This window comes from Diospyros lotus, chromosome 2 (assembly GCF_014633365.1).
Source record: "Diospyros lotus cultivar Yz01 chromosome 2, ASM1463336v1, whole genome shotgun sequence".
In the NCBI taxonomy this organism is placed as follows: Eukaryota; Viridiplantae; Streptophyta; class Magnoliopsida; order Ericales; family Ebenaceae; genus Diospyros; species Diospyros lotus.
The window spans coordinates 41,965,555-42,037,643 of record NC_068339.1 but is presented as its reverse complement, the minus strand read 5'-3'; the positions used below and the strand labels follow the sequence as shown (position 1 = coordinate 42,037,643).

Sequence of the window (72,089 nt, the reverse complement as noted above, 5' to 3'; positions counted from 1 at the left end):
CGTTGAGAATAAAGTGGCCAGCCACCGAAGGGCCACCTTCAGCTTAGATCGCAATAACGAGCTACTGGCGGCTAATCTGGACCTACTCGAGGAATCAAGAGATGTAGCTCGCGTAAGGATCGCCATTTATCAACAAAGGGTGGCACGATACTATAACAGGAAGGTCCGAATCCGACGTTACAACGTCGGAGATCCGGTACTACGCCTGGTACTCCCAGGAGCACGGGCGGCAAGCAATGGCACCGTAAGTCCTAACTGGGAAGGTCCATTTATCATCAAAGAAAATTTGAATAACGGAGCATATCATCTGGCAAACATGGACGGTCTCCCTCTCCCACGAGCTTGGAACGCAGAACACCTTCGTCCTTACTTCAGATAAATATAATCGTTATTGCCTATGCTCCGTCTTTTTCATTACGAATGACTTTCATGATTCTGGTTAGAATTTATGAACTTTCATTGCACTTTATTCTTATTGGTATTCGATTGAATGCCCCCATAACGAGGGGTCGAGAAGCCATCGTTTGCGAGCTGAGGCCTAAGTAACCTAGCCACGGCGCTACGGTCAACGGCTTAACCGAGCATTCACCTTGGTCCCTCCCTCAGGTTGTGGTTTGCGAGCTGAGAACCAATCATCTTGACTTTATGTCATGGTTTGGAACTTACTGGGCAACCACTTCCACAAGTAACCCCGAGCTTGGGTTCGCTAGCCGAGGTCCTTTTATCTTGGCTTAATGCCATGGTCTGCAACCTATCTGGGTGTTCCCTCTTAGTTCAAATAAAACTTGTAGAAGCCACTGGGTGTTAGCTGAGGCTGTAATGTGACCTACTTGGACACATATCCTGGCCGTACAAGTCAATGAGATAACAAGCCATGGTGTGTTAGCTGGGGTCACTCTATGACCCGCCTGAACATATAACTTGGTGGTACAGGTTGCGCTTTCACTAGCTGGGGTCCTCTTATCTTGGCTTAAAGCCATGGTCTGGGACCTACCTGAGTGTTCGCTCCCAATTTATTGAAAACTTATTAAAAGCCTCAACATGCCAGCCGAGGCCATGGCATAATCTCATATCCTAGCAAATTTTGCGTATTGGACCCTATCAGCTGAGGTCCGTCTTAACTTGGCTAAATAAGACTATTCGCGACCTAGCAGGCACACGCCTTATAACGAGCTTCTCAGCCACTACATGTTAGACGAGATCACAAGGCCATCCGACTTTACATATATCTCGGCAAGGCTCTCGTTATTTCGTCAAAATATGCTGAACGAGGTTTCCTGGAAATTGCCTAAGTATGAGTGTTCAGGCTGATTATTACAACTATCATCAACGAGCTAGTTAAAGAGCGTTAGTCTACGAGCTGATAAAACTCCGGATCTACCTAGACCTACGTTCGAACAGTTCGTTATCAAGTTACATACTCAAAAGTTTCTTATCAGTGAATCTTTCAAAAATACGGGAGTCTTGTTGAAATGATTTTCAAGTTATACCATGAAGAAGTTACTTTCAAGTCACCTCATCGAAATTGGTTCAAGAATCGTTATGCCAAAACCTCGTCAGAATTAACTTGAGTTCGCGAAGAAAAATCTGAGGCAACGTGCACAAAATGCCAATTTTTTTTATTAGATGAAGCTCACGTTACAAAAATATATATATATATATATATACATGTGGGAATCCTAGCTAAGAGGGGCGGTCGGTTCTACAGGATCAACCTCGACAGGGCGAGCTTCAGTAGATAGGGTCGGCTGGAGATCGACCTCGACAGCCCCGGCTGGACAAACCTCGGCAACCTCCACAAGAGGCTCTTTGGCAGTCTCACCAAACTGAGCAACGGCGACCCCGAATAGCTCGGCCTCGACCTGAGGAGCTTGCGTTGCGACCAAAAACGAGTCAAGGGGACTGGCATCGTCAGCATCTTCCGCGGCCTCGGCAGTATACCGAGCCACCTCCTCGACAGCCTGCGCACCAAAAAGGAGAAATCCATCTCAGGATGGTTCACCCAAAGGGTGTACAGAAATGACGAGCAGGTGCCGAATCTGGTCTCCCTACGCGCAGCGTCCATCCGCTCTCCAACCTCCGCCCTTATGGTGTCAATGGTCCTCTTGGCAAGCTCCTCGCATCAGATAGCACGATCATCCGCCCGTGTCCGCTCGTCCTTTGCCGTCCTAAGCTCCGCCTCGGTTGATTTGAGTCGCTCCTCAGTCCTCCGCAACTCCGCCTTCGCTCTATTTAGCTCGCCGGTGAGCCCGGAGTTGGCTTGCTCCCACATGTTCTTCGACCTGCGAAGCTCCTCGTCGAGATCTTTATTCTTCTGCACCTCCATCCTCGGACGCATCAAGCAACCCTCCACCTCCTTTTGAGTGGCAAGGAGCTCGACCTGGAGATCTGTCTTCTCGTCCGAAAGCTTCGTTATTTCGGCCTTTTGGGCTTTCTTCTCGTCCTCAAGCTTCGCTATTTCGGCCTGACGGGACATGCTCACCGACTGTAGCTGCTCCTCAAAATCTTTGTACTGAGCTCGGAGCTTCACGGCAGCAAGAGAAGTCTGCGAAAGAAGAAATGTTAGCTCATTAAAGAGTAGGCTAAGGAACCAAGGTACGAAGAATTCCCACTTACCACCAGGCTGTGACGGGCCACAAAATCACAAAGGGGGATTCCCTATAACTTCGGGTCGTCGAGGGGCTTCGAGTTCGGACCCAGGAAGTTGCGCACGGAATCCAGGAGGGGACCAACAAAGACCCCTCTTGGCAGGGCCTCCAGGGCCAGCTCCTTCTCACGGACCCTGACCCGTTTGGCCCTGATATCCTCCCCCTGTTGCAGCTAGTCCGACCTCCGTTTTGAGCTGGCGGCAGGAGCGTCTTGAACCTCCACTGCGACCTCCTTCCCACGGGCTCCACTCGAACCATGGTCTCGGGAGGCAGGGGGCCGATGCCCTAGCTGCAGATGAGCTTGCTTTGGCTGTTGGGGCTGACGGGGCAGAGTTCTTTGCCGCTGCTCCTGCTGCCCCCCCCGCGGCTGTTGGGTTTGCTGCTGCTGAGGGCGTGATTGCGGCTGCGGCTGCTCTGACCTGCCATCCCGCGAGCTATAGCTCGGGGTCATGGAGGACGTAGTGCTCGACCTCGCCCTAGGACGCTTCGGTTGGAGGAGCTCGAGATCAACCGTGTTATCGTCTTGGTCGACTTCCCCTCTTGAACTGTTCGGTTCGGCGACCTGCAAGCCGGAAGGGAGAATCTCCGTACCCAAGTCCCTGAAATGATCTCCCTCGATAGTCTCGGTGCCAAGAGGATGGGCGAGCTCGTATTCGCGAAGTAGCTCGTCCGAAAGTTCAAGAATTTCCGAACTCGACTCCGTAGCCACAAGTTTGCCAAGGATATCAGTCTCCTCGGCCGATAAAATCGGTTTCTTCTCCCCAAAATCTGCATCAAAGCGTGAGCAAGTTAAAACAAGCACTCTCAAAACAAAGGAAAGATTTATGAGAGCTCATATTCTCTTACCAGGGGTCAGTGCGAAGCTACAATTCCTAAGTAGAGAAAGGGAAGGGCAAGACACGAAGAACCAACTGGACTTGTAATCACCCACGTTGGACTTCCCCTTTGCCTTACCCTGAGGAAGGGCGGCCTTGTACGGGGAAGGACGAGCTGCCAGGTAATACAGCCCGTCCTTGGCATTTTTGAAAGAAAATAAAAATCTTATCAGTTTTGGCGAAGGGAGAGGAAGCTTATTTATAAGGAATAAGACAGCCAAAGAAGTGAGTTGGGCATACGAATTCGGTGTTAGTTGAAAGGGGGCGAGCTTGACGTCGTTCAAAAGGGCAATAAGGTACGGGGCTACTGGGAACCTAAAACCGGACTCGAGGTGTTGGGGGCTAATAGCTACGAAATTGGCTAGCGGGTAGGCTGCATGGGAGCTCGAAGTAGGGATGTATATTCGGCAGGTCATGGGGAGACGAAACTCCTGAGCACAAGTCATCACCTCGTGAGGCTTGGCCTTGGATGAGAATCTCTTGAAGACCGCAAGATCAGCACTCCCACCAGCGATCTGATCTTGAACCTTCAGCTCGGTTTTCGGAGAGGTCGGGACGGCGACCTCCCTGCACCCCGAGCTCGCACCCTCAAGATTTTGGCCCTCCATAATGAGACAATTTTCAGAGTTCGAAGTGTCGTTTTCTCCTACGATATAATTGCAGTGCTTTTGACCTGAATTTCCACGGTGTTGGTCGGACATCTACAAAGGAAAAAAGATAACAGTCAGGTCGCAAGTCTCGAACCAGACCTCAAGAATCTAGAAAAAACCCTAAAAAAAAAAAAAAAAAAAAAAACATCCCCTAGGTCTTCCAGGCCGAGCGCTTCGCAAAGGGGTACCGCCTAGGGCGGAGAGGCTGCAGTCGCAAGCCCGGTGTTCCATGAAAAGCTAATCCTAAGGTCATTGGGCCCAAAGGCCCAGCAAACGCCAAACTAAATCGTGCTGTTTCTCCAAAAATGAGAACGACATCGATCGACGAAACTAGAGAAACCACCGACGGTTAACCAACGGTGGACGGCCTCACAAGAAGAAAAAGAAAGTCACGACAAACTTACCTAAAAGCTGCGCCTGACGTCTGAATGGAGACTCGTACCAAGCATCGGACGAGAACGGCAGACGTCTGAAAGCACGGCGATAATGAGGCCTCGAGAGAGGAAAGAGAAAGCAGGGAGGCAAAGGTTTGAGGGAGTTTCAAAATAGCGTGAAAGAAGAAGCGGGTACACTCCCCACTATTTATACTGACGGCCTTTCTATCCCAATCGTCGGATCAAATGACGACTTATCACATGCTCCGCATCCAGCGGCCGCACAACAGCTTGTGGGTCCCACGGGCGTAATCATGCGCAGAAATGGGGGGGTGCGCATTAAATGTGCTGCCGACAAAGCGTGCTGTGTGGAACGACGAGACTTAAAGTAATTGGGCAGAAGTCGGAGGGATGGAAGAACAGTTGGCACGCGTCAGTTCCCAGCGCGAAGATCGCACCGCGAACTGGGGGACTTATGTTATATGTATTTCCCGCATCACCCCGCATAGGCCAGACTCGGTCTGATAGACCGGCCCAATCACCCAAGGCCAAGAAGGCCCGGACGACCTCGTCAAGGAAAGTCTAGCCTCCACCAAAAATCCGAAACTCGTAAAGCGAGCATATGGCGAGCTCCCGATAATCCCCCAACGAGCTCCAAGCAATCGACTAACGAGCTCTTGAAATATCTTCCAGATCGCTGGACCATCCAGGTCGCCGGCCTAAAACCTCCAGCTCGCATGAGTGGCAAAGCTGTTGAGAAGTCAGAGGTAGGGTCCGATCACTTTATCTGTAACAGCCCATGCCCCTCGTAATGAGGATCCCACTCCCGGTCTTGTGAAGGCGATAAGAACTGTTTGTCCCCCATTATACAATCACTGTATTTTTATATGTTATCTGAATTGTAAAAGCCCCTCAGTATAAATGAGAGTCAAAGAGACCATGAGGGACAGGAGGAATAATTAGATACCGCTACTCTGAGAGAATAATCAGACTGCGGTCGTGGACTAGGTATCGTTCTGGTCGAACCACGTAAAGATTCTGGTGTACGTGCTTGGAATTTGGGGGGGGGTTTCCTTTCTTCTCGATATTTTTGGATTGACTCACCGCGGCCCAAAATGAATCATGGTCGGCCGAAATTGAACGTCGACATTATCCAATAACAATCTTTCATATCCATAGATGCATGTGTTCAACACATGATATTGAGCCAACTTTCTCATATTAATTAAGTTTTGATGATTAACAAAAATATTTTTATAATATAAATGTATTTATTTCTCATATAAAAAAATTATTTTGAATTAAAAGTGAGTACAAAGAGTAAATTTATTTTGAATTAAACGTGGATTGTCTTTAGACATGTTTCATTCTTTTGATCATTTATGTCTCAAAAGTTTATGTTTAAATTTTCATTTATTGATAAATGATTTTATTACTTATGCAAAAAGTATATTTATTTTGAATTAAAGTAGAATTACTTTTAGACATGTTTTATCTTTCTCATACAAAAAATAAATTTATTTTAAATTAAAGAGAATTGGTTTTAGACATGTTTTTTTTCACTCATACAAAAAGTAAATTTATTTTGATTTAAAGGAGATTGTTTTTAGACATATTTTCTTGTTTTAATCATTTATATCTCAAAAGTTTATATTTGAATTTTCAAATCTTGATTTTTCATACAAAAAGTAAATTTATTTTGAATTAAAAATGAGACATATTTTCTTATTGTTGGAGAAAGTTTAAACATTTTTTAAATTTCAAACTTCATATTAACCATTTTTTTAGTGGCTAAAATGCTTATAAATACCCCACCTAAACTCATTTTTTGAATATCCATTGCACATATTACACATCCAAAGCTCCCAAAAGCTCTCAAACTAATTTCCAAACATTCAAAGGTTCTCAAAGATTCATTGTTCATCCACCGAAGAGCCACAAGGTAAGAGGAGAAAAGTTCTTCAAGTCTTCTACGATAAATCCGAACTTCTCCATTTGAGGTTACAAATTTATTTATTTATTTAAATATTATTGCCTTATATAATTTATTTTTAATTGCTTATTTGTGTCTAAATGTGGACAAATTATTTGTAAACATTTAAATTATTATTGAGGATTGTATAGGTTTCCTAGATCCATTAAAATCTAGGCGAATCTAGTTTCCAAGGTAAGTTAAGGAGAAAACCTTGATGTAGTGGTTGCCTAGAACCCATTGTAATCTAAGTGTGTATCTAGTTTCCAATGTGAGCTAATGTGAAAACCTTGGTGATTTTGATTTAGTGGAATCTCAAAGGTGGTTAAACTTTGGGAGAGTGAATTAAGTGTGTGTGGAAACACCAAACCACTATAAATTGTGTTGTACTTCATATTATTTATTTTTCTTATATCTTGTGGCTTACATTTATTATTAATCTTAAACATAATTTATTATATTTATCAAATATATTTTTCAATAAAATCTTTAATCAATAATATTTATTAAAATTGAGAAAAAATTTAACCACTCAATTCACCCCTCTCTTGAGTGGCCATACCCTTAGGGATCAACACGTGATAACAACCAATATCATTGTTCCACAATGACAAGGAACACGCTAAGAGCAATGGATCACTAATCTGGAAGTTACTTAGTATACATGTGACTTTCTAGATTCACAGTCTTGTAGCAATTAAGACACGTCAACTCCTTGACATTGGCTGATCTAATCGGCCTACTAAGATGATTTATCCAAATCCCCAGAACACCCAAAAATATCCTAAGTACCTCTAGCCAGGACTCAGGATTATCCTAATGGCTATTAAGTCCAATTTCATATGAATTTATTAAGGCTTCTCGATTATCATGCACTATAATGATTTCATTGACTAACATTCTAACTGAGAAAGAGTGATGGACTAATTAAACTCACTGGACTCGGTAATTGGGTTTAATCTATACATGTGTGATTGAGGGAGTATGTCGGAGTCAATTCGATACAAGAACTCTTTCAAATCTCATGTTCACCCTGACTAGGGAATTTCCAATCACTACCAACACAGACTGCACAAGATTTACCCTCTAACTGATGGAGGTCAATGGGTCTTATTGACGGACATCTGTCTTTATACACCATTGTATAGAGATCGCACTATGAGTATTCACCTCTTGCACCAGTTGGTTTTGCTCAACGAAAAATTCCTAACACCATTGCACAAGACACAATGTCGTCTCTGGTCAAAGAACTAGATACACAATCAACAGTCAACGACCAATCATTAATTCCTAAGCCATGTGATATGTCATAAGCATCACATTCAATGGATATTTTTCTGACACCCATTCACATGTCTACTATATGCATTTCATGCAATGTAACGTGTCTCATCACCCCATCTCATTAGTATCTCCATACTAAACAATGGTAGTAGTCCATGTCCTAGTCCACTAATCAATTAATCATAGTCCCATTCTGATAAGTTTAAGAACTGGGAATACATTTAAGAAATCATAAACTAAATATCCAAGTCACACAGTCTCAACACCTTGAGAGTAGGAAGTCTACTTGAAAGTCTAGGGACTCATTCATAAAAATGAGATGGAGATATATGAATGAAAATATGACATTTATTATCAAGAATAATCAACAATGTTGCTTACTTACATCTCAAAATGTAAATATAGCATATAGAGCACTTTTACTAACAGATAGTTGCCAATTATTTTTTTTGTTGTGGGTGATCGAACTTCTTGGTCGACCAATTAAGGTGCTTCTTCTCGGCCATGGGTTGATTCTCAGCACAACCATGGTCGATGACCTCTTGTCACTACCATGACGGAAAGTTTCTTGCTCGACATAGCTAGCGTCACCAGAGGTTATGGGCTTCGACACCATGGTTGTCATTGAGGAAGTAAGCTGGGGCTATGAAGATGAATCAAAAGAAGATAATGATGATGATGGGTGAAGAAGATGAAGTCGCCGATGGACAATAACGAAGAAGAAGAAGGAAAAAAAAAAAGGCAATGGCTAGCAAGATAGGAAGACAAAAACCCTAAATGATAAAAAATGAAAAAGAATAGTTAGTCAGACCACTATTCTCAACCACGTGTGATTTCAGGCATAGTACTAACTAGATAATGAGATGCATAATTGATTCAAAATTCAAACTTAAAATATTTAATAAGTTTCAATTTAAAACTTGCATGAGACAATAGGTCCCTCGCCCACGTTAGTTAATTGAAGGCCGTATCATTATGTCTTTTAGGGCTTTTTCTCACTGCACAAATAGACAAAGGGCCAGCTGTTAAAGTCCGAAATGGACCACAACAAAACAAAGAGTCCACAGAGCATTTGCCCGGCTGACGTGTCCCCAAGCCAAACCACTCGATCCTGGACCAAAATTCAAAAGATTCGCGGAACCTGAAAGTGAACAAAAACAGAACCTTTTTAAGCTAGTAATATGCTGGTGCTGGTCAGTCCCTCTCCATTTTCTTTAAATGAAGAATATACGAGTGGAGAGTGGTGGCGATCGACGTAATGTAGGAGATGCATAATAATAATAAGAAGAAGAAATATATAGAGAGAGAAATTTGTACTTAAAATAATAGGTGTTATTTTGAGGTACGATTTCAATTGATAATGAGTGTTACCAAACCTTTGTGAGTCTTACCAAACCTTGCACTTTATGGTTGATAAGCTCGTCTTCCTTTCCTCGCTCATCCTCACTGTATTATTATAGTAAGTATAGGTGGTGGGTCAGTTTTGGTTATAATTACAAGTTTGAATTTACTGAAATCCTAACGTAAAATTTCAACACTAAGTTTGAAAATTATTATGATTATGTCAAGAGAGAGACTAAGGGCCACAATTTACCTTACCCTCACTTTTGTTTAGTCAAAAATATAAAATCCCTTTTGAACATAATTGTTGGTTTCTTTTTTTTTATCTGTGTGGAGAAAACCTTTTTAAAAAAACTATTCTAATTTTTTATATATAAACATGATATAAAATTTAATTATTTAACACGACTAATTTCAAAATATTTAAATTGTATTCTCTTTGTTATTTTCAAGTCATTTTTAATTTTTAATTTTTTAAAATAATAAAAATACGTTCTCTTTATTATTTTAAAAAATAAAAAAATTATAAAATAATTTAAAATAATAAAAAATTATTTTAAGTATTTTTATCCAAAATAAACTTTAAACTAAAAATATATTTATTTATTTATATTTTATTATTATAATAAAAAAAATATTACAAAATTTATTAACTTTAAAATGTATATATTTTTAATAATATATTAATATTAAATATTTCTAATTTATTAAATAAAATATTATTAAAAAAATATTTTCAAAATTTATAAGAGAACTCATTTTTTAATTTTCTGTTTTAAGAAATAATTTTTTAAAATGACAAAGAGAACACGTTTTTAATTTTTTAAAATAGACTAGCAAAATATAAAACTAAAAATGAATTCAAAACTCAAAATTAAAAATTAAAAAGTAAAAAAAAAAAACAACTTTAAATTTTTTTTATTTTTAATTAATTACCTTTGTTACATTGGCTCGACAACGCGGGCTAAAAATAGTATGTGAGTCCCACCATCTCTCATGAGCCATGTCCCTCACTCTTAAATTGTTTATGTCAGATAAATATTATATTATTTTATACAAACAATATAATAAAAATGTTTAATTACTTACTTACATAAACAGAAAAATAAAAAATAATATAAGTTGTCAAAAATGAAACTGTCATCAAATAATGGATTAGATATGTAGCTTTTAATAATAATAATAATAATAATAATAATAAAGCTCTCACTTTTGTCTGGATCTTGAGTAATTAATCTACATTGGATTATATTTACATAAACGCCCTTACCTTTAACAAGATGTATAGTTAGAAATTTATATTATAGATAAATAGTATTTTTATTAATTTCAATAAAAGAGGTGTAATGGTATTTTATATTTATAAATAGTATTTTATAGGATATATTTGATAGGTTACTTTCTAATTTCTAATGATATTATTATTAATAAATTAAAAATATTATTATTAAAAAAAATTATACTTGAAAATTAAAATTTAAAATAGAATTCCTAAAATCACTCCAAACTGCAACTCAAGTCCGAACGAACTGCAACTGAGAGATCAAAACGGCATCATTTTGATCACTGCTCTGCTTCTCTTCTCTTCCCGCTTTCTTCTCCTCTCCTTTTCCCTTTTCTGTTTCCTCTTTCCTTCTCCGCTTCTCTTCTTCTCCTTTTTGCTTCTGTTCTTTTTCTACAGTCCTTCTCATCTCTTTTGAAGGGGGGCAACCAAGAAGGCGAAGGGTTGCACAACTGTTCCGTCGCCATCAGATATACAGAATACTCGCTATCGCCTCGCCGTCGGTCCTTCCCGTCGCTGTTTCCTCGCCTTCAGATCTATAGACTCGCGATCACCTCGCCGTCAATCCGTCCTGTCGCGTCGCCGGTGAGCACCGGTCACCTAACGGTCGCATCGCCCCCACTGGAAGAAAGGAGGAGGGACTGCACACAGAGGAGCAGAAAAGGGAAACGGAAAGGAGAAGAAAAAGGGAAGAGCTGCAGATCAAAACGACGTTGTTATAAGAACGACGCCGTTTTGTTACTTGTGGACTGTAGCTCGAGCTACAGTTTAAATAGGATATATTTGGACAGTTTAGTTTCAATATATATATATATATATAGTTTAGTTTAATATAGTTATTATATTATATTTATACAATTAATTCAACTAACTGTAAAAGTTTTTAAAAAATTCAAATTTGAGTCATCCAAATTAAATTGTAATATAAAGTTTTATAATTTAAATTTCTTAATTAAAAATACTAAAACTTCAAATTGATTTATCCCATCATTTCAAAATCAGTTATCTCGACAATTCAATTTTAATAATTAAAATTTCAAAATTAAGAATTTAAAATTAAACTAAACGATCTTTAAACTTTTTAAAATTAATAATAATAATCCTATTTGCAATTAATGATATTAAGTAAATTGATTATATATTTCTAAAATTTGAATTTTCGGTCCAAACACCACTTTTAACTTTTATTTTTCATCAAATTAATCTCTAAATTTAATCGAAAAGAGCATGACCCCCTAAACCCTAATTTAAGTTAATATTATTTTTAATATTTATTTAATTAAGTTAAATTAAATCAAATTTAATAAAAATAAAAATAAAATGAACCAATCATGATCTCTGTGTGAGGGAATGGCTACTGGTGAACCTATAAAGAAAGAAAAGAAGGTAGGAGACCAACCAATAGCTACTGATTCCATTGAACCATGGCCTATATTTTTGAATTTTATTTTTATATTATATATTAAATTTGATTTAATTTAAATTAATTAAATAGATATATAGGATAAATTTAATTTAATTAAAATTATTTTTTAAATAATGGGCATCTTGGCCATTTATAAAAAAATTTAGGGATTGATTTTGTAAGAAAAAAAAAGGTTTAAAGGTGTCCGATGCAAAGATCTCAAGTATGTGGGGTATATTCATAATTTACTTAAAGTTGTTGGTAACTAGGTATGGGCATGGATAATTTAATTTGTAAAAAAATCTACAATTATGTCTGATAGATAAAGTTAAAATTGAGTAAAATGGATACTAAGATGACTACAGTTAAAAAAATAGAAAAATTACATATTATTGTTATGATTATAATTATTATAAAAAAATTATAACTGTAACTATATTCGTAATCATAATCATAATTATAATTAAAAACTATAATCATAATCGTAACGATGGTTTTATATAATATTAGTTTTTATATATAATATAAAATTAATCTATAAATTAATAATTTATATAATTATTCCTTATAAAATATTCTTAATCTAAAAATGTGTAATTATTTTAAGATTTTCATTTGAGTTGCTAGATTTCTTTATCTAAATTCTAATTTGTGCAATCAATAGATTAAATTTAATTTAAATGTTCATTTTCAATTTAATCTATTTTTTTGTGTGTTGGTTGCCTATTCTTTAATTTATTAATTATTTATTCAAAATTTTATTTAATTATGTAATTTATTAAAATAATTACAAATAAAATTTACCGATACAATTAATCCACGATTACAATTATGACTTTCAATTTGCATGCATCCCTACTAGTGACGGAAATAATTTCTTGATTAATTTTAGAAAATTTAGAGATTAATTAAGTAAATATTAAAGTTCAAAAGGTGTTTTAGAGTAATTGACAAAAAAAATTAAGAGTATATCATCAATTTATATATATATTTTTTCATTTTTCCTTTCACTTTGATTTCATTTCTCGACCATTATTGTCAGCAAACTAATGCTATTATAAAATTATTGGAGATCAGTAGACCACTTTAGAGTTGTAATCAAATCAGATTGAGTTGAACTTTGTTAAGTTCAAATTCAACTTGGCAAATCAATTCTAGAGCTCGACCTTGACTTGTTAAAAGATTAAGGTGGTATTCTCTTCGTATTTTAATTTTTAATTTTGAGTTTTGAATTCATTTTTAGTTTCGTATTTTGAATGTTTATTTTGAGATTTTTGAAAACGTGTTCTTTTTGTTATTTTGAAAAATTATTTCTTAAAACAAAAAACTAGAAAACACGTCTGTTTTGAAATTTTGAAAAACATCATTTTATAATATTTTATTTAATAAATTTAATTTAAAATAAATTATAAACAATTATTAATAAATTATTATTAAAAAAATTAATACAAAAATATTATATTACATATCATATTACATATTCGTATTCAAATAAAACAAACAAAACAAAAATCAAATAAAAAAAGAATTAAAAACACATAAGAAAGAATGGATGGGGTCTCGCACGGAAGGGAGGTGATGATGGTGGATGCGATGCAAAGGGATTGACGATGGGCAGTAGACGTTGGCTTGCACAGCCGGTGGCGAGCACGGTCAACAGCGGTGGTCGTAGTGGTGGTGGTTGATGTGGTCAACGAGAGTGGCGAAGGCGGTGCTGTGTTTTTGGGTTTGCAATTTTTGGGTGTTTTGGAGAGAGAGAGAGAGAGAATGGATGGGGTTTGCCAGATCTGGGGGGAGAAAGGGGGTCGATGGCGGCTTTCGACGATGGTGGGCGAGGTTGAAAGCGACTCTGGTAGTGATGGAGATGGCAAGTAAGGTTGACGGTGGCTCTGGTAGCGATGGAGATGGAGGGCTCGGTGCTTGGCCGAGGCTTGAGAGAGAGAAATGAGAGAGAGAATATATGCGAGAATGGAGGTTGGGGGTGGGGAGGCTGTCCGTTTTTTGCGTTTTGTGTGTGTTTTCACAGAAAACACCCAAAACAACATTTGTTGTTTTGGGTTTTCTTTACAATTTTTTTTTTTTGTTTTTGAAAATGCGTTTTTGAAAATAGAAAAGAGAACGCGTTTTTAGTGTTTTGAAAAACTGAAAACTCAAAAGAGGTTAAAAACAGCAAAAAGAATAGGCCTTAACTAGTTGAGCTCGAGCACCTGCGGTAAGCTCGAGATCAGGCTTGGGGCTGGCTCTAGTTCAAGCTTGAATTTGTGAAAATTATTTTTTTTAAATCTTGATAATATGATAAGTAAATAATTAACAAATATAATGTAAATCAATGTATTAATTTATTATAATAGTTTAAAGTTTAATAATTTTATGTTAAATAATATATTTATAAATAAGTTTGTTCAAATTTCTAATTTAGCATATTTACGAGATTTTAATCGAATCTATTAATATTCATAAGTTTTTAATTGAATATATTTGCAAGATTTAACAAGTAGAGTTTCACTTAAATAAAGTTAAGCTAATTTATAAATTGAGTTTGAAAATTAGGTTCAAACTTAATTTGTTTACCATCACAAATGAAATCAAACGAGGTTTTGTTAAATCGAACATCGAGACATTTAGGAATGATTCGACTCATTCACTACCAAGTCCACACCTCCGGTCGTTATTCTTTGCCGACTCCACTATTGCATCGCGAGGCTCTAGATCCATATGGGAGGCGACAACAGCGTTCATCATCATCAGAAGAAGAAGACGGGGCTTCCTTCGCCATGGGAGACGACTTGGCTATGTCAAAAGAAGGTGAGGCTCCCAGACTGATCGATCTGGTCTTAATTTGAAGATACAAGGCTCTTTAGTATTCGCCATGGGAGACGAAGTTCTTTAGATCAATCTGGAAGTCGGCTAATTTTAGTATAATGATGCTGTCCATCGTATGGATTGAGGACTGCTATTTAATCCGATCATAGATAGATGGGCCTTTTACTGAAACATCAAGTGGGCCAGAGTCAGACTCAGAGATTAAGCCCATCAATAGTTCATTTTTTGCTTTGGGTTTGGGAGTGGTTGTTCTCATTTTGATTGGTGGGCTTTTCGACAATCCAATACTCAAAACATTACTAACTTTGTATTGAGTTTGTAGAATTTCTTCAAAAAATAGGTCAGGGTTAGGGTTATAGCAATTTTTTTAAATATAATATTATAACCATATTATCTATTTAATTGAATGACCAATTTTTTTTTTTAAAAAAAAATTAAGTCATGCCCAACTAGCCTTGTAACTAAAGGGCTCATGAAAAGTATGAGTCAACAATAAACAAAAACTACTACCCAATTACAATTGTCAAATGTTGGATCTCCAACTTAGGTCACATCCACACTTAACTTTCGGATGGTAAAACATTTTGTTGCTTAGATAAATAACTTGGAGGGGGGACCAAAGAGATACTTTGATCAACCAAAGTGACTCATTGAAAGATGTTTAAAACATTTTGGAAATATTTAGTTGATCCAACTTTAACTTTGTCAGACTAAATTTGACTCATTCTCAAACAGAAAAGCTTATTATTCAACTTTAATGTACTACATTAAAATTGTGGTTCACCAAACTTTAATTGAATTTTTTTTGACATTATATGAGATTTTGGTCTATCGAATTTTAATTATGGTCGATCAAATCAATTATCTTTTGAAAAGACAATACATTGGACATCTTTAGTTGATCAAATTAGAACATTAGTAGATCAAATTTTAGTTAATTTTGATAAAATTTAAGATTAACTTTAATAACTTTTGAGGAACAATTTTGGCAAAAAGATATGATTGTTTTAAACATTTGAATTTATAAAAACACCGCAAGAAATACTAAAAATATTTGTCTCGTTTTTGAGATAGGATTAAATGTATTTGAAATCATTTTCGAAAAAATTATTTTTGCTATCATAAAAAATCAGTAATTATACCCTTGAGATGAGATTAGCTCAACCAAAAAGACCTATAAGTAAACCCACTATTTGGTGTTATTGTTTTTGAAACCCCATCAAATTTTGATAATTCCCAAAATATTTTTTTTAAATAATATAATTTTATTTAAAAAATTATATCAATAATATTTGAATTTATAAAATTCAATTATAACTAATTATTAACACCCTATTTATCATTACACCAAATCTTATTTTATTTAAAACTTTGTCTATAACTATCAGATTAGTCAAATAAATCTTCATTTATTATTGTTTTTTTATTTTTCAATACAAACTTACTCAGCATAACACGGGCCACGTACCTAATTTAACTAATATAAAGATGAGTTTTAATTTAATTTAATAGTAAAGACTTATTGTTTCGAGTGAAAAATTTATTTATAAAATAATATTATATATTATTTACAAAAAGGGGATTTTGTAGAGTAAAAAAATATTTTTGATTTTCTAAATAACGTTGTTTAATTTATACTAAGTAACGCTGATATGACAATTAAAATATAATGATATGATGTCTACTCTATCAAGTTGTTGTATTGAAAGGATTAAATAGATGGGTACCCTATCAAATTGTTATGTTAAAAGAATTAAATAAGTGGTTCTACATAATTATTATATTTGAGTTGTCATATCAGCATTGCTTAGTTATAATAAACAATGTTATTTAGGAGATCAAAACTCTCAATATATCAGGAGCAGCCGCCTAAGACCCAACCATAAAAGCCTCCCAAAAAATTAAGTTTGAGTTTTAAATATATACTTTAAATATATATTAAAATACATAATTTACATTAATTCTATTCGAGTTTAGTTGGTAGAGCAGTGAGTTATAAATCAAAAGTTTTTTACGTTACTGGTTCAAGTCATTCCGCTAACACGTTTGAATTTTTTTATATTTTAAATTTTTTTAAGTAATAAATATCATTCCTATATCGAAATTTTATAAAAAAAATTAATTCTTAGTTATTAAACTTTTGAAAATTTGTAATTTAATTTTTTAAACTTGAAACTCATTCATGTAAATCATTAATATCATATTCGATTTAAAAATTTAAAAATCTAAAATTCTAATAAAATTTTAATTTATGAATTTACTTAAAATCTTTAAAATTTCAAAATCGACTCTATTTTATATATATATATATATTAGGGAGTATCACACTTGCGTGATCCCCCGCTATTTGTGTTTTCAATTTCGATAAAGAAGATAAATCACAAATAAATTTTTAATCTTTACCTACCTAAATCGAGTATTATCGCCCTTGCGCAATTTCTCACTTCTTGTGTTTTCAATTTTAACAAAGAAAATAAATCATAAATAAATCTGTAATCTTTACCTACCTAAATCAAGTATTATATATATATATATATACACTAGTACTGATGGGTTACTAGCGTCCCACAAATAGAAGGGTTTGGAACCGCAGACAAATATCAGGGCTCATGCGTCCCACAAATAGAGGGGCGTGGAACAACAGACAAATATCAGGGCTTCTATATATATATATAGAATCATGCTAGATAATTATTTTGTATATCTTGAGTTACATAAAGGAGTATTATGATCAAAATACCCTGCACCTCATGCGTTTTTATGCGTCTCATGATGAGCTTTTTTGTCATTAGTATATCTTTATGTAGCTCAAGAAATACACAAAAATATATTAATAATATTATATATATATATAAATATTTAAAGGAAATAATAGTCAGTCAATGCCAGAAAGCGACTTTAAAGCCGTCTGGCCGATTCATGTGCGCATTCACAGCTATTATTAGAAGGTCTTCTTTTTATTATGATTCATTCATGACTTTTTGCCGCAAATTCCGTTTTATTAAGCTCCGGCATTATTTCTTCTTATTAATTTTCCACCGGTTGCTGCTGATTACCCCCTTTAGTCAAAATTTTCCGGGAAAGACCCCCCCATCTGTCATTATCATTTTCCCGGAAAAGACAGCCTTGATTGATTTTTGTGCATGTTTTACACGTAATTCATGCTCATTACGTCCATTCATTAATCCCATTTGGCTATAAAATTAAAAATAATGATAAAATTAAAAAAATATTATCAATTATTATGTAACATCTCTTCAATAAAAAATTATAGATATTATATATTATTATTTTTTATCTAATATCTTTTTTAATAAGCAGTAATACTACCCAGGATTGATGATACCATTATTAATTATGATTTTTAATATTATTTTAAAATTAATTATTAAAAATTAAAATTAGATGATCCTAACTTTTAATTTTCAACACTTAATATTTAAAAACATATCAAAATAAAAAACATGGGTAATTTTGTTTGGCATAATTGTTTGACAATAAAATTTTAAGTAATTGACTTAGAATAAATTATAAAAATAATGTTAATTATCGTCTTTAAATATGGTACATTATTTTTAATTTTAAAGCATAAAAGTGGGTGGGTGGCAGCCTAACCCATTACAATTATGGCAGCCTAACCCACTACAATTATAGCAAGCCATAACCAATGAACTTGCAAAACCCAACTGTTAAAAAATTTAAATAAAAAAAATAAAATATTACTAAACAAATACTATTAATATAAAAGTGATATTATCACCCATAAATTTCATGCAAAATACCTATTTATAAATTTAAAATTATTTATAGATATACACACGAAATAATATTATGATCAAAACGTAATTTATAAAAATATTATTTTAGATGAGACAAATTACACATAAAATTAAATTTGATAATATCATAATTATAATCAATTTAAAGTTATAATTACGATCAAATTAGGAAATGAGATAAATTAAGATTTTAAATAACAATTATCACACCAACCGTGCTTATTAAAACCCAATGCGTTGACTAACTCCATTAAACCTTAAAAATTAAAACTAATCATGATAGGATGCAAATTTAGGAGAATATTACTAATAGACTGATTAAGTTCCACTAAAAAGACTTTTAGACTCTTTGTCCAATTTTAATCCATTAGTAGGGAGTAGGCAGTCGACTACCTATGAAGGAGTATTAGATCAACTAGTTAATTATTGTTATTTTAATTTTATTATGTTATCGACTACAGTCAACTGGTCATGGTTACTAATTAATTACTCAAGAGTCTTATTTTAATTTTTAAAATTGTTGGGTTATAGACAAGAGTTTATTAAAAGATATAAAAAGTTCAAAATCTCAAAATAATTCTTTGAGTAGGTGTAAATTTTTCCATAACCGACATCCAAAAATCCTTTTGAATATTTCATGAAATGGATAATGTAATTCCGACATTCAAAAGTCTTTTTGAATATTTTAAGAAATAAATAAATATTTATTTATAAAAAATTATAATCCTAATAGGTTTTAGAATTAAAGAATGTTAATCTTAACGAATTTTATAATGTCAAGATAGACGTTATCTGTAAACATTCTAATATCAGATTATTCCATATTCCTTTATAAATAAGTAAATACTTATTTTTAAAAAGGTATGTCTCTAATAATAATTTTAATACATTCTTAAAAAGGTACGCCTCTATTCCCATGCCCTTTTAATTGATTTTTTCTTTTTGTTAATTCAGTTAATTTAATAATAATATTTTTAATCAAATAAATTTATTATTATATCTTAACAACAATAAGAATATTAATCAACAATTCATAGGCACTAGTCAATTACTTATACATTTTAATTTAATGACACTATTTCAATGAGACAAGCAAGAGGGTAAAATATCCTTTTAAAATGTATTTTAAAAATATTTTGTTATAAAAAAAGCATAAATTTATACCTTGGGATAGACATAAGGCTTTGAAGATATGTGATTTTTTGCTTGTATTCTTCAAGTAGACAACAAAAAAAAAAAAAAAAATGCATACTTTAAATGTGACTTCTTATCTATTATAAATAAATGGTGAAACTAAGTATAATAAGACCTAATATTTTATATTTGAGAGTGGTTTGGTAGATAACAATGTAATTTCTCGCTAATTATTATCAAAGTGGAAAGATATATAGTTGTAGATTTATTAATAATTATCGAAATATGATTAGTTGAAGATTGTTGTCTTCTCTTTTTAATTATTTATTTATAGATTTTTAATATTTTATTAATAAAAAAGAAAGTCTATATTGGAAATATCATATATCTCGTCCCCCTTTTTTTCTTCTTTCTATCAGTTAGCGTTTTAATTGGAGGTTATAAATAAAAAAGATTTGTAGTAACACAAAATATAAAGATCTGGAAATACTTGTATCAATTCTCCCAAGTCAAGGACTATTGAAGGAGATCTTTATTTATATGTTTTTTTTTCTATTCTGTTCAAAATTTTATAAGTTGCCGTGATTTTTTTGTTAGTGTCATTGCTTAGATAGTATTTGTTAATCAAAATATAAATTGAAAAAAGTGGGATGTGATTGTATTTGTAGTGACCCATAATTAAGAATTAAATTAATTATTGATGTAGTGTGATAATATAATTTAAAGGAAATATTAAAATAATTTGTTGTGATTTAATAAAATTTACTTATGTGATTTTAAGGAAATAAGAAATTAAAATAATTAATTAATTTGTATTAGGAATTTCTGGAATTACAGAAAAATTAAAAGAAATTCAATAATGAGATTTTCAGAAATTTCGGGAGTTAATGTAATTAATTAAGTGGGCGTTAGTGCAATTAATGGAAAGTTTCGGGTGCTGGCGTGTATTGCAGAAAAGGGCTCAAAATCACCTTAAATATAACATAATGCATATCGCGCTCGCATGTGAGGTGGCCAGGCGGTGGACGCGGCTTCGAATCCGCGGGCAGGCGCACGAGGGTGGGGATTTTTGGCTGATTTAATTCAGCCTCTAGACGTCGAAACGACGTCGTTTCGTCAATGGCGGTGGCTCCCAATGGCTGGCCCGCGCTGCCACGTGGCCGCGCCTCAGCCGCTCGTTTTTGGCCGATTTAAGTCCGATTTCGGGCGTTCTTTTTGCATGCGAACAGTAAGGAAATTGCAGAAAAGAACAGCAGCGTGCGCGAGAGAATTTGAGATTTTGGGGCTTCAAAAATTGGATTAAACTCCGTTTAATCCCTGATTTAATTATCCAGGTATGTAGAGCAGCTAGTAATTAATATTCTGTACGGTCAGAATTTCGTTTTGCGTCCAATTTTATTAATTTTGGCAAATAATTGGGATATTGCAGTTTGTATAATTTTTACTGTTTTTGGACCAAACGAGCCTAAGGATATCTCTAATAAGGCAAGTTCTTCTTACCTATCTCGTCGTTTCTTTCGTTGGCGATTTATTGGACCTCCCTTCATTTGTTTCGACTATTAATTAATTATGAAGTTTTAAACGATTAGTTTAAGATTTAATTTATTAAATGGATCTCGTGGGTTTTATTCGTTGGTTGCCTATGGGGGTTTGTGCCACCCCCTGCCTGTTGGGAATGATTTCGTACTCACCCGGGGCTAGGTTCTTAGCGATTCGGGTATTAATTGGATTTTTGGTTATTTTCTGGCTGGAGCGGTTGTGCAGTGGGGGCTAGGATCGGCGGTTCGGTGACGGAGTGACTGTCGTACGGTCTACCTTAGGCCGCCGGCGAGTCTCTCCTACCCACTGACCGTTGACCGGTGCCAGGCACTGCTGACTAGCTTAACCGTTATGTGATTATAGCATGCCTGCTTATATTTTATTCTCGTTGCATGGCTTGATGTGCACATGGGTACGGACTGCATGTTGGGATTATCATGATTTGGCTATGCTTGGTCACGGACATTCTAGTTGGCTAGGTTGCATCCAGCACAGGCATATGCATAGCGTGTGATTTACTATGTAGGCGGAGCATGGCCTGATGCCTGGATGTATGGGCGCCTTGTATCACGTTGATGCTCATTACGTCATTGCATTTTATGTGCATTGCATGGTTACTGGTAGTATTTAGTTCTCGGATGGGAGTACCGTTCCGAGGGAGCCTTTGGCTCGGCTGTCGGGAGTACCGGCAGGGATACGGATGACGGGAGTACCGACCCGGGATAGTGCGCACAGGCTTATGGAGATATATGTTGCCTTTCAGGGCAGCGACAGGTTGGTATGGGACTTGGGTGCCAGGTGTCTTATGTGGGCCTCAAGGACCGGTATGTGCTTTTATTACGCGGCACTATTGTTTGGTTGCGTCACATGGCTTGTGTGTACATGTGAGTTTGTATTTGGGGTGATCTCTTCTTTGATTCATGTTATAGCCTTCCTTTTCATATAAACTTGCTGAGTCTTGCGACTCACCTTGCTTTCCATCATTCCAGGTAAGGGTAAAGCGAAGGCCGAGGGCGAGGATCGCGCCACCTAGCAACCAGCCGTGTTGGTAAGGTGTACAGTTAGCTGCCCCCGTCATCTCTGATGTTTTGCTAGAGTCGCTGTCTTTTATTTTTGACTGTGCCAGGTTGTCATTTGTACCTCCTATTGTTGGCACAGGGTCTCTATGTATTTTTATATGCTCCATGACCGCTGTATCAGCGGGGTACTTGTGGGCATGCATGTTTACCATTTTGCTTCCGCTATTAAATTTCTTATTTATGCATGCCAATGTATTTTTGTCTTTTGTCTATTCCTCTTCCCTTCTGTGAGCGCACTCGTTCGGATAGACCGGGTGGTTGGGATATCCGAGCGAGGGTGCTTACAGTATTTATTAACTAAGACATAGATCGAAAAAAGTGGAATATGAAAATTATTTTAGACAAAAGTATTTTCTTTATTATGTTTGTTCAATTTATTTTGTGATTTTTGAAAAAAAAAATTCACATAACTTTTTATTTTGAATTTTTTAAATAAATTTATCTTAAATCTTACAAATAAAAAAAATAACGTATATGTCCTCTATTGTATTTCAAAAAATTTAACAAGCACTTTGATAAAAATTTTAAAATATTTCTTAATCTTATCTTGATCATTTCATATCTTAATTGAAAAAACATTTCAGTTTTATGTTGATGTAACTTTATTTTATTCATTTTAACAAACGCTATCTTATATAGGTGGATTCTCATTTTGGTGTGAAAGAATTGTTTTTTTTTTCCTATAAGAAAGTGTTTTCTAATTTAATTAAAATTTGGGGATTTTACTTAATTAGTAGGATCTTCAAGATTTCTTTGAAGAGAAAGACACAAATTTGAAAATGGGAAACCTTAATAAATTTCTCTTAATTCTTAGTTGTGAATGTGTTTTATTCTCATATTTTACAATCATCTCAGATAATCATAAAATTAATTTAAATTAAATCTACAAACTAATTAAGTTAGAGTATCTTAAAATAAAAAACGTCAGTTCACCCTCTCTTAACTTAATATATGGGTAACAAACATTTTTTTTCACACACCTCGTAGGGTTTGTTTTTAGTCAAATTAGTCTCTATACTTTAATTAAATTGCCAAAATGATATCTCTATTATAAATAATGCTAGTTAATATAAAATTAACCTTAATCTTTCTATAATTAAAAAAAAAAAAGAAAAAGCCTCATCAAACAAAACTCACATGAGTTCCAACCATTGCACGGTGTTGACGAAGAAAACTTAAATGAGTTTCGGCATTGGAACCTTTGTTTGGTTCAAACTATAGTTAAAACTTCTAATGCCACAATCAATTTGGCGGGCTTTTGTGTTAGAACCCACTAGATCTTTTCGATGCTAAACCTATTGTGTTCGCGATAGTGAAAAGGAGAAAGATAAAGAATAAGAAAAAGATGAAAATGAAAATGAAAATATTAGACTTAAAAAGAGGAGATGAAGATGAATGATGAAGAAAATATTTAGATACGAAAGTCGACAATGGAACAGACATGAGAGCCAACAAAGAAAGTTCGTTTTCATCATCTAGATATGAAATTTTCATCTTCTTTTATATTCGAAATTTTTACAATCACCATTATATTTTTCGTATTTTCTCTTCCAGATATTTTATTCTTCCCATCATTGAAATTTGACAAGTTCAATATCAAAAGAATTATTTTATTTCTTCCAAATATTTTCCTCTCCCTATCATTAAAACCAAAACCTGATAAGTTCAACCTCAAAAGAATTTGGTGGATTTAAACTTGAGCCCACCAAATTGGTTCCAACATTGAAACCATTTGGTGGGATCTCATGTCATCGATGATGATCAGAATCCATATGAGCCCTAGTCGAGAGGTTTTTTTTTTTTTTTCTTTTAAATTAGAGAAAGATTAAAGTTAATTTTATATTAATTTTACATGAATTGACACTATTAATATAAAATGCAATGCACGGTCAATGTACCTTATTTTTATTTATATGTTATATCAACGGCCGTCGACGGTCACGGGACCAACGGTAACGACTTGGAACGATTTTTTGCCCAGAAAGACGGAGACAGTTTCCAGATTCCACGTCCGAACGTGCTGGCAACGTTGATGATCGTTTTCCAGGTACCCATTTATCCTTTTTTTTAATTTCTTTTATTAAGAAACCATTGATTATGGTAATTCTACTATATAGATTATACATATTTGTGACTGCAAATTGTATAATACATGCAGTTTAAGTGTGACATATAAAGTTTGTGTTTCGGATTATTTAATTAATTGATAAAATTATTTAAATATTAAAAATAAGATATATTTATTAATATTTATAAGTTGAACGGTCAGACAAGCAATATATTGGTGTTAGTCCAGTAGATCGTGAGTTTGATCCTCGCGTTGTACAGTGAAATAAAGTCTCACACCTGTAATTTACCCCTCTAACATAATCGAAAACACAAATATTAAGGGCAGCGCAAGAGCGGTCATCCCTAAATGTGTGTATGTATAGAATAATATTGATATGTCATAGGAAAAAAATTATTAAAAAATAAAAAAAAAGATTTAAAACTCTAAAATAATTTTTTAGACTAAAAATGTGTAAAATTCTCATTGATTGGGATTTGAAAAAACTCAGTACTCCTTATAAATAGATGAATTTTTATTAAAATATGTACATATCTAATATTGATCTCAATATAATATTTAAATTTTTAATCTTTAATTTAAAAATTAGAGTCATTTTATTTTTTACTGAGTTTAAATAATTTGATGATTATATTTTTAATTAATAAATTTATTATTATATTTAAACGATCATAAATATAATAATACATGAGTGTTAGGCTATTTGGCAGATATTATAAATTCTGGTATGTTGACGGTTTTAAGATATTTTATTATTTTTTAAAAAAATAAAAATTGGTGGTGGGGAAGGCAGGCTGCGGCAGCGCCACGTGACACTGCCACAGCTGCGTTCAGGCAGGCGAGCAAGCGGGCAGCCTGACGAGAGGCATGTCCCGTGTGCCGCGAAAACTGGCAACGCGAGGGAAACAAACGGACGCTTCCACCTTTGTCCACTCGTCAATACGAGGCTTGACTTGCCGCGAAAACTGGCATGCGTGCCGCCTAACCACCTTTTATATTATTTTTAGATAATAATATATATTTATTTTTAATTTATAAACAATTTTACTAGTTAGTTAAATATTTTAATATACAACATATTTATCATTAATTAATAAACTTATTTAAAAATTAAAAATAATACATATAAATGCATATTGTTTAAAAATAAAGTACAATAATTACATTATATTTTATAAAAACTATAATTAAAAACACTAATTTATCTAATACACTAAAAATGCATGACTTGTATATTCTTATAGCCAAAAAATCCTCTCAATCATTATATGAGTATGGTTTTGTCCTGTTCAATTCCTTATTCTGCGTAGTGAGGTAAAGTCTTCTCCTGCGATTTATTTTTTTTATCAAAATAAAAAATACAAACGATAAGGAACGACGTAAAAACGATAATTCATGAATATGATTTTGTCCTAAAAAGGCCAATAGCAATGAACATTATCAAGGAGGGCGGTGGTTACGGATACTCATGGATTAAAAAACTGTAGCAATGATAAAGTCCTTATTTTTAGGGTCTTTGCGAAGAAGAGAGAGAAAGAAAGGGAGACGGTCCAAACATGGGATAATTTCGCTCTCTATCTGAGTTCTCTTTCTCTCTCTAAAGCTGCTCCATTTCTCCAACTTCTTTGTTGACAGCTCAAATGCTATATATTTTTTTGCATTTCTTTCTTCTCTCTGTCAATGAATCATTCTCTTGTCGGGTGCTCTACAGCTTTAACTATGGGAAAGGGAGACCTGTACGTTCCTTCTTCCTCTCGGCCTCTCTGAAACAGCGTATCAATGGCCGTTGGGGAAATTAACGTTTGTTGTTTAAATTAACCAGTAGTTTTCGATTTCATTTTCCCCTTCCAGGAAGATCACTGATATCACCATGTTTGACGCGTTGTTGAGGAGCAAATTCTACTTAAAATGGTTCGCCTTCCAGACCCTTACTCGGATCTGTTAATTTCATTCATGAATTTCTCTCTTCTTCTGATCATTTCCCCGGCCCTTGTTCACGCAGCAAGTCATCAATGAAGATCACCAATTCTCGGCTGGAGATGATAAAGCGGAAGAGAAACGCAATGCAGAACTACCTGAAGAAAGATATCGCCGATCTTCTCAAGAATGGCCTCGACGTCAATGCCTATGGCAGGGTAATGAATTATTTTGTCATATTTTTTCTTTCTCTACTCCAAATGGAGCTCATCTCTTGGTCTTCTGGGCAAATGCAATTGGGTTTTCATGAATTCATAGAAATTTTCATCATGATTTACAATTTTGGAATTGCATTGCTTGGCAACGGAGCAGGCTGAGGGCTTCCTCTTTGAGCTGAATCTGTCAGCATGCTACAATTTCGTGGAGCAATTTTGTGGGTGCATCTCAAATCATCTTCCTGCCATGGATAAGCAGAGGTACTGTCAGTCTCAGGTTTAGACCCAATAATCTTCAAGTGTTTTAACCTCTCTAAGCTCTACACTTGTTAAAAATCCTTCATAGTTTCTGTTTTAAATTATAGCTCGCTTTCTTCTTCTGATGTCTGGCGGTTAGGCGTTGAAGTTCTCACTGAAATGGGGGGAAGACTAAATCTGAAATTTGGTTCTATGAATCCTAGAAATTGGATTCAATGTCAGAAAATGCCTATAGAAATCAGAAGCATAAGGGCCTAAGCCAAAGAAGAATAACACGTCCTTATGAAACCCAACTATGACTATCTAGGTTCTAATGGGTTGGTTGAAAAGCTTAGAGGTAGGTAGTTGCCCCTAAACCAGTGGTGGGAGAGAAATAAAGCAAATTATAAAATGAGATCTCGATTCTTCCAAGTAGACAAAAACAAAGGCTTTAGTGGCATTTGGAGCAGAGTAATTGTTTAAGCTGGCCAGGATCTCCTCTATAATCTTTCAAAACTGTGATGCTAATTACTTAAAACAGTACATCTTATCGTTTTAAAGATGACTTTCCTTGCACGTACTATCTTGTCTCCCTCTTGCAGACGATGCCCAGAGGAATGCAGGGAAGCTGTGCCTTCTTTGATGTTTGCAGCAGCAAGATTTGCTGATTTGCCAGAACTACGTGACCTCAGAAGTATATTTGCTGCCCGATATGGGAATTCTCTTGATGCCTATGTCAATCAAGAGGTGATTATCAATTTGCTTCCCGCGAATCAGAAACTTTATTGTTTCTTGTGAGTTGTGACAGATTTTCTTCACTCAAATCCTCTTTAGAATAAATGAACTAACGATTAAGCTGATTCGTTGTGCTTAGTTTGTTGAGAAATTGAAGGCTGTACCTCCTACAAAGGAAACGAAGCTTCAATTACTGCAAGATATAGCATTAGAGTCGGGTACAAGAAGGGATTTCAGGCCCTTGCAACAGAAGCTGTATAATCCTGATCCACCTGCATCTGAACAAGTAAGCTGTCCGGTATAATCATCGTGTCCATCATTTTCATTGCTACATTCTGGGAATTCAGAGAGACTGGAAAACACACTGTTTTGCCCCCTTTGAAGCTTTCGATTATGTGTTGTACTTGTACCCAAATCTTTATGTGTTTGGAAAATCTTCCTGGTTTGCAGGCCTGGTCTAAGAATACTGATGATGACAAACACAAATTGCAGAAAAGGAGAGATGGATCTGTCCCAAAAACAGAAAACCGGGTGATCAATAATAAACTGCATGATGAAAGGTATACTCCTCCAGAAAGGAAAAAAGAAGATGTTCCATTTCTTGTAAGAAGGAATGCTGGTGATGAAACACACATGGCTAATGAAAACAATGCTGTCCATGGAGGAGATCTAGCAACCTTACCCATTAAAGGTACTCGAGTGTCGAAATTTACCAGAACTGAACATCGGAATAAGTCAAGTTCAGAGGGCAGTGTTCCTGAGGAGGAAGCTCAGGAGCAGAAGCCCTTCCATTACAGATTTGTCTCCCCTCCTTACACCAAACCAAAAGCCGGTGAATCTGAAACCGGTTTGGAGATTTCTTCTGTTGGTCCCGGCAGTGAAGGGACAGCAACAATCAAAGTTAAAGGCCATGTTGACGAGGAGGATAATCGACATCAGGACTATTCACTTGGCGAAACAAAGCCAAAACCTAGATCAGTTCGAAGGAGACGCTCGAAACCTCCACCAGGTTCTGATAACATTGGCAACAACGAAGGTGATAAGAACTTGACTTCAAATGGAAGCAGGCTGGAAGCTGCAAAACTAGACCTTAACATTGCAAACCAGGATTATTGTGATCAAAAGGATGAAGAGGAAAGAATGATGGATAGTCTTCTGATGCATTATAGCAAAAAACAGCCGCCTTATAAGGTGGGAAAAGTAGAAGCAGCAACCATCGATGGCAACAATGCTGCAAAGAAGACAACCAAAGATGGACCTCCAGCAAGAGCAGCGTCTCTCCCGCTCGAACCAACAAATCCAACTGAGACAAACAAGGGAGCTATCCGAGCATCTTCCTTCCAACCAGACCGGGGGCACGTGCATCCTAATCTACCAGACTACGATGACTTTGTCGCAAGGCTTGCAGCCCTTAGAGGGAAGTAAATATAGAAGTAATATGAAAGCTCCTGTTCTTCGATTCTCTGGCCAATTTGTGATATTTGGTTGGCATCTAAAAGCTGTTAGATATTACGAGTGAGAGTTAGGAGTTACCCTGATCAGAGTAATTCGAGAACCTGCAGTGGAAGCAAATCTTATCACTAAAAACTATACTGCAGTTCTAGACTTGTCTTTCTTGAAGTTGCCATGGCCAGATTGAAAGATCTGCCTGTAATTTACTGTCAATGGAAGAGGATTATCACTTGGTTTAACCCAAAAAAGAACAAAAATGGAGTATTGAGGATTCTTTTCAAGTTTCCCGGGAAATTTTATGTGAACAAACACTCATTGGATTTGATCCCAAAATATGGATTGGTTTGGGGGAAAAGAAAGATTGCTGCATCCTGGAATGATAAAAGAGGACTGAAACCACAGTTTCCATTTATGGTCAGCATGTGATTGCCTGCCAAGAGAGAGATTCTTAATGAAAATATGATATAGAAAGGCTTTAAGGCATCAACAATTGGCATGCTATTTATTGCTAAGGGTTGGTTTGATCTTGTTTTTAAGTTTCTGTGTTGCTTTTTATTTGTTTTCTTTTCGTTTTTATAAATTGTTTGTTCAAAAAAAATAAAAATTAAATATTACATTTGATAATATAATCGTTTTTCAATGTTTTTAAAAAAATTATAAACATTTCATGTATGATTAGACCATTAAGTATATAATAATTAAAAATATTGTGTTATATTTTCACTTAAAAAAAGGGTGTGGCTACGGACTAATTAAGGTTGCCGGACATGAACATAACGACACATATACAATACAACAAGAATGAAAAATAGTAAGAATTAAAAAAATATGACACGGGAATATAATGATATATATAAATATATATATACATTATGTTATTATTATTCTTAAAATTATATATTATTCTTAAATGTGAAAAAGTATAATCCATAAATTCAAATTTTACAAAATTATACAAATAATTAAAATTATTACAAAAGAGTTTATCCTTAAATTCTCACTATGATACAAAATGCAAACTATTTTTTAAAATTGTCCCAACTTTTGGTAAAAATTTAAAAAAAAAAAATTTATATCGTGTTCATAAATGTTTTAACTGTCGGACATGCGTATCTATAATTTTTTTAATTTTTTAAATAAAATTGCATGTCCACATACTTAGATCTATGTTGATCACCATATTCATATTTGACAGAATACAAACACATATACAATTACTTTTTTGGCATATCTATGTTATTGGATTTATTGATGATTTTAATTATTTTTTAAAAAATAGATGAAACTTGATTTAAAAAGTTATTAAAAATGAATAATGCTAATTATTGTTTTGGTAATAAATGTATTTTGTATAGCTATATAATACTTTAAATAATTAAAATAATTGATAAAGTTATTTAAATATTAAAAATAAAATATAATAAATACATCTTATTTATAGTTATAGTTACAAGATATATTTATAGTTATTTAATTATTTCTGTATTGGCCTTAAAGCAATTGTTAGTATTATCTTTTAAAAATTTATCCAAAAATATTTTTATTTTAGTAAATTAACACAAAACATATTTTCTAACAATTTTCATTAGGGAATAGAAAAAAATAAAATAAAAAACATAATTCCTGGACCAGAAAGGCAAGCAAAGCGGCCATCGAGGAGAGCAACTGGGTTGGGTTGCCCTTATTCCGATGGATACCACGCCGTCGCCGGAGATCCTGACGCCGACAACCGGAAGTGAATCGGAGGAGGAAGATATCGTGATGAGCGATGTTCACTTGGGTTGCCCGCCGAACTTCTCTGGGCCGTACATTTCCCGCTTCACCTTCTCACTTCCACCTGGTAACAACCTTTCCTCATCCATCTTCTTCCCGGTCCTTCAGATTGGTTTTCTTCTTCATATCTATTCGTTAAATTCCGAATTTGATGTAAACCCATCAACCCACGCGCAGAACAAATGTTTACATGATGGGCGTGGTTAATGAAGTATCGATCTCATCTAGGGTTTTGAAACCTTTGGAACTTCTATGAATTATTTGTGTTGTACGAATTTTCTTGTGGTCTAAAGGAAAGCCTTTTTTCTGATACATTTTGCATCTTTATACAGACATAGTGTTCTTGACTTTCATTCATTATTTTCTCATTTATTGGGAGCCAAGTTTTCACTGCAATGGCAGCTGTTGTGTTAGACCTCTGGAATCTTATAATTGAAAAGGAAGAAATAAATGCAAGAATTCACGAAAACCACTTTTAAATTGATTTTCTTTTCAACTGTCACTGGAAGATACTTATTCATACGTATGTTAACATGTGATTAGAAGTTAAACTCTTGAATCGTAATGGTGCAGTCAAAGCTGAAGCAATATCAAAGCAGCAACTTGTTACATTGGATGGAGATGGTGATCTTGTCATAACTCGACGGAGTAGTAAGTTTATATCAAATCTTATGTCATCTGTCATGCATTCTCTTTCTTCACATTATACTGTGCGTTTGTCCTTTCTTTACAATGTCACTAACCTGAAAAACCGATCTGATTCATCATGTATCATAACTCATGGGTAGCGAGTAGGGCATTATTGTAATAAGGTTGTAGTAGTTAGTAGGAGGTATTTTGTGAGTTGTTAGGAGCACATGGGTGCTATTTTCCATATTTCAGTTACTATTGAATAGCTTATAAATAGACCCTAAAATGTAGAGAAATGTATGTTGATGAATGAAGTGATTCATATCTCCCTACTTCTCTCTCTCTTGTTTTCTCTCTAATCTCTCTCTCTAACTCTCTCTTTGAATTCTCTCTCCCTCCTTTAATTCTATCATCTTGTTTCACTCCCAAATTCCAATCACAACCCTAGGTATGTGACAAATGGTATCAGAGACGGTCGTCCTCGGCTATGATTCCGACGTCAGGCCGCGTGTTGATCGATTTAATTGAAGTCGCCAGAAGGTGTTCGGAATGGTGGAAGGCAATCGATGAATCACTTCAAGTCTAGTGATGATTCGAAATTAAACGTTGATGTTCCAATGATTCGGAAATTGAAGCGAACGTTGTTGTTCGGACGATATGGAAATTGAAAGCGTACTGGAAGGACTCTTAACAAGAAGGAACGTGACTGGAAGAGACAAGGCGTGGAAGCAGAACAAGCGAGTCCTTCGATTAACTTTCGGAGGACTTGAAGGCGCGGAAAAGGTCTGGGCGAGCGCGGAACCCCAATGATTTCGATTGAGATTCCAGTGAGGAAGGAAGGCGGTCGATTATAGATCAGTTGCAAGTGGTGAGGCCGAGCAAAGCAATTTCGGCTCGGAATTGGAGACGAAGCAGCTAGGTGAGTTCCGACAGTGACTCCGAGAGAATCTGAAGGTAGTTCAGGGTGGTGTGGTTGGAAGTGGACGCAGGCTTGGGCGATTACAAGCGATTACCATAAGAATCCAGGCGATGCTGGAATCCGCAACGAATTTGATATAGAACAGGAGGATCGTGATCTGCATGCAGCCATAGGCTATTGTTCTCAGTGACGAAATCAAATCAGGTAAGGAGGAGTTACGCAGCGGAAGTTGCTTCAAAAGCAAGACGTTGGTCGGTGATTGGGTGTGGAATCGAACAAGTTACAGAAGGAGATTCAAGAAGCAGCAAACTCCGAGAAATTCTGGAGCAAATTGGACGGTGATTGGGCATGGGTTAGGGCGATTGTTGAATCTGATTGACCGAAGGAAGCTAGCAACCGATTCGGAAGCCTCTTATTGATCCTTGAATCACTTTGATTCCGGCAAACTAGTTGTATGTGGTTGAGGCGAGAAGGCTGAATGTGGTCAGGTGCAGAAGTTCAGGTCTAGGTCACTACATGTGACCGAGTAGTGAAAGAAGGTGCCATCGGAAACGGTCCAGAGGAGAATTCCGCAAGCAGCGATTCTCGTTTGCCTTGATTTTGATTGTAATCCTCAACTTAGATTTGGAAGTTGAGCGAGAGGTGAGTCCTAGGCGAATTCTAATTTGACTCGGGCGAGAAGTGAAGAAGTCTTGCGGCTGTGAATTTCAGCTCATATTTGAATTGCCAAAGCGAAGCAGGTGGAATCCTTGGCTATTTGACCAAGGTGACTACTGTGAGGTGGGTGATTCTCTTAGGCGACTACTATGAGCTGATTTCGGACATAATTTCGGTGACTTGGGAAAGTGAGAGTTGGCAGTTCACAAGAAGTTGCAACGGGAGCCAATCAAACTGTTAAGAAGCTGAAATTTGGAAGGCGACAGTCTTTAGATACTCCATCGTAACTAAGGCAGAGGTTTTGGGTGAGTTGGAAGCTGATAGTAGGCTAACTCGAAGGCCGAACAAACTCGATCAGATCTCGGAGATTGATTTGGAGGACATTCAACTGCAGCTAAAAAGCTGATTCAGGTTTAGGCTATTGTTAGGGCAAGGTCTGAGGCGGATTAAGGTTGTTGAATTGGAAGTAACAATTGTATTGGCTTGGGTTGCTGAATTTTAGTACAAGAAAATTTCGGAAGAGATTTTTGGAAGCTGATCAAGAGGCGGTTGCAAGGTGTAATTTCAGGGAATTGAATTGAGGAGATGGCCGAAGGATTAATTGCTGCAACAAAAGAAATTAAGGACCTCCGTAGGCATCTGGACGATTTTTTGATCCTGCATTCACATAAATTTTAGACTGCTAATCGGACTTTGTTGACTTCAATTCCAAGTGCTGATTTGCCCACTCTTGCTCCATTGGCTATTCCGGTGTTTGATAGGGATAAGCCAAAATGGTGGATTCAGCAATGTGAATGGGTGTTCTACCAACACCGAGTGGCTGAAAAGGAGAAGGTAAAAATGGTTGCAACTAATCTAAGTGGAATTCCATACATTTGGTTCTAGAATTGGAGCTGGGAAAGGGTGGAATTGATCTGGCCGCAATTTGTAATTGACTTGAGTAACCGGTTTGGAGAAAGGACCAAAACCTATATGATCAATGGAGCTTCTACGGCTGTTAATTTGGAGATGCAAGAAGCTGATGAGGAAGAAAAAGAAGCAGTAGAAGGGATCGAAGAATTGGGGGATGGCAGTCCAACAATTGGCAGCATCTCAAGCACTCTCACTAGTACTGAAATTCCAGCCGCTAAAATCCTCAATATGACACCGTTGGAGGAGGTAACTGTTGAGGATAAAGCTGAGATGTTAGCTAACAGTCCGGGAGCCAAAGATCTTGGAATGGAAACGCCCACAACAGCCTTAGATTGTGGAGATTTTAAATCTATTTCCCTAGAAAGAATAGGAATGGAAGGAGTGGCTGAATTACCTACTCTGAATCAGGTAATTCCAACTGGGAAATCAGTCAATTGGAGGGAAATTTGTGCCTTCATCGAAATGGATAACCAATGGAGGGCAGTTCAAGAATGGTTAGAGGTTAAGGGAGAATGCTTGCATGAAATTAATTACACTAAAACCTTCCAGCAGTATGTTTCTGATTTAGAGCAATGGAGGATGCAGAAGGATAAAGTGAAACAAGATGAAAGGAAGGGATTCTTTGTTGAAGGAACCGAGACCCTTGTTATTTTGTTTACTCATGTTTCCATCGGTGTGGCAGCAAGACATACTATTGTTGCTGTTGAGGAGACGGAAAAAAGAAAGCAAAAGAGAAGGGAAAAACAAGATAAAAAGAAGAAAAAGCGAAGAAGAAACCAATGGGTGAGGACGGGCATTGGATGAAGAAACAATGACTTGGTTGTAATAAGTTTCTTGGGGACAAGAAACCTTTCAAGGGGAGGGGAATGTCACAACTCATGGGTAGCGAGTAGGGCATTATTGTAATAAGGTTGTAGTAATTAGTAGGAGGTATTTTGTGAGTTGTTAGGAGCACATAGGTGCTATTTTCCAGATTTCAGTTACTATTGAATAGCTTATAAATAGACCCTGAAATGTAGAGAAATGTATGTTGATGAATGAAGTGATTCATATCTCCCTAATTCTCTCTCTCTTGTTTCCTCTCTAATCTCTCCCTCTAACTCTCTCTTTGAATTCTCTCTTCCTCCTTTAATTCTATCATCCTGTTTCGCTCCCAAATTCCAATCACAACCCTAGGTATGTGACATCATGATTACCTTGCCAAAGGTATACATAGATGATTTTTTTTTTCCCATGATTACCCTGCCAGAGGTATACAATGTCACTATCATCAATCTTTAGGTTTTCCTCTACTTGGCACTTGCTCATTTAATTGATATGACCATTTATTATGTCATGCACAAATGTTAAAGTTTTGGTTAATGAAGCAGATGAATGAGTAAACTTTAAGCCAGATCCATTATCTTAATGGCTTTGGTTAGGTTCAGCCAATATTAAATTCCAAAATTTGGATCCTATGTAGGGTTAGTCGAGATGCCTTTCTGATTGGATTGGGGGATTGGGTCTGAGTATCATAAGATCCTAAGTGATGGGGAATATAAATCTTGCTGTTTGTACAACATGCCATGTACCTATTGTATATAAAAATATATAATATGGTATATATTTGATGTGGTATATTGGTTTGGTTGTGAGAAGAAAACCAATAGAAGCTCTTTTGAGGAGAGTCGATGGAATGAAACAAGTTTTTAGCAAAAGAGGTAGAGGAAGCCAAGAAAAACTTGATGGGGGACTTTTTTAGGTATCGTATGGATTATAAAGGCCTTATAGAATATAGGACTAATTTTAAACTTTATCTACTATTCATGATATTTCTACTCTTTTTTGCAAAATTTAAGCTTATTGTTTGCATGCCATGAAGAATAAGGAATTTTGGTCCTGTAACATTAGTCTTAGTCCAAAGAAAAAAAATGTTTTTATAGCAGGCTCATAAAAGAATAAAAGAAAAGGAAGAAGGAAAAAAAGAAAAAAAAGAAAATCAAGAAGACCTGCTCTGATGGTGCAAAATCTTGGTCCACTCTTTGTGAAGAGGTAGTTGACAAAGCCTTTGAATTTTGTCCTACGATGAGCAAAGCAATGCCCAAATTTTTTTATATTTTCTGAACTTGGAGACTTTGACAATGGTCTCTTGGGCCACTAGGCACACAACCAAAAACAGAGAGTAAATAGGCTATATTTTCATCCCAAAATGTGGGTTAAGTAGGACTGTGTGCGATGACAGTCCTACCTGATCCCAGGATCCTATATCCTAATAAGACCTTACTAGAAAAGGATCATGTTTGTGATCCAGATCGATTTCATGAAAATGAGTCGTAGGGCCGTATGATTTTTGCAACCTGAATTGGGATTTTGATAACCATAGACTTTAGCACTAGTGGAATCATAAATATGAATGGAAATGGTTTCAAACTTGGTGGCCAAGAAATATCTAGGAGTGACTATGTTCAATATTTTGGGTCAACTATTCATGAAGATAGAGAAATTGAGGGAAAATGCAGTATGTAGAGTTAGAACATGATGGATGAAATGGAGTCTCTGAAGAGTATCTCTAATAATTGAATTTCTTTAAATTTGAAGGTGAAATTTTCATGGGATTGTCATAAAATGGATTATGTATGGAGCCGAATGTTTGGGTGGAAAGAACAAAAGAAAACTGTCTTAAAAATTGAGCTAACATGAGATTGTTGTGATGGATAAATGGTGTTACAAGAAAAGATAAAGTACGAAATGAATACATATAGCAGTCAGAAGGGATATATTGAAGAACAAAGATAAAATGAGGAAAAGCCATTTAAATTTGCATGGTCATATGCATTTAGACTAACTAATGTGCTCACAAGGACAAGTAATGTGTTCCAAGTGGAGCATGATGATAAAATACATAAAAGAATGGAAAACCTTGATTATGGTAGTAAGAAATGACTTGATTAAGATGGGTCCTCTATGACTAGGTCACGGGTTCAAGTTGTGGAAATGGCCTCTTTGCCAAGCAAGGGTAAGCTACGTATAAAATGACCCTCCCTTGACCCCCACAAAGTGGGGAGCCTTGTGCATTGAGAATACCCTTTAACTAAGGAATATGGCTTTGAATTGAATCAACTGGAGCAAATGATTATGTGGTTGATATAATGTAATTGGGACAAGGGTAATTGGTGTGAGTTGAGTTGAGTACAGAAGAAATGCTTTTCTCATAGTAAACAACTAAGAATGGAAAACCTTGATTAAGGTATTAAGATATGACTTGATTAACTTAGGCTTAATTAAGATGGCTCCTTGGTGATTAGGTCATGGGTTTAAGTTGTGGAAACATCTTCTTCACCAAGCAAGTGTAAGGCTAGGTATAAAAGAACCCTCCCTCGAATCCCACAAAGCGGGGAGCTTGTGCATTGAGAATGCCCTTTAACTAAGGAATATGACTTTGAATAGAATCAACTGGACCAAATGATTATGTGGTTGACATAATATATTCGGGATAAGGTAATTGAGTTGAGTTGAGTACTGAAGAAATGCTTTTCTCATAGTAAACAACTAAGAATATTTTTTTAACTCATTGCCAAATCAACTGGCTTGGGCATATTATGATGAAATTAGCACTTTGGTTCAACTTAAAAAAATGGTTTGGTATTATCTTATTCAAGAATCTAACTTAGTGTTCTTCAATTAGAAGCACAACAACTACCTGAGGCTCTAGCTGCCCAAGGTTTGGATGCTCAAAAGTATAACTCGTAATTCATAATCCAATAGTTTGATCTTGGCAAACCTTAACTTTATTCATATGGTTTGGCTGTTCTGGTCTTCTTCACTGTTTAAAATCTTTTCAGATATTCATGCATTCTCTTTACTCATTAAGCATGTAGATTCTAATGTGATATCCATGAGCATATGCATTGGTTTTAGCTTGATCTTCTAATATAACTAAGCTCTAATTTGAATTATTTTGGAACAAAAGACAATGCAACCTTGCTAATGTGACTGTTCTGACATGATGTAAATTGTACTCCTCAAAAGGGTAAAAAAAAAAAAACGAAACAAATTGTGTATGGATGTATTTTATCTGTTGCATGTTTACTTGATTTTATCAACAAAGGGGAACCTGAAGGACCGCATCTTTTTTGCATGCAGGGCAATGCAAGGATACTTATGTTGTTAGGGTCCAGCATAGTATCACTTCAACAATTCCTAGTGTTGGTCTGCAGGTATGAAATGTTTTCATATGATGCTTTACCACTCACCAGCCCTTTGTACCCCTAGCTCCTGACTAGAATTTGGCAGTGCAATGCTTTTTTCTTTTGTTTTTTTTTCTCTCTGTCCAAGTGTATCTGGGCCATATATTTTACAGTGAACTTATAATCATATCTGCTCTGGCACCTCAGGAGTTTAATCAATGGCTTTTGACTGCTTTGCTTTTTATTCGTTTGTAGCACATTGTCATAAACCCTGTTACTTTTGATTGACTTACTCACAGGTATTCATTGCATGTATAAGCTTCATAAACTGTTTACACTGATGCATTTTTCTTGGTTGATAGGCTATCAATGATGTTTGCTTCCTTATAGGTATGGAGAGCAGAATTGGCACTAGCTGATTTTGTGTTGCATAAGATGGTTACATCATCTGAATTTGATGGAATTGTTGCAATAGAACTTGGTGCAGGGACAGGTAAAGATGATTATAATTCATATGTTTATTTGCTGCATGTTATGGTTTTTAACTCAAGGACTAAGGTCATCAACAACAATCTCTTTCATATATGGCATTGTGGTTAAAACTTTTGTCATGGTTAATTCTCTGTTCTTGTTGAATTGTAAAATTGATTATGGATTAAGTTCAAAAGGGGTTTATTATTTCAACATTCCGGTATTAGGAAACTTTAGGAACTTATTGAGATGACTGGAACAATAAAGGAATCATGTTGCAGTTATCCTGTGGTTCTTATCAAGTTCGGTGCAAGTGAATTAGGGGATTTTCACCTAATTTTATGTTCTTCCTGGTGTTGCTGGGAGGGCTAAGACAGAATGGAATTCCGTGGGGGGCAATAGACCAGCCAAGCCTAAGGTGATGAAACTCATGCCCAGCCCAGGGCTGGGCCAGATGGGGTCAGTCAGGGGCCTGGAGTGACAATGCCCGTGCATGGCACAGGGGCATGGTAATCCATTGGCAGGCTTTTTTCTTTTTGAAAAATGGAATGTACTTTTCTCTAAAATAGTTAAGTTTCAAATTGTGAACACTTAAGCCACTGTAAGTTATTAGTATGCATTCATATAAAAAAAGTTTATAAGTTTGAACTTCAAAATTTACATCTTTAAAAGTTATTACTAATAACATGGTTATTAATATTAATAACTTGATAAATTTTAATTATGGCTTTATATTGGAAATTCAGGCATTTGATACTTTATATGCTAAAGTTTTACTAGTTCATATGTTGATAAGTTATAAGTTTAAAAAATAAATAGAAAATTTTTAATGTATAGCTTACAATTTGGAATTACTACGACATGTCAACAACATATAAAGACTTAATTCCATAGGTGGGGTCAGCTACATGGATTTTAGCTCACTAATCATCTCCATCTATTTTCATACTTTCTGCAAGTCCATTATAATGCATATCATACCTAAGAGTTTTCCATCAAGTTTCTACTGGGCATCCTCTTACCTCTTTTGTTAAAAGCTTCTTCATTCCATACAGTTTGGATTTACAACATAAAACTTAAATTACAGCTTTTATTTAAGGTGTGAATTATGTGACGAAGTAAATAACAGAGTAAGAATGATGGAAAACATTATTGAAGTTGTTTTTTAAGTGGCTATAAGATCCCCCCCCCCCCCCCCCCCCCCCCCCCCCCCCCGCGGGAAGCCAACAAGAAAAAAGAAGAGTATTTTAAATCACACAAAAAATGTCATCAATTTTTGTTGATAATTTCTGCATTTGTGTTACCTAGACCATTTTTCGCTGTTAGTCCTCAGACAATATTCCAGTTTTTCCATTTAACATATTCTTATTATTGGCAGGGTTTTTGTGTGAACTATCTTGATCTACTTTATTTATTGTTTCTGTATTTTTATTTTATGGCTATACAAAATGTTTCTTTTTATGGTGCCTTTTGAATGCTACTCTGACCATGTCTACAAATTTATAAGTTTTTGGATACTTAATTAAATCTCTTGAATATGCCTTTCTATATTATTAGCATACCTATATGATTTGTATACCTGACAACCAGTCAGAATAGGCTTACAAATTGAGCATTTTGCTTTAATTATTAATAGTACAATTGGAAAAGTTCTCCAACTGTCAAATAGCTGATCCATGCTTATATTCATACTGATGCATGAACAGTATCAGGTGTTCAATTGGTTCATATTCAATATAATCTATGTTTTTCCCACCAGTCTTTTTATATAATTTCTAACTCTAAGCTATTTAAATAATTATATAATAAAAATGTAGATTAAATAAGTAAATGAAGATCAAATATTAATTATAAATGAAAATGATCCCAAAGTTGAAAACAATTCAGAGCACATGAGACTTCTGAGTTGGGAGAATTGGGAGCCCTGAGGTTGATTCTTTATAGGTGCTTGGTGGAGGGATGTGGGTTATTTCTGCAAAGCATTGGGTTTCTTTAAAAAAAAAAAAAAGAGCAAGTCTGCCTCTCTGACTAATTGGACCCAGAGGCTCTCCTGGTGGGCACTTTTACCTGTTCATAAGCTGCTGACTGCTCAGCTCAGAGAGGACTACTTTGGTTGACTTAGGCTGGCACAAAAGTTTTGAGACTTTTACACCACTACTGGAAATTGACCTAACCCTTGCTATTATTTGTGCAATAGCCGCTGATCTTGACTTGAACTTTCATTCCCAACTTGGCACCTCAAGTATCTACAATTGTACCAAGTGCATGAGGTGTTCCAGTCCACAAGGCTTCCTGCTTTGCAAGGGTCAACAGTGGAGTTGTTTTTGTATGCAGCCTTACCCTTGTTTCACAAAGAGGTTGCTTATACTACTCCAGCTTGTAAACGTCCAATTACAAAGGAGCAATTTTACCATTGCTATGAAGGCTTGCTCTCTGTTTAATTTTATAAATACAATGTTAAAATACACTAGGAATTTGGAAGAAGAACCAGTTATTACATTGGGAAATTGATGAAAGTGATTTTTTTTCCTTTTTCTTGTTTTCCCTATGGAGATGTGTGCTTGGTGCATGGTCAACAATTGAATCTTTCTCAATTAGTCCTAATTTGTAATGTCATTACTGGTACCAAGAAACATGACCATTCTTGAATGACTTGGTATGTTGCATGGGCTCCAATAAGAGTCTAGGGTGTGGGTTTGTTTCTAGGCATTAAATTTCCTTAGACCTTAAGTTAAGGGGACATATGAACATTTAAATATAACATAATGTTTTTGGATAACATTTTGGCATAGGATGATTGCTATTGTTTTTTAGTGTTTTTGAAATTAAGGGCAAAGGAGATTCATATCTCTTAGCCATAAGAGCCTAGATCATTTTTCTTTTCCGTTCTTCATCTTCTTCTTTGTTTTTTTAAGTATATAATGTGAACTTCTCTAAAAATAATTTAAAATTAGAGGATCTGAGGTCGAATTTGGTTATGATTCCAAAAACTATGATTCTGAAACTGGATAAACTCAGGAACTTATTCAGGAAATTGTTTTTAGAGCATTGATCCTAACTTACACCAATTTTAAGAATGAACAAGAAGATATCATACTGGTTTAAAAAATCATTATCATACCCAAAAAAAGAAAAGGATAACTATATAGAATAGATGTTTGTTCAAAGTTTTCAAATTTTGGTTCCTAAAACAGCAAAGACAGAAACATTGAAGCCATAATCAAACAAGACTTAAGTGTCTAATATGTTATAATGGGTAGACAACATCTATGGGCTCCTCTAATAAAAATCTACAAATTATTTTTACCAATAAAAACCAAGTTATTAGCTAATAGTGTGAACTATAACAGTTTCTCAAGAAATGTGAACTCTTCACTTGCTTGCTCCATTAGGATTCCCATCAATGATAATCCATTTTGCTGTCTTTTCCAGGGTTGGTTGGCATATTGCTTGCACGTGTTGCTAAAACTGTCTTCCTGACAGGTACGATGTGAGTGTAGTTTAATTAGAAAGCTGCTTTATTGGCTGCTATGCTTAATTTCACACACTTCTTGTACCTAAGAAGCTTTATTTCTACCTCTGTTTCTAGCATGTAGAAATATTTCATACCAAGAATGCTTATTTCATTATATATTCATTTTCAATTCGATCAGTTGATGCCTGGTGCTAGGCAAATATTACTGGTGTCATGACTTGATTGTTTTGTTTCATAAAAGAGAAATCGAGAAAGTAAATGAAAATAAAATTTTCAAGTAAAATTTTTTTCAACTCTTATGATGAAATCGAGGACTGAGATTCAATTGGATGTTGAATTGCAAGATCTAGTCAATGATTAAAGAAAATATAACTTTTAGAGCACCAAAGCACTGAAAGTTTCTCTATAGTCAGCTAACTGGGAAAGTGGCAATCTTCTCTGATGATGTCCTTTTGTTTTACCAATCTAAGAACAAGAATCTGATGATATTCTTCGGTGGATGAAGTTACTTTCTGTGAGAAAAATATTCTTGATAATGTCTTGTGAATCCAGTTGTCTGATTCTTTGTTTATTTTCTTTCTTCCTTAATACTTTCTTCCCCTCCTAGAAGCCTCATGGGTTAAATATGTGTGAATAGCTGCAATGCTTTTGTACTTGGTTTCCTTGCCTACCTTTTGTATCATATTTGCCTAGGGATCTGCATTTACTATGTTTGAATTATTTTTCTTCAGCAAATGCCAACATTGGTAGTTTTCTAACACTTGAGATTGACAGGTTTACGCTAATTTTATCAAGTTGCCTCAAAATAGAGACGCCACTCTAAATTTTAGTCTGTTAAGTGTTTTTTTATTGTCGGGCAGACAATGGTGATGAAGTACTTGACAACTGTGCTACCAATGTTTGTCTCAACTCCGAATTGTTCCACTCCCAAGCTTTAGTTTGTGTTCGTGAACTTGATTGGAAAGGTTCCTGGCCTCCTAATTTGGTAGAAAACTCTGCATCTCTAAAACGGTGAATGTTCAGTTACAATTATGCATTGCTGAATTCTTTTTAAGGCTTGATATGTTGTTGTTTTAGTTCCTTTTTTGGGGTCACTTAGATTTAATGACTATATAAACACACTGGAGAAGATGGTAAAATTTGTTTTCCCATATTTTAGGCATGCTTGGACCTCAGCAGAAGTTGAAGAAATCCAGAGAGCTTCTCTCATTGTGGCTGCTGATGTTATTTATAGTGATGACCTGACTGATGCATTCTTCAACACTTTAGAGAGACTTATGGCGCATAGACCAGAAAAGGTACTGACTAGATTAGTGCATGTTTTGAACGAGCATTTGACATGCATACTTTAAGTATTCCACAAGTGACCAGGTAACGCAATTCAACATCTTAATAGAATAATCCGTGCGTTTTTACCTTCGTCCTGAACAATCTATTATGGATTTCTGTCTGCCATTGATGACGCAGTTATAGGGTGTCATGGCTTCCACATTCAAACCCATTCATACCGTTTGACAGTCTTTCCAGGACTAAAATTCTTCTGCTTTGTCAATACCATCATTAGGCAAAAAGAGTGAAGCAAATCCAATGGAGTCCGTAAATGACGATTGAAAAGAGTTGTGCTTTGCCCTTATTTCAGGTGGCGTACTTGGCATTGGAAAAACGATACAACTTCACTGTGGATGACCTTAACGTCATTGCAAATGGGTACTCACATTTTCGAACCTATCTACATGATGGAGGTAGAAATATGCCAGTAAATAACTTCTCTCACGTTGTTGATCTGTATAGCACGTAATTAGTTCCCACAATGGCTGATACAGATTGCGATGATGATAACGGTAGAAGTAGACCTTGGCGTTGCTTCGTTGGCGAGTGCATTGATCTTACACAGATTCCGCAGTACTTGAGAGAGTACGACAGAGGAGATGATGTTGAGATTTGGCAGATCAAGTATGAGAATCCTAAACCCTATCCATCTTCTTCTGTTTGTGGTTAAACCTTTCATTCTGCAGCCCAAATGATTTGAGTGCCATTTCCCCCTCTTCTTTTGAACAATGTGTTTGAGGTGAAAGGACAAAGTTTGGGGAACTACAACTGTGTTTTTTAATACATTTTTTATATTTAACAGTTAATTTTAAATATTTAATATTTGTTAGATTAATTTCTTATCACTTAAGTCTTGTATTATTGTTAGGTACTTAATATAAATGTGAATCTCAAAACAAACTCAATATAATCAAACTCTCATCTTTTTTTCTTTTCCATCCAAATACCTAAAAATGAAAATGTTTACATTAAAACAATTAGAGCTATAGTGGTGAAGGCATTTCTCTTATTTATAAGTAGTTCCAATCACGAATAATGGAGATGAATGTGATGGTTAATGTAAAACTTTTACATTGGTCTAATCAAATAACCATTATGGTTATGACACCATAATTGTTTACTAATTGAATTTGTAGAGATTTGTATCTTGTCCGAAGTTGATTTGGCCTCAATTTTTTGGACACGTGAAATAAAAATAGTTGTCACTGGATTCAATTTGTAAGATGGCATTCTAATGTTTAAGTCAACAAAGAGCTTTGGAGATAGCTTAAAAAAGGTTGAGAATAGTACTATGATGTATTTTTAACTTATCCTCCGAGATTTTTTTATACCTTATGGGATGAATTTCCTGATAAGAATCACAGTGGGAATTAGTCAAGCCTGCTCATGTCGTGGAGGATTAATTAATTTCTCTTAGTTTTGTGAATTTGAGAGTTATTTGGATTTGGATTATCAATCAAGTGTGGCTTCCCTTATTTTGGATTCAGGGAGATTAGGATAGGTGGCACTAAGAGGACTTGAAATGTCTATCTTATATTTTTTCATACTGGATTTGGGTTTATTTGCTCCCCAAATCATCGGGATTGCCTTATATTGGGGGTTTATTCTCTAGGGATCGCCTCTAAATGAGGGTCGATCAAATTAGTTTTTTGAGATCTTCTTTACATTGGATTATGTTTGGTGAAAATTATCTTTATCTGGCTTGGAAATACTTCGGTACCTAGGGGAGAGCAGATGTTCGGTTTAACCAAACTAGCCGAATCGAACTGACCGAACTTGTTGGTTTGGTTCGATTTTTTTATTGCAACGGTTCGGTTCGGTTATATTTTTTAGGAAGTTCGGTTTTTGGTTCATTTTTCTTTGTCGGAGTAATCGAACTAAATGAATCGACTGGAGTATAAAATGACATCGTTTTTTGACTGGCCACTTGCAAATGAAGAAAAAAGACTTTGACTGTGTAACATCCTACATTGAGCGATAGGAATGATCGGAACAACTTACCCTGATGAGTCTACGCGAACTTTCCAGGGGGTCATCCATCCTTGAGCTTTCCCAGCTCAAGTACGCTTAACCCGGGAGTTCCTTGCCTACATTCAGCCCAAAATGTATTCAGCTGGTGTTATTTCCTTCCTTACTTATCCTCGATATATACTACCCATTTCTGGGCTCTTAGGGTATTACATTCTCCCCTCCTTGAGGACATGACATTCTCGTCATGCGACCTTACAACCAGTCCCAGATCTCTCTCATTTGCATGACCGATGTGGGATTCACCTAAGGTGCCTACACGGGCCCCCCTTAGGGACTCAACGTTCTCGCTGAGGTTTGCCCCACCATTGCGCTTAGAGGCTCGGGGGTCGGCTTTGATACCAACTTTGTCACAACCCAAAATCTGGGGCCGTGACCGGCACCATCTCTCTAGAAGCCACGAACTCCAACAGGGAATAGTAAGCCTTATAATACACATAATCCTTCAAGTATTTAACAACCTCATATACACTACAAAATAAATGCATTTCCATTAACTGATATTGAAGTGTCCACTGGGAAATAAATCCATTACATGCTTTCAATATTCAAAATTTCTCACTTTACATACGAAAGGGATATTAATTTCCCTATACTCAACCCGTGAGATGAGATGCATGTGCTATAGCCGGAGTGTGTCTTGAGTAAATGAAATAGAATTGTCTACCACGACTCTTACTGTCAAAATGATGTCAACCTACAAAATCTGAAATATTGAGGGATAAGCCTGACACTGGCTTAGTGAGGGGTAACAAGTATTATAGTGGGGGGAAAATATAAAATCAATCCAACAATATAGATCATCGTGCCATGACATTTCAAGTAATACATAATACCGAATGAGAGATGATGAATGATATGCACATTGGGAGTAAACCATTTAGAACCAGAATTCACACATATCATTTCCTTGGTGCGGACTATCTCAATGCCATCAAGATCCACTTTGGCAGACTATCTCACGTTGGATATAAACAAGGATGGCGGACTATCTCATGCCCATCCAGGGTGGACTATCTCACACCCTAATACATACGTGGTGCACCAACGACTAACTCTTACTGTGGTTAGCGATACAGGGTTCTAACTGTTACTCCATTTAACACACATTTCATACCAATATTTGGTATTATTAATGCCACATGTAATATATCACATACATGTATCATTATCCACAATCCACATTAAGAGAAATGCAATCAATCGTAGGTGTCAATATGTGCAAAACAAATAATATAGATTCTAAGTTCCCTGTATGCAATTCACAACGAAGTCATGAATAGTATATATAGAATACTAGAATAATGAAAGGTAGGAACGCAACAAATACCAACATAATACAAATTACCCACTCATAGTGTTATAGAAAAGGCGGGATTCCCTCAAACGCCTCTCGGCTGGGGCACGTCAAAATCACCTAAGAAAATTATCAAATTACATAAGAATCAATTAAATACAAAATTTAAATTCTCTAGGATTTGGATCGATCCAAATGCTGCCCTAATGGCCCAAAACTCCAAAATAAAATAACCTAGGCCCGCCACACTGTCGGTGTCCACTTCCGGCCACCGCTCGCCAAATATTTCGACGATCAGAACCTACCATTAGAAGCGCCTAGCAATGGAGGTCAATATATACAAAAATGAGCCAGATCTAACGGCTGGATTTCCGTAGATTTGGTTTTTAAAATTCTGGTCAGATTTGAAACTAAGCTATTTGACACCGCCAGTCACATTTTCCGGCGATCCGAGACCACCACTCAATTCTTTTACCCTCATAAACCAACATACCCAAAAACCATCAAGATCTAATAGCTAGATCTTCGTAGATCTAACTTTTAAATTTCGGCCAGAATACAAAACACACTATTGTCGTCGCCAACCAACGTTTTCCGGCGATCCGAGGCAGCCATTCGACACCTCTAACCCCATTGACTAACATATTCAAAAACCAGCAAGATCTAACGGCTAGATCTTTGTAGATCTAAATTTAAAGTCTCGGCCAACCCAACCCATATGTATATACATACATAAATCACGATTTTATGCTAGGAATAAAGCTAATGGAAATAAAAAGCTTATCTTGTTGTAGATCGGGATCGATTTCACGGTGAAAATGTGGTCGTATTTAGGATCCGACGGTTAGATCGCCCAAAATTGGTTGAGAGAGAGAGAGAGATCGATCTCGTTGGAATGGTAGAGAAGAAGAAGAAGAAGAAGAAGAAGAAAAGAGGGGCTAATCTGGGAGCCCTAAGGCTTTTATATGGCCTTATGGGCTTGACTTTGCCTTCTTGGGCCTTCTCAAAATAAGGCCCAAAAGTTGGGCCTTACAATAATGTAATACACCAAGAGCCCAGAGAGGGGTAGTATATATCGAGGATAAGTAAGGAAGGAAATAATACCAGCTGGATACCTTTTGGGCTGAATGTAGGTAAGAAACTCTTGGGTTAAGCATACTCGAGCTAGGGAAGCTCAAGGATGGGTGACTCCCCTGGGAAGTTCACGTAGGCCTATCAGGCTAAGTTGTTTCGGTCTTTCCTATCGCTTGATGTAGGATGTTACAGGTGATATCAGAGCTCAAGCTTTAGAACTTTGGGAAATAAAACAAAAATGAAATCACACTTGGGTGTATGAATAAGGGGTTAAACACTTTCATATGCATTGTATTGCATACACTGTAGTCCAAAGCAAGTTTTTGGCAAGATAGGTATGAGTATGAGTTGCCACATTTTCACAACCTTACTATGCCATGGACTCTAGGTCCCTTTTTGCATATCATGACTGTGCATATAGAATTCTATGTGATGTGGCATACTGTTTTGTTTCGTATAATGAGTCGGTTTAATGTTGCATATAGGAAATCATGCCAACTAAGACTTGAGGTGGTGCGATCCGAGCTCGTGGACGCGGTGGTCGTCGTGGCTGTGGGAGTGGACAAGCTGTTCCTATCTTGCCCGTACCTTTTTGGGGTGCTCGTCGATCATGTAGGGACGTTGTCGAGCAACACCCAGGAGATGGGGATGTTGATGTCCTCCACGACACTAGAGAGGCAGGTGGACCTTCCAGCTTGTCTATAGAGGATAAGATTCACTTGGGAGTACAGGCAGCGGTAAGTGAGGTGCTGAGGACTTTGGGGATTCCCAGGAGTGGATTAGGATCTCAAGACAGAGGTTAGGCCTTACCAGATGAGCAAGACCAGGGGGTGGACATTCCCTTATCAGAATTTATGCGATATGACCCGCCCATGTTTGATGGGGATAGCAACAAGGTGGAACCGGAGGGGTTCTTAGTAGGGGTGAGCAGAAGTTCGGATAAACCGAACTAACCGAACCGAACCGACCAGTTCGGTTCGGTTTTTTTGAAGAAATTATTTAGTTTGGTTATTTCGGTTCGATTTTTTTTATAAAACGGTTTGGTTCGGTTTACAATATTGTAAATTTTCGGTCAGTTCGGTTAACTGAACTAACCGTGAGTTGAGCCCCCCCCTAAATCGTGAACCGTGAGTCCCCCCCCCCAAACACGGAACCCACCCAGCCTGACCGACACTCATGCTCTCCCCCCTTCTCTCTCTCTCTCTTCTCTCTATCTATCTCCCCCACCCTCCGACCCTCGCCTGCGAGCAGCGAGTTCGAGCCACACCCAACTCGACCGACACTCATACTCTCCCTCCTTCTCTCTCTTTCTCTATATCCCCCCACCCTCCCACTCGCAGGCGAGACTACGATATCGATTCCGACGGCGTATTTCTTCTAATTCACCCGACCGCATCGAAGACTCAAAGGTACGCGATTCACCCACACCCGACCGAATCGAACCCTAACCTTCACCCCACCATCCCTAGCCTTCGTTTCTTCTTTTTCTTGTGCTTGGACGATCGACGAGGGCTATTCCAAGATCTGGGCCATGGTGACGGCGCTAGCAGTGGCGGCTGTCGAAGTGGTGGAGGGGCAATCGGTGACAGCGACGTGCGCTTCGAAGCTCATCGACCACACTCTTTTTCTTCCCATGCGCTTCGAAGCTCGTCAACTCTTGCGTCAAAGACTCAAAGGTACGCGTATTTCTTCTGATTCAGTGATTCTTGTTCACTTGTTCTGGAAAATTCCGATTGGAAAACTCTCTGGCTATTTCTGATTCTTGCTCATTTGTTTTGGAAATTCTGATTGGGGACTTGGAAAATCGTTTTGGTTTTGGTTTCATGTTTGGCTATTGTCGGTTTGGTTCAGTTATTGCATTTTATTCTTCGGTTATTTCGGTTTCGGTTAGTTCGGTTATACTAGGATTATTGGTCGGTTCGGTTCGGTTATTAGGGACAATTCGGTTCGGTTCGGTTCAGTTAGGAATTTTTGGGCGGTTCGGTTCGGTTATAATCGATTGCACACCCCTAGTTCTTAGAGGAGTGTGTGAGGATTGGAGAGGCTTTAGGGTGCAGCCAACAGAGACTTGTAGAGTGTGCCGCTTTTCTATTGCAAGGGTCGTCGTATAAGTGGTATAAAAATCGAAAGGAAGCTAGGATGTTAGGTGCACCACCACTAAGGTGGAAGGAGTCCATTGACGGGTTTAGGGAACGATTTATTCCTGAGGCAATGAGGTTTGCCAAGGTCCAAGAATTTGAGGAGTTGAGGTAGACTCCCGATATGATGGTAGGGGAGTATTCTAGCAGATTCACTCACCTGGTTGACTTTACACCTATGCTGGTGGCCACCGAGTAGGACAGGGTGTAGCGGTTCGTGAATGGATTGGTGGGGCCCATTCATAGGGTGATGGTTGCCTCTCACCTTTCCACATTCGCCAGTGTTCTGAGTGCGGCCATGAGGATGGAGAAGAGTACTATGGAAGAGCGGGCCCAAAGAGAGCAACGTAAGAAGGTGAAGCTTGATACCACTGGGCATGGCGGTGGGAATCAACAACACAAAATGAGACCCCAACAACAATCACAGCAGCAACAACAGTATAGGGGAGGGTTTAGGGGTCAGGGACAACGACCATTCCAGGATAGAGGTGACAAGCAACATGGAGGATTTAGAGGGGGTGGCCAGGGTGGTGGAGGGGCACCACTCTGCCAGTCGTGCATGCGGCCTCACCACGAACCATGTCAACGACTAACAGGAGCCTGCTTCGGGTGTGGGGAGATAGGCCACATTTGAATGGATTGCCCATATGCTCATCAGGAGGCAGGGCATGCAACCGGGAGTGGGATGACTCATGCGACATCAGTTTAGACGCGGGCCCCATTTCAGCCTTTACCTCCACCTTCAGGTGGTAGGGGTCGAGGAGGTAGAGACTAGGGGTGGCCATGTTGTAACGCCTCATTGTCTCAAATAACACGGTAGGTTTACACCTAATTGCCCAAGAGGCGTTAGGAAACCCTAGCAGCGAAAACATTGGATCGAACCTGCCGAAATATTTATAGGGTTCCCATGCAAGCTAAATATGCACAAACCTTTCGTTAAGACAAAATATGAATCTAGCATAACAAAACGAAGTACAATCTTTGAATAGGTACATCGCTTCTGAAATAAAATTACATAAAATGACAAAAAGGAACTTAAACATCCACAGACTCTTTTCCATTTGTCTCCCTCGCTTCCTTAGTCCCTGGCACACCAAACATTCCTGGAACGCAGAACGTTCCAGGGGCATCAACCCAAGTCCTGTGGAGACATCACAAGGTTGAGGAAGCTACTTGGGAAAGGGAAGAAGAGATCCGGCAAAATTATTCAAACCTATTTGACTTTATGGAGACTTAAGGAAATTTTGGGGACAAAATTTATTTTAAGGGGGGGAGGATGTAATACCCCAAAAATCTAATGTAGAGATTGGATAATGCAATAAAGTGTTTTAATGGAAGTTTTGGATTTTAGTGCAAATGGAAATGGTTTAAGGGACCTGAATGCAAATAAGAAAGGATAACTTCTCCAACAATAAGAATATTTGTAATTATGAGTGCTTATTTAAGAAGCCTTGAGATGGAGAAATTGGATTGGAGAGTTAACTTAAAAGTCTTAAGAGTTTTGGTGATAACAATAATTACTTACACCTTAAAGTCAAAGTAAATAAACTTGGAAGAATTCCATTGGTTCACCAAAAGAAAGGGATAAGAAGGGTTGCTTTGCAAGCCACGTAAAGGGCAATTGGAGGCATGAGATTGGAAGAATGAAAAGCTTTCAAAAGAAGAAAGAATCAAATGGTAGAATTTTCAAGGATAGCCATCATTACTAGGGTAGAAAATAGCCAACCTAAGAATATAAGTGTAATCTTGTAACTTGGGGATAAAAGACTATAAAAGGGGTAGAAAGGAAGGCCACGTAGAGCAAAAAGTGGGAGAGAAAAGCAAAAGAAAGAAGGATTTAAAGAAAGAAAGCAAAGGAAGCCAAATAGGGAGACTAGATTGAGAAATCACCAAAAACGGAGGAGGAACCAAAAAGGTAAGCCATTTTTCTTTCCGTAGGGTTGTAGTACTCTGAAAGGGGAGTCCGTAGGTTCAAACGGAGGTCAAATCGGAGTTAAAATGAAGAAGTTATGGCCGTTTTAAATTTCGAAAGAAAAATTCGTACGAACTAGGGGGGTCTGGCGCGTGTAACACACGCTCCTGCCGCAGCTGCGCGTGGCCGCGCATGGCCACCCTCCTGGTGGCGCGTGAGGGCGCGTGGCAGGGTCTTTTGCTCTGAAATTTTTATGGTTTTCTCCTTAAATGATTTCCTATGATCCTATGTAAAAATATTTTAGTTTGGTGACTCTAACTGTATGTAACTGTAGTTTAAAATGGCTTAATTTCATAAAATCGGTGGTTCAACAAGAAATACAGCAAATGTGAGTGGTTTTCTACATCATTTGTGCTTCATATTGATCATCCTTTGAATCATTTGTGTTATATGTGGACATACTCACTTACTTCCTTTGTTTAGCATGTTATTTCACTTATTTCATCATTTCATGGCATGTGGTTGTTTGTGGCAAGTTAGTGGCCGCCATGAGTGACTCGCAGAGTCACGTATGCGTGTTTGAGGTGAGCATGGCGTGCGCGGGGGTGATTGCAACACCCTGGCATGGCTTCTACAAAGGGGGTTTCATTTCTGCATACTTGCATTTTCATATATGAGCTATTCTTTTCTTGAAACCATCTCACTTAGATGCCAATATCTAACACGGGTTGATGCCCCTGGAACGTTCTGCGTTCTAGGTATGTTTGGTGTATCAGGAGCTAAGGAAGCGAGGGAGGCAAACGAGAATGAGTCTGTGGATGTTTAAATGCTTTTTTGTCATTTTATGTAATTTTATTTCAGAAGCGATGTACTTATTTGGGTTGAATCCAAGTGAGATGGTTTCAAGAAGAGAATAGCTCATGTATGAAAATGCAACTATGCAGAAATGAAACCCCCTTTGTGAAAGCCATGCCAGGGTGTTGCAATCTCCCTCGCGCACACCATGCTCATCTTAAACACACATATGTGACTCCGTGAGTCACTCATGGCGACCACTAACTTGCCACAAACAATCACATGCCATGAGAGCAAGTGAGTATGTCCACATTCAACACAAATGGTTCAAGCAATGATCAATATGAAGCACAAATAATGCAAGAAACCACTCACTCTTGCTGTATTTCTTGTCGGTCCACCGTTTTTACGAAATTAAGCCCTTTTAAGCTGCAGTTACATACAGTTCGGGTCACCAAACTAAAATATTTTTACATAGGATCATAGGAAATCATTTAAGGAGAAAACCATAAAAATTTCAGAGCAAAAGGCCCTGCCACGCGCCCTCATGCGCCACCAGGAGGGTGGCCACGCGCGGCCACGAGCAGCTGCGGCAGGCGCGTGTGTTACACGGGCCGGACCCCCTGGTTCTTACGGATTTTTCTTTCGAAGTTTAAAACGGCCATAACTTCTTCATTTTAACTCTGATTCGACTTCCGTTTGAACCTACGGACTCCCCTTTTAGAGTACTACGACCCTACGGAAAGAAAAGTGGCTTACCTTTTTGGTTCCTCCTCCGTTTTTGGTGATTTCTCAATCTGGTCTCCCTATTTGGCTTCCTTTGCTTTCTTTCTTTGAATCCTTCTTTCTTTTGCTTTTCTCTCCCACTTTTTGATCTACGTGGCCTTCCTTTCTTACCCTTTTATAGTCCTTTATCCCCAAGTTTCAAGATTACACTTTTCTTCTTAGGTTGGCTATTTTCTACCCTAGTAATGATGGCTATCCTTGAAAATTCTACCATTTGATTCTTTCTTCTTTTGAAAGCTTTTCATTCTTCCAATCTCATGCCTCCAATTGCCCTTTACGTGGCTTGCAAAGCAACCCTTCTTATCCCTTTCTTTTGGTGAACCAATGGAATTCTTCCAAGTTTATTTACTTTGACTTTAAGGTATAAGTAATTATTGTTATCACCAAAACTCTTAAGACTTTTAAGTTAACTCTCCAATCCAATTTCTCCATCTCAAGGCTTCTTAAATAAGCACTCATAATTACAAATATTCTTATTGTTAGAGAAGTTATCCTTTCTTATTTGCATTCAGGTCCCTTAAACCATTTCTATTTGCACTAAAATCCAAAACTTCCATTAAAATACTTTATTGCATTATCCAATCTCTACATTAGATTTTTGGGGTATTACACATGTGGGAGGCAACACTGGGGGGTATGCAAGGGTCTTTGCCATGACGCCTCAGGATGCTGAGGTCAGTAATGCTGTTGTCACAGGTATGATTTCCATTTCACATATTGATGCCTTGGTTTTGTTTGACCCAGGGTCTACACATTTTTATGTATCACGAGAGTTTGCCCCACGTCTAGGTATGGAACCTTCATCTCTAAAGCAACCTATGATGGTAGCTACCCCTATTGGTAACTCTTTGGTAGTGGACACGGTGTATTGGGGTTGTGTGGTCATTGTGGCCAGGCGAGACACGATAGTTGACTTAATCTTGCTAGGGAATATGGGATTTGATAGCATATTAGGGATGGATTGGTTTGCCTCTCGTCATGTCACCTTAGATTGTAGGTAAAAGAAGGTGTGCTTTGACCCTCTTATTGGAGATCGATTTTGCCTTTAGTGGGATCAACCCCCTGTGGCTAAGGACGTTATATCTGTATTGAAGGTGAGACATCTATTGAATGAGGGGTGTCAAGCATTCCTAGTGTTGGTGCGGGAGACTTATGAGTCAGAAGGTGAGATAGGGCAGGTGCTAGTAGTGAGGGAGTATCTAAATGTATTTCCTGATGATTTGTCGGGGGTACCGCTAGAGCGGGATATAGAGTTTTGTATAGATTTAGCCCTGGAGACTCGACTGATTTCAATATCTCCTTATCGTATGGTTCCAACCGAGCTGAAGGAACTTAAAGTACAAATCCAAGACCTTCTGTCTAAGGGCTTCATTCGTCCAAGTACCTCGCCATGGGGAGCACCTGTGCTCTTTGTGAAGAAGAAGGATGGAATTATGAGGCTTTGTATCGACTATAGGCAGTTGAACAAGGCCACTATCTGGAATAGCTATCCATTACCTCTCATAGATGACCTATTTGACCAGTTGCAAGGTGCCCAGTGTTTTTCCAAGATTGACCTAAGATCGGGTTATCACCAACTTCGTATTAGGGGAGATGACATCCCTAAGATTGCCTTTAGAACTCGATACGGTCACTATGAGTTTTTAGTAATGTCCTTTGGCCTTACGAATGCCCTGGCGGCGTTTATGGACCTCATGAACAGAGCATTTAGACCGTACCTTGATCGCTTCGTCATTGTGTTTATTGATGACATATTGATTAACTCGAGGAGCCAAGAGGAGCACGAACAACACCTTAGGGTAGTGCTTCAAACCTTGTGAGAACATAAGCTATATGCTAAGTTTTCGAAGTGTGAGTTCTAGTTGGATAGCGTGGCGTTTTTGGGCCATGTGGTGTCCAAGGAGGGCATCATGGTTGACTCTAAGAAGATTGAGGCCGTGGAGGAGTGGTCTAGGCCTACCTCAGTTAGCGAGATACGTAGCTTCTTAGGTCTAGCGGGTTATTATCGTCGGTTCGTCAAGGATTTTTCAAAGATAGCCACTCCATTAACTCGTTTGACTCAAAAGGATGTCAAGTTCGAGTGGTCTGGTGCTTGTGAGGAGAGTTTCCTAAGACTTAAGGGGAGTTTGACTACAGCTCCAGTGTTAGCCTTACGTTCAGGGGAGGGTGGTTATGTGGTTTTTTGCGATGCCTCTAGGATTGGACTTGGTTGTATTCTAACGTAGCATGGCTGGGTCATTGCCTATGTCTCAAGGCAGTTGAAGAGGTATGAACAAAACTACCCCACCTATGACCTAGAGATGGCAGCAGTAGTGTTCGCTCTTAAGTTGTGGCGACACTACCTATACGGTAAGACTTGCGAAATCTATACCGATCACAAGAGTCTTAAATATATATTTGAGCAGAAGGACCTAAACTTAAGATAGAGATGGATGGAGCTCCTCAAGGATTACGATTACACCATTCTATACCACCCGGGTAAAGCCAATGTAGTAGCTGACGCTCTAAGTAGGAAGTCGATGGGCAGCCTAGCCCACATTGTTAAGGTTAGGAGACCTCTAATACGTGAACTGCATAGTCTGGAAATGAGTGGTATGTGCTTCGGGTTGGGCGATACGGATGTGTTCTTGGTTCATATCCAACTTCGTTCCACTTTAGTAGAGGAAATCAAGGCGGCTTAGTCTAGTGATCCATCCTTGGCCAAGTTAATGGAGGTAGCCCGTAAAGGTAAAGTTAGTGAAGGCAAGGCTAAGGAGTTTATGGTGGACTCTGAAGGGGTTTTAAGGTGCGGGGCTCGCTTATGCGTTCCTGATGTGGATGGCCTAAGGCAGCATGTGCTGAGAGAGGTGCATCATTTGATATACACCATGCACCCTGGTGCAAACAAGATGTATCGGGATGTTAAGATGTTATATTGGTGGAATAAATTGAAGGAGGATGTGACAAAGTTTGTAAGTCGATGTGCGGTGTGTCAACAAATGAAAACTGAACATCAGAAGCCAAGTGGGGAGCTTCAAAGGATACCGATCCCTGAATGGAAGTGGGAGAGACTCACCATGGATTTTGTCGTAGGATTACCGACATCCAGGAAGGGTAGCAATTCTATATGGGTAGTTGTAGATAGATTAACCAAGAGCGCCTTATTCATACATGTAAACACCAATTATACAGTACCTCAATATGTTCAGAAATACCTAGATTACATGGTTAGGTTGCATGGTGTACCACTATCCATTATCTCCAATCGAGGGCCTCAGTTTACCGCTCGATTCTGGAGAGAGTTCCAAAAGGCGCTAGGGACGGAGTTGAACTTTAGCATAGCATTCCACCTTCAGACTGATGGGTAATCTGAGCGGACCATTCAAATCCTAGAAGATATACTTAGATCGAGTGCCATGGATTTCTGGGGTGACTGGGAGAAGAACCTATCGTTAGTCGAATTCACATATAACAATAGCTATCACTCTAGCATCTAGATGGCTCCATATGAGACACTTTATGGTAGGCGATGTAGGACTCCAGTAGGATGGTTCGAGGTAGGCGAGGTTCAACTGGTTGGGCTAGCTAAAGTCCATGAGACTATGGAATAGATTTGATTGATTAGAGAGAGGCTGTTGGCAGCCTAGAGTCGACAGAAGTCCTATGCGGATCGTCGTAGGCGTCCCTTAGAGTTTGGAGTCGGAGATAGAGTATATCTTAAGGTGTCACCTATGAAATGGGTGTTGAGGTTCGGCAAGAAAGGCAAGCTTAGCCCTAGGTACATTGGTCCATTTGAGATTTTGGACCGAGTGGGTGCAGTGGCATACTGATTAGACCTCCCTTCTGCTTTCGCAAGTATCCATCCGGTGTTCCATGTGTTTATGCTAAGGAAGCATGAACCCGATCCATATCAAGTCCTGCCCCCATCGACCATGGAGATAGTGCAAATAGACAAGGATCTTAGCCATGAGGAGCAACCAGAGCGCATCGTTGGTAGGCAAGTAAGAAGGTTTCGAAACAAGGATATTGTCTACGTAAAGGTGGTTTGGCAAAACCACATGGAGGATGAGGCCACGTTGGAATCAGAAGGCGCCATGAGAAAGAAGTATCCCTATTTGTTTGGCACCTAGAGTATAGCCAAAATTCGAGGGCAAATTTTCTATAAGGGGGTGAGATTGTAAGGCCCAACTTTTGGGCCTTATTTTGAGAAGGCCTAAGAAGGCAAAGTCAAGCCCATAAGGCTATATAAAAGCCTTAGGGCTCCCAGATTAGCCCCTCTTTTCTTCTTCTTCTCTGCCATTCTAGCGAGATCTCTCTCTCTCTCTCAACCGATTTTGGGCAATCTAACCGTCGGATCCTAAATCCGACCACATTTTCACCTTGAAATCGACCCCGATCTACAACAAGGTAAGCTTTTTATTTTCATTAGCTTTATTCTTAGCATAAAATCGTGATTTATGTATGTATATACATGTGGGTTGGGTTGACTGAGACTTTAAACTTAGATCTACAAAGATCTAGCCGTTAGATCTTGCTGGTTTTTGGATATGTTAGTCAATGGAGTTAGGGTTGTTGAATGGCTGCCTTGGATCGTTGGAAAACGTTGGCCGACGGCGGCAATAGTGTGTTTTGTATTCTGGCCGAAATTTAAAAGTTAGATCTTGATGGTTTTTGGGTATGTTGGTCTATGAGGGTAAAGGTGTTGAGTGGTGGTCTCGGATTGCCGGAAAATGTGACCGGCGGTGTCAAATAGCTTAGTTTCAAATCTGGCCAGAATTTTAAAAATCAGATCTACGGAAATCCAGCCGTTAGATCTGGCTCATTTGTGTATATATTGACCTCCATTGCTAGGCGCTTCTAATGGTAGGTTCTGATCGTCGAAATATTTGGCGAGCAGTGGCCGGAAGTGGACACCGACAGTGTGGTGGGCCTAGGTTATTTTATTTTGGAGTTTTGGGCCGTTAGGGCAGCATTTGGATCGATCCAAATCCTAGAGAATTTAAATTTTGTATTTAATTGATTCTTATGTAATTTGATAATTTTCTTAGGTGATTTTGACGTGCCCCAGCCGAGAGGCGTTTGAGGGAATCCTGCCTTTTCTATAACACTATGAGTGGGTAATTTGTATTATGTTGGTATTTGTTGCATTCCTATCTTTCATTATTCTAGTATTCTATATATACTATTCATGACTTCGTTGTGAATTGCATACGGGGAACTTAGAATCCATATTATTTGTTTTGCACATATTGACACCTACGATTGATTGCATTTCTCTTAATGTGTATTGTGGATATTGATACCTGTATGTGATATATTACATATGGCATTGATAATACTAAATGTTGGTATGAAATGTGTGTTAAATGGAGTAACAGTTAGAACCCTGTATCGCTAACCACAGTAAGAGTTAGTTGTTGGTGCACAACATATGTGTTAGGGTGTGAGATAGTCCACCCTGGATGGGCGTGAGATAGTCCGCCATCCTTGTTTATATCCGGCGTGAGATAGTCTGCCGAAGTGGATCTTGATGGCGTTGAGATAGTCCTGCACCAAGGAAATAATATGTGTGAATTCTGGTTCTAAATGGTTTACTCCCAGTGTGCATATCATTCATCATCTCTCATTCGGTATTATGTATTACTTGAAATGTTCTGGCATGATGATCTATATTGTTGCATTAATTTTGTATTTTCCTCCCATTATAATGCTTGTTACCCCTCACTAAGCCAGTGTCAGACTTACCCCTCAATATTTCAGATTTTGTAGGTTGACATCATTTTGACGGTAGGAGTTGTGGTAGATGATTCTACTTCATTCACTCTAGACGTGCTCCGGCTACAGCACATGCATCTCATCTCATGGGTTGAGTATAGGGAAGTTAATATCCCTTTCGTATGTAAAGTGAGAAATTTTGAATATTGAAAATATGTAATGGATTTATTTCTTGGTGGGCACTTCAATATCAGTTAATGAAAATGCATTTATTTTGTAGTGTATATAAGGTTGTTAAATGTTTGAAGGATTATGTGTATAGTAAGACTTACTATTCCCCGTTGGAGTTCGTGGCTTCTAGGGGGATGGTGCCAGTCACGATCTCGGATTTTTGGTTGTGACAAACTAGGACCGAGAGAGAAAGAGACCGAACTTCGACTTCGAGTCTTCCTTCGACTTCGAGAGAGAGAGAGAGAGAGACCCACAAACCAAACCCTAATCGGAACCAAAACCCTATCATCAGTCCGTTGCCATTTGTAATCTCCTCCTCACTTTTGCCTTCCGCCTCCTTTCCCTTTGTTGTCAGCCGTCGACCGACAACTATCCTTTGCCACAAACCCCAAATCGGAACTAAAACCCTACCGTTGGTGTCGATAATCTCCTTCGTCGCCTTTGCCTTCCGTTGCCGTTCCCTTTGCCGTCAGCCGTTAATCGAAGAATGTCCTTCTCCGTCCCCTTCGTCAGACCCACATCGACGACCCACTCCATTCCTTGTTTCTTCCTTTCCTTGTGCTTTGATGACCGACCCGCACCAACAATCGACCATCGACAGAGGTTAGTTTCGACTTTTAGTTACGTTAGAGTTTAGGATTTTTCAATTTTTTTGACTTTCAATTAAGTTAGTTTCTTAATGTACATATGGATTTTTTTTAATTTTCTTGACTTTCAGTTAGGTTAGTTCCTTTCCTTGTTCCTTTTGGTATGGTTTTTTAGACTTTCAGTTAGTTTCGACAATCGACAAAGGTTAGTTGTGTGTACTTGCTTGGGACTAATTTTTTCAATAATTTTGTAACAGGCTGATGTACAGTTCTCGTCTCAAAATGGCTTCAACGTCATCATATTGCAATGTAAGTACTATGCGATGACATTGCATGCAAACATAAATGTTTATCAAGAAAAAGATATTTTGGCGATTCTTATGCTACTAATGTTTGCCCCTCGTGAATGTAAAAGAAATAGGTTAATTGTACGATTGACTTCCGTATTTATGGGAATTAGTATACTTCTGCATAAATTATGTGATACTAGAAGATCCAGTACTATGTATATGCGTGTAATTTATAGGTGTTTTTTTCCAAAGAAGCTAGTTCTACGAGCTAATGGAGTTTGAGAAGGGACAATATAGTTTTTGGAAACTTCATTGAGAGTGCTTGTTGGTTTGACGAAAGATTATTCTAGTAAGGTATCTCTTTAAACAATATTCAAGGGAACCCTTCTTTTTGTATGCTTACAAATTATATATTATAGGTTTTTTTACAGAGCTTCTAAGAGACTGAAATTAGAAGAGCCCTTGAGGTTTGTATAGTTAAGCATGGTTTTGATGAGGCATAGTTGTTATGAGCCAGAATATGTGCCTTTTGCTTATACTTTTCTAATTGTTCCAGTATATCACACTGCCTTACATGCATGGTTTTTCCTCCTTACATTTTAATTTACTTACATTTCTTTTAGTTATATCTTAATGCACATTATCTTTAATTCTGAAAATTTTAAGGGAAGGAATAAGCATTTCCTAATCCAATTATTCAAACTATAATAGAATCCCAATTTATTGCTTTCTGATATGTGAATGCTCATTACCTCCTTAAGATCACGAATGTTCCTTGGCCACAAATGCCCCATGTCAAGTAAGTTGTAATCTTACACATTTTGCAGTGGTTTAACATATTTTCAACCCATTGATTTTAAGATTTCCCAAGGGTTCTTAGTTTTTAGCTACCCCTTAACTCTTTCAAAGAGTTAACCATTTACCATGCACACTGGACATTTACAAATCACTAGTGGCTTTGGTTTCGCTCATACAGACTTTTACACAATTCATTCATCATTCTCTAAGACATAAATCAAATGGCAACAATAACAAGAAGACATTTAAACTCGCTCTTTTAATACATTTTAATTACAATTGTATTAATTTTAGATGGCAAGAGAAGAAGACACCAGTCTCACCACAAACATCCTTGCCGATGATAGTTTAAGGCTTGCACCAATAGCAACACCAAGTCAACCTCAAGATGATACATGTTCAACATCATTTGGAAAGTCAAAGAGAAAAACAATCAAATCTAGGTCACATGTATGGGATCATTTTGCCAAATTTGTAAATTTTGAGGGTGGAATTAAATGGAAATGCAATTATTGTTCTAGGGAGTTCCATTATGATCCCCAAAAAAATGGGACTACGGCTTTAAGGAATCATATGGTATCTTGTAAAAACACCCTCATGCTATGGAAACCCATCAAATACAATTACACTTGCAATCAACTTCAAGGGGGGGGTGAGAGAGACGGTGAGAGTATGGGTGCACTTGTTAATTGGAAATTTGATTAAGTGCTTGCTAGAAAGGCTTTAGCTCATATGGTGATGGTAGATGAGTTGCCTTTCAAATTTGTTGATCGTGAAGGGTTTAGGCACTTCATGATTGTTATTTCGGATTCCTTCTCATTGGACTATTTCTTGTGACTGTTTTGAGTTATGCAATGAAGAGGTTGAATTTGATGAATGAGTTAAAAAATTCTTGTCAAAAGAGTTTGTTTAACCATTGACACTTGGACCTTTATTCAAATGATTAATTATATGTGTTTGACGGCTACTATATTGACAACAATTGGACGTTGAAGAAAAAATCTTAAACTTTTGTCCAATATCTAGTCATAAAGGTGATGCCATTTCAATGGCAATTGAGAAATGTCTCATGGGATGGAAACTTAGAGTTTTTACTTTGATGATGGATAATGCTAGTTCAAATGATGTTGTTAATTTCAGGAAAAAAAATGGCAAAATGGGATGCTAGCATTATGAATGGTCATTATTGGCATATAAGGTGTGCAACTCACATAATAAATCTAGTTGTACAACATTGTTTGAAAGATCTAAATGAAATGACAACAAGAGTTAGGGATGTGGTGAGATATATTAGACAATTACCAGCAAGAATGAAAAAATTTAAAGAATGCGTTGAATTGGAAAAAATAGAATGTAAGGGCTTGTTGTCATTGGACATTGCAACTATATAGAACTCCAGCTACTTGATGTTAGAGACCACTCAAAAGTTTGAGAGGGCTTTTGAGAGATTTAATGGAAGATCCTTGTTTTAGGATTGATCTTGGTACGAGTAATTGGAATACTGACTTGCAACAAGTTTTTACTATTGATGGGAGACTCAAGCTAGAGGATTGGACGAAGGTTAGAAAGTTTGTTACATTGTTGCAACAGTTTTTTGAGCTAACTTTGCAGGTATCGGGTTCATCATATGTCACCTCCAACACATTTGTCTCTTACAGGAATGGCAGGAGGGTGACAATTTTGAGTTGAGTGAAATGGCAGGAAGAATGAAAGAAAAGTTTGATAAATATTGGGGGGATCCAGGCAAAATAAATCACTTAATTTACATTGTTGTGGTGCTTGATCCTAGGAACAAATTAGAATTATGGAGTATGCACTTCAAGAGATTTATCTGGGTGAGGAAGGAGTTGCTACAGTTTTGTCGTTGAAAATTGCCACATATGCTTTGTATGAGGAGTATAAACAAAAAGTTGGTACCTCGAGGTGAAGTAGGAGAGCCATCTAAAGTTTCTACTCCAATTCGTAAGAACAAACCTGCTTATTTATCACTTCAAAAAGCATAAGTCTGCCAGTGGTAATGGTTTTACTAATGCGTATTCAGAATTGGATAAGTATTTCAGTGAAGTGCGCGAGAAGGAAAATGATGACTTTGACATTTTGAAAGGGTGGAAAGCTAATTGTGATCGACTTTATATTCTATCATCAATGGCTCGTGATGTGTTAGCAATTTCAGTTTCTATTGTTGCGTCTGAGTCTGCCTTTAGCACTGGGGGTCGAGTATTTGATCTATTTAGGAGTTCTCTATATTCTAAAGTTGTTGAAAGTTTGATTTGTATGCAAGATTGGATTCAGACATCTACCATCCCAATGAGTGTTGAAGAAGATTTGGATCATGTTGAAAAACTTGAAAAAGGTAAACTCAGTTTTACTCCTTTTTAAAAAAAAATTAGTTCAATACTTGTTAGTTTGAAATTAATTAATTAATTTTGTGTATTGATTTTAGAATTGGCAAAGGTTACCGTAAATAGCCCCGCACCTATTGAAATTTAGAATTTTGAAGATCTCATGCATTTGTAAATATATATATTTTCTACTATATTGTTGTTTAAGTTTTAAATTTTGTTATTGAGTTAATGTTTGTTGTATTGTTTTGTTCATATTGTCTAGTTATATTACTCTTCAACCATTTTTAGGTGTCGAATAATTTCAAATTGATCTGAAGGAGGAATTAGGTAGATGGCAACCAATACCAAAAAGGAAAAAAATATTCCCAAAACTGTTTTTAGAACTTGAAACTGTTGAAATTTTTTATTTGTTGAAACTATGAACTTCTAGCTTATTTTATCATTTTTATATAACTATGAACTTTGTTGTAAGCTGATTGTAAGCTTGATTGTACTGTATTTCTTTAATAGGTATGAATTCTTCATATCTTACCTAAGCTTTTGATATTGTTGTTTGTTATGAAATACTTACCTCTTGATTTTTATGTTTTCGTAGACATAGAAGCAAAAGCTGCTATTACTTTTAGTGCTTTACAGGTATGTTTTTGTAAACTACTGGCTTCTTACTTATTTTTGTTTCTTGCTTATTTTTGTTTGTTCCTTAGGTAGTTTGTAAACTACTGACTTTTTGCTTCTCTGAATTTTGCCTATTCTTATTTGTGATTTAGGTCATCAAACTCATCAGTCATCACCATGTGATCCAAAACCATCTCCGTTAAGCTATGCACAGCATGAGCACGTATGTGGGAGTGGGAGCCTGGGAGCCATTTGGGGCTTCGATTCGACAAAAAGTCAGGTGATTTGTACATTTTTTTTTTGTTATTTTGGGCTGATGAAGGTGTGTCAACTTTCAAATTGGTTCCATGTATTTTCTTTTTACAGTAACCTCCATATGAACTTGCTCAGGGTTTATTAACTGTCACTAGGGGAGAGTGTCACTGGAACAGTTTTAGGATTTAGACTTGTGTTATTGTGTTATATGTCACACATTATGTATTTTGATCCCTTCTCTAGGACCCAGTTTCATCTTGTAAAAACTAACTTTGCCAACTGCTGAAATGATGCACTGCATTGGTTTGGAGTTCAAGTGTGAAACACAAGCCACAAAGAGTAGGCAAGGTATCTAAAACTGTATCCTATATTTGGTTGTTCTCATCCATCCTTTTCTATGTTTTGTTGTTTGGCCTCTCATTCATGCAACCTGTGAAGTGTTCATGGTTGGTTATTTTTGTACACTAGGAGCATGAACTTGAAGACGAAGATGTTGTGCAGATTATTAAGAAAGTGTGATTACAGAATAACTTCACATCAGATTGCAGTCCATATTCTTATTTTGGATGTTGACAATGTCTTCAGTTGGCTGACTCGAATTCTCTATTCCCGGAGCTCTAGCGAGAGATCAATTAACAGATTCAGATGATCCATGAGAGACTGCAAAAAGGTGAACTTACTTTAATTAACATCAACTTCAGTTTGATTTATGGCACTACAGATTTATGTTCATCACTACTAAGTAGGCAGATGAATCATGCATTTCACGCAACTCCAATAATACAATGATCACTTCTTTGTATTGATAATTATAATGTTATTGTAAGTTTTGATTCAGCTATACATATATATAGTCTTAACGAGAAAAGCAACCCTTTTGGATCTTGATTTTAGATCCTGCCAAGCATCTTTTGCTATGTTTTTTTTTTCTTTTCAGTTTTCTGCTAATTAAAGCATCAATTCTGTTTGTTTTTCTTTTTTTGGCTGTGTTTGTGTTTCAATTCAATGATAAGAGATGATGTATGATTTTTTGTTGACTGTGCACATGGCTGCAATAGTTATAGTGTTTCAAAAGTCTGCAAAGACCCCTCTCATATGTAGGAATGGTATCCCATAATACCTGTGCTGTGTCGTCTGTCTCCTATAAGTACGTCTCTTCTTGTCGTCTTGAATTAGATCCTAATTATGCATGCTCAAGTGGTGGTAGCCTAAAATCATTTACATGGATCTTCGCATTATGTGTATGAATGGTTGTTGAATGTTACTTGGCTTTACAATGGTTTTTTTTTTTTGGGTGATTTAATGCATTTTGAGTGAGAGGTCAGAAAAGTAGAAAAGAAACATTCCTTTTGCTACTTATAAACACCATTTCTTTAATATGAAGTAATTTTGATTAGTTCGGTTTCTTCAGTCTATTGAAAAGTTTGGTTTTTTTCAATTTTTTGGGTTAGTTCAGTTTTCAATTTTGGATTCGGTTGATACAGTTTTTCGGTTCAGTTCAATTTAATGCATTTTTTGGTTATCGATTAGTTCGAGTTATTTAGTCAACTTGGTTCGGTTTTGTCTCCCGATTTGATTAATTTGGTTAGTTGATTTTAGTCGATTTGATAATCGAACTGATCATTTGTACACCCTTACCAGTACCCATCTTTTACTTGGATTATGTTCTTTTAGCTTACTTATCTCTAGGAACCCTAGGGGATATTATGGATTTGAATTCTTAGGTTTAACTGGTAATTTGGGATAATCTTATGCGTTGATCGATGCTTTAACATCTAGTGTGACTTTAGTGACGTGTCTTTTTTGTCCTATATGATTTTTTTTTTTCTTGAGTATGATCATGTGGATTATAGAAAAATGAGTTTGGTTGGTTAGAAGATCAATAAAAACTCATACAAATAGAGCAAATGGAATAAGTTTTTGACAAGAAAGATTAAAAGAAAAAAAAAATAGTGGCAAACCCTCTCAAGTGTGATGTAAATTATAAGGTTTTAGGATATAATACTTAGATAGGGATATCATTTGATATGATATTGTTATGGTCCACTACAAGGTATGAGACTTGTCCCACATCGGAAGTTTAGGCTCTTGGTGGCACGATTCTTCTCAATTCAAAGAGAAATTGAGTCGAATCTATAGGGTGAATAAAAAATCCCTTAGAATCGACACTGAGTTGAAAAAATCGACAAAGAATTGGTAGAATCGAACGAATCACAAGACTGAAATAAAGATGAGCTAAAATGTCAAAAGCTGAAAGCCTGAAACATAGAATAAAAAACGTTGCATATGAGCGTGAACTGAAACGTCAGAAGCACAGGCGAGAGTCGCGAATGTTAGACTTCAAGTTCTATTCAAGGTGCATTGCTTTCTTTTTCTTCTTCTTTGCTGTAACTGAGATCATACGAGTCTGAAGAAGAAGGTCGTGTTGCTTAAAACCAGTGATTTCATGCGTTTGGTACCTTATGGGCATGAGGTTCATGTGCTAACAAAAAGGTTGTAGGTGTGGGCGCATGAGACTCAAGCTGACTGCCAACTCCTTTTGTGGATTTTGGGGTTGTCACTTCTGAGAGAATCTCTGGCAACCTATTTTGTAGTTCTTATTGTTTTGTTTTTTATTTTCCCTTCTTGTTGCATTATAGTGCTGTGTCTTTTTTTTTTTTTTCTTTCTTTTGATTTTTTATGTTATGTTTTGTTTTTGTGATCCAATTTCTCTTCAAATTTGTTTTGTTTCTTTTAATTTTCAACTAATTCATATTATTTTTAATGTTATTTCTTTTTATATGGTGAAACTTCTAGTTGTTAACTAGTTTATATTATTTCTAGTTTCATTTTCTTTTGTGGGGTTTTATTGTTTTCTATTTCAAAAGTTTGACCTTACGTTGTTTTTCAATATTAGAATAAGAATATTGCTTTCTTTCTCATTGAATATGATGTAAAAAAAAAAAAAAAAGAGGGGATCTACAATAAAGAGTAATGATCCTACCTTAGGAATATTACTCTTGGATTAATAGAAATAGAATGAATTTAAAAGTACAACTATTGTGGACTTGAAAGATGGGGAGGGATAAATCAAATGAAACACTATTTTGCGGGTGATTATGATAATGTGGCTCCTTGTACACAATGTTCGAATAATGTTTGGGAATTTTGTATTCAGATCTTAGGAGAATTGGAAAGACAAAAGGTGAATGAAAAAGAATGTTTCCAAGAACAAGAGAAAGAAGTTCAAATGGTAGAAGGAAAAAGAAAAACTAGTATGGATGTATTTGTTACTAAAGGGAAAGAAAAATAACAAACTTTAAATAGTTAAGAAAATGGAGCTCATTGTTCATAGCATTTGTAGATTTTTGTATGAACATGCATTGCCTTTTGTTTTGGTAAAAAGTCCCCTTTTTGCTTCAATGATGGAAGCATTTGGTGAATATGGCAAGGGTTTAAAATTTTCTAGTTATCATGAGACTAGAGTTACATTTTTTAAACAGGAAGTTGACAATGTAAACTCAATGATAGATAAGTATAAAAAAGAGTGGAAAATGATCGATTGTACTTTTATGTTGGATGGGTGGATAGATAGAAAAAATAAGTCTCTTACAAACTTTTTAGTGAATAGTCCAAGTGAAACAGAGTTTCTTAAATCTATTGACACTTCATATGTTATAAAAGTTGCACAAAAGTTATTTGAGTTGATTCATTGGTGGAGGACAATGTTGTTCAAGTGGTGATTGATAGTGCTTCGGCCTACATAGCTATAGGTGACTTATTGATGAAGAAAAAAAAAATTATTTTGGTCTTCTTGTGCAACACATTGCATTGATTTGATCTTGTATGATATATGTGGGTTGCCTAAAGAAGTTTATGTATATATTTATAGACATGCTTGGATCCTTAGCATGTTTAGGAAGTTCTCTAAGAAGAGAGAGTTGAAGAGGCCAGTAGTTATAAAATTTCCCACATCATTTCTTACATTGAAGAGCTTTGAGGAAAACAAGATTCCTCTTAGGGCTATGTTTGCATCGGAAGAGCGGGCTAAAAGTCATTATACTTCTAAGGTGGATGCAATTAAAGTGGAAGTAATTTTGTTATCCGATGACAAGTTTTGGAAATCAATCAGGTATTGCTTGAAGTGTGTAAGTCCACTTGTTAGTTTTAAGACTTGTTGATGGGGATGTGAAACCGACAATGTGATACATATATGAAGCGATGGATGGGGCCAAAGGAGAAAATTGGTCAAAATTTCAACCATCGAAAGATAAAGTATGAGTGCATTTGGAACATTATTGATACAAGATGGGATTTGCAAATTCATAGGCCATTCCATGCGATGGGATATTTTCTTAATCCCAAGTAAGTTTCTAAAATCATATTTCCTATAGCTAACAAATGCTTGTATATGGTTTATTGTTTCTTGCTTGTATTATATTTTTTTATGATTTCAATATGATGAGTCTTTTAATACGAATATGAAAGTTAAAGTTGGTTTGTACAAGACAATAGAAAAGATGTATTTGGATATTAAAACACGACTCAAAATTGATGAGCAATTAGAAAAGTTTAAAAAATGAGAAGGATTGTTTGGCATGGGCATGACTACTTTAACAAAAGACAAGAAAGTATTATTTTGATTTAAAGTTTGCATTTTCAATTCGATGTGAGTTTTTCGTCCATTGACGTTATTGACCCCAAACATTTTAACGGGTCTTTATGATCCATGTGTATTTGGGGCCAGTCCTTCGCTTGCCGACGCAAGTGACCCTCAAATATTTTAACGGACTTTCTTGTCATAATGTTGTGACTCCTAACAATGGAGGAATAGGGAACGATGAGCAAAATGCTAGGGCTTTGCTTCAAACATTAAATTTATTTGATTAGAGGGATTAAAGCGAAAGGAGAAAAAAACTTGAAGTTATTTAAGTGGACTTTTAGAAGGCTGTATTTTTTTTTCCATAGATGCATTGCTAGGTTTTGAATCGTTGGAAATAGCAAGTGTTTTTCCATAAAATATCTCACTAGAGTGTTTTCCAAAAAAGCCATGCCAATTTCACGGGTTTCCTAGGTCAGACGAACACGCATGATTCGTAGTTGGTAGTCATATAGTCATAGAGGGAAAGTATTTTAATTTCTCGTGAACCCTTGGAGTGGACTTGTCAACGATTTGAGCCCAAGAAGCTTGATGAATTAGGCCCTACCAGTGTCCGAGCCAATAGCAAAGATCGGAAATGGTCTAGAATATTTCAAATTTGGCCTACATTGAGATGCCCGACTAAAATTTTTATTAAGCCCATTGCCATAGGAGTAACAATATTAGATTGGGCCATATTAGAAGCCCAAACTCGTATTAAAATTCGAAACCCTGAATCCTTAGGTCGAGCACTTATGCGAGAGATCTTCTAGTCAGGCAAGAGAAGGAGATGAGATGACGATAATTTCTAGCATAGGATCCATGGTTGACACACAGTCGGGCATGACGTCCAAACCAAAGGGTATCTTAACGGAAGCTTTCCATGATTGGAAATGACCATGATCACAATGACCACCAAAGCAATAGAAACTTGAGGAATAAGCTCTGGATGATGAATGAGTCGACAAACTCGGTTGTTCATGGATGAACATGGAGGAAACGCTTGAGAATTGCCTTGGATTGTAGAGAGAGGAAACACTTCACTATAAGACCACAACTATCCCATCATCGTTGTTGGCCTCTCAGAGATTTGGCAGTAGGTCTTCCGTCGACTTAGCTGTCGCCCAACGGTCATAGCCGTTGTCGATCTCACATCGCCATTGTCGCTTGCTTTCACCACGGCCCTACTCACCATCAACTTCTCTTATTTTTGCTAGCTTCTGTTAGAGAGATTTTCAAAAGAATGGTTGCAACCTTTCACTTGTTTGGGAAGAGATCCAAGTCAAGGAACTAGAGGATGTAACATTTTAAATTCTATTTACATGCATAAATGGTTGTAATCTCTAGTAGATAATTGTGTTTCCTTTGTTTTAAATTTAATTTAAGTGTTTATAATTTTTGGCGAAGAGGTGTACCTTTGGTAAAAAGTTGTAACACACAAGAATTAGTTATATCATTTTGTGGATAATTGTAATACATATGATTGATTGTACATTTGGTGAATGGTTGTAACATTATCTATAAATAGATTGGTGTGTTGTTGGATCAAAATACTTGAGAATTCATATGGTTTCTCTCTCCTTATCCTTCTACTATATTCTTACATAAAACTTCATAATATTTATGTATATAAAAATCAATTCTTTGTATTCTTTTACTGTAAAATTAAAATACAAAACTTCTTGTTTTTGTTATTAATTCCGTGTGTTCGGGTTTATTTTCGAAAATTACACATTCGTCAACAAACATTATTCTTGATTCCATTGTATTTTGGAGGCTTGTTTGGATCTCTTGTGCATTGTATTTTGGGACAAACAAAGTTTTAAGGAAAAGCGAGTTTTCGTGTCTTAGAATCTTTGAGTTACTGCAACATAGTTGTCGTTCCACCACCATAATTTTTCTACAATCTTAAGACTTTGTTTTTTGAAGTTGTGATGGCTCCACCGACTTCTTCTCTATGAGACTTTGCTGTTGATTTTGTGAAATTGGAGAGATTTGAATGATCTAATTTTCGTTGTTGGCAGAATAAATTACATTTTCTCCTTACCACACTTAATGTGGTATATGTGCTTACAACACCAAGACCGAAAGAAACTGAAGAAGAAAGTTTGACAAATGCAATGATAAGGCAAAAATAAGATCAAGATGACTACATTTGCAAATGCCACATTTGCAATGCTATGTCAGGTGCTCTATTTGACCAATACCATAGCAAGATGACTGCAAAAGAGATTTGTGATGCTTTGGAGGCTAAGTACATGTCTAAGGATGCCACGAGTAAGAAATTTATAACCTCTAAATTTTATCAATATCGTATGGTGGACAATAGAATAGTAATTGAACAATTTCATGAAATAGTTCACATTTATAACCAATTTCAACAATATCACATGAAAATGAACGAATTCTTTGTTGTATCATTCATCATTGATAAACTTTCTCCTGGTTGGAAAGATTATAAAACGAATCTCAAACATAGAAGGGATGATCTTTCCCGTGAGGAGTTGGGCCATCATTTTTGAATAAAAGAGGACTTTAAAGTTAATAACTCTGATAAAAACAATGGCTAATCTTCTAATGTTCATGTGGCGGATGACAGAAAATGTACTAATAAAGGAATGAAGGAAAACAAAACTCTTCAAAAAATAGCAAGAAGAGAAAATTTGACTCTGAATACGAGGACTTGAAGAAGAAAAAAATGGCCATGTTACAATTGTGGTAAAATGGGCCACATCAAAAAGGAATGCCGCCTTTTGAAGAAGCAAAAACAAGATGAAAACTCCAACTTCATGGTTATGATAAGTGAGGTGTTCGGGATGGAGAATGAAAATGAGTGGTGGATCGATTCGGGTGCCACTAGGCATGTATGTAAGAATCGAAGTCTATTTGCCACTTATAAATCTATTGAACATGGAAAAACCCTCTACATGGGAAATTCCACCATCACAGTTGTGCTTGGAAAATGCAACATCAAATTGAAATTTACTTCTGGGAAGACTCTCGCTATCACCGATGTTTACCATTTGCCGGAAGTTAGAAAGAATCTTGTGTCCGATGGTCTTCGTAATAAGTTTGGTTTGAAATTTGTATTTGAGTCAAATAAGTTTGTGTTGTCTAAGGGAAATGTCTTTGTTGGGAAAATATTCTATTGTGATGGAATGTTCATATTCAATATTATGAATAAAACTACAAATTTCGTTTATATTGTTGTTGATTCTTTATCTTTATAGCATTCACGTTTAGGACATGTTAACAATAGAATGTTACATGATATGAGTGTACTCGAATTAATTCCTAATTGCAAACATGACATGGAAGGAAAATGTAAAGTATGTACATAAACTAAGATCACAAAAACACTATTTCCTAAAATTAAAAGAAAAACCTCTTTACTTGAACTTGTGCATAGTGGTATATGCAATTTACATAGCACACCTAGTAGAGGAAGGAAATTTTATTTTGTGACTTTTATTGATGATTTTTCT

At 36.7% G+C, this 72,089-nt stretch overlaps 2 protein-coding genes across 4 annotated transcripts; both read left to right on the top strand.

The window, feature by feature from the left end:
• Positions 1-25,795: 25,795 nt before the first annotated feature.
• Positions 25,796-29,078, top strand: LOC127793968 (uncharacterized). Its single transcript, XM_052324803.1, has 7 exons — positions 25,796-25,989; positions 26,105-26,164; positions 26,256-26,388; positions 26,543-26,646; positions 27,225-27,369; positions 27,497-27,643; positions 27,808-29,078. The coding sequence occupies exons 1-7, from the start codon at positions 25,934-25,936 to the stop codon at positions 28,780-28,782; spliced, it is 1,620 nt and encodes a 539-aa protein (XP_052180763.1). The 5' UTR covers positions 25,796-25,933; the 3' UTR covers positions 28,783-29,078.
• A 1,346-nt stretch (positions 29,079-30,424) lies between these two features.
• On the top strand, positions 30,425-71,740 carry LOC127795933 (uncharacterized). Of its 3 annotated transcripts, XR_008021892.1 has the most exons (16): positions 30,425-30,649; positions 31,156-31,233; positions 37,823-37,896; positions 38,257-38,359; positions 41,770-41,820; positions 42,673-42,823; positions 42,972-43,110; positions 43,452-43,554; positions 43,636-43,765; positions 58,911-59,699; positions 59,941-59,992; positions 63,712-63,752; positions 63,884-64,011; positions 64,230-64,334; positions 64,455-64,656; positions 70,629-71,740. XR_008021892.1 is itself a non-coding variant. In XM_052327915.1 (12 exons), the coding sequence occupies exons 1-11, from the start codon at positions 30,499-30,501 to the stop codon at positions 63,715-63,717; spliced, it is 1,038 nt and encodes a 345-aa protein (XP_052183875.1). In that variant the 5' UTR covers positions 30,425-30,498; the 3' UTR covers positions 63,718-63,752; positions 63,884-64,147. The 3 variants fall into 3 exon arrangements, 1 of the variants encoding a protein (XP_052183875.1); XR_008021891.1 differs by lacking the exon at positions 58,911-59,699; XM_052327915.1 differs by lacking the exons at positions 58,911-59,699; positions 64,230-64,334; positions 64,455-64,656; positions 70,629-71,740 and having other exon boundaries at positions 63,884-64,147.
• Positions 71,741-72,089: the final 349 nt, after the last annotated feature.

Coding starts and splice junctions, on each gene's coding strand:
- LOC127793968 (XM_052324803.1), top strand. CDS start 25,934: ATGAATCATTCTCTTGTCGGGTGCTCTACAGCTTTAACTATGGGAAAG. Junction 26,647..27,224: donor CCTGCCATGGATAAGCAGAG/GTACTGTCAGTC, acceptor TCCCTCTTGCAG/ACGATGCCCAGAGGAATGCA. Junction 27,370..27,496: donor ATGCCTATGTCAATCAAGAG/GTGATTATCAAT, acceptor CGTTGTGCTTAG/TTTGTTGAGAAATTGAAGGC.
- LOC127795933 (XM_052327915.1), top strand. CDS start 30,499: ATGGATACCACGCCGTCGCCGGAGATCCTGACGCCGACAACCGGAAGT. Junction 30,650..31,155: donor CACCTTCTCACTTCCACCTG/GTAACAACCTTT, acceptor GTAATGGTGCAG/TCAAAGCTGAAGCAATATCA. Junction 41,821..42,672: donor TAAAACTGTCTTCCTGACAG/GTACGATGTGAG, acceptor ATTGTCGGGCAG/ACAATGGTGATGAAGTACTT.